The 72089-nt window shown below is 36.8% G+C and overlaps 1 long non-coding RNA gene across 1 annotated transcript; it reads left to right on the top strand.

Annotated features, from left to right (window-relative positions):
* The first annotated feature begins 34683 nt into the window (after nucleotides 1-34683).
* LOC116422186 lies at nucleotides 34684-60549 on the top strand. The gene is made up of 3 exons (XR_004232735.1): nucleotides 34684-34781; nucleotides 58325-58448; nucleotides 60364-60549. It is a non-coding gene; the product is annotated as an uncharacterized LOC116422186 (long non-coding RNA).
* Nucleotides 60550-72089: the final 11540 nt, after the last annotated feature.

Raw genomic sequence — 72089 nt, 5'->3', positions numbered from 1 at the left:
AGTCTCTCTATATCTCCTTGAATCCCTCATATTCATCATTTCTTACTATGCAATAATAATCCCTTCAATTTAGACACATAAACTATTATTCAGGTATCACCCAATCAATGGGTTCCCATTTTACTTCCAGGTTTTTGCTACTACAAATCATGCTATAAATATTTATTAAATTAAATATTTATTAAATTCCTGCTCTCTGGCAGGCACTGTGCTAAGAATACAGGCCATAAAATGAAATGGTCCCTGACTTCAAAAGAAACTTGTTCGAGTTTACCTTTTTTCTTTGTCTTTTTCTGGAACTTTTCTTTGTCTTTAATCTCTTTGGGGGACACTTTTGTTCCTTTTCCATGTAATTTTAAATTGTCTTCTGCAATTGTTTCACAGATTCACAACTCTGTTCACAGTGTACAAGTGCCCTGTCTTCCCACAGTACTCTAACATTGACCATTTCTGTGCTTGGTCATCTCTGCCAATCAGATTTGTGTGGGGTAAATTGAACAACATTAAATTGTATGCTCTTCAAAGGCAGTTTAGTTTTACTGGATAATTCTTTATACTCTTTGGGTTTAATACAGTACCATGCAAATCAACATTTGTTGAAGACCTACTATGTGCTAAGGGCAGTTAGGTAGTTGTAGTGGATAGAGCACCTGACCCCAAATCAGGAAGACTCATGATCTAGAAATTATTGAGAAAAGGAAATGGCAAACCACTCCAGTATCTTTGCTGAGAAAACCCTAAATGAGGTCGTGATGAATCAGACATGACTTAAATAATTGAGTAAAAATAACACTGTGCTAGGTATTGGGTTAAGCATTGAATCAAAGGCAACAGCAAAAACAAAAACAAAAACAAAAAAATCTTTGCCCTCTAGTTTACACTCTGATCCAGAAAACAATGCATACAACTCTACACACAAGATATAGAGAGGATAAAATAGAAATAATCTTAGAGAAGAGGTCCTTGTGGTAACACGTTTTTCATTGTTGTTGATGGTGATATTGACAACATAATAAGGATTGAGGTTTCCAGCCTTATCCATAAATCTTGAGAATAAGCCATACATGGATGTGTACAAATATCCATCATCATTTCCTATTCTATTGTCCTTGAATTTTTGGCAATTTGCAATCACAAGATCTTGGAATTGGAGCTGAAATGGAGTAAGGAAGGAAATTTGCATTTAGACACCATCTGGCCCAACTTCTATAAAGGCTAAAAGAGAGATTGAAAGGTAAAGTTAAAGCCTTCAACTGTAAAATGGACATTTGGGTGTTTTTGTGAGAAAATGACTCTCAGATTTGTGACCATGGCCCTTGCAATGCCACTTGAGATACACTTTTTGATAAAGACTTAAGTTTATTAGTTGATTAAGGGAGACACAGAGGTGGGAACTAATGGGCTAGCATCTAAAAAGAGAGCCACCCATCTTTTATGCCTGGAACTCTGGGAGTAGTAACAGCCAAGCCTATGGGATCCAAGTGTTGTACACTGCATATGGGAGATATTATATACAGATCAATGGCCTGGAGAGTTTAAAGATTTGCCTAATGTGTGAGACAAAATATGGGCTCCAAGGGTAATGCTCTATATGTCATATCTCCTAGCTACCTGGGACATAATTCACCTCAAAAGCTAGCCTGGGAGACCTTCATCTTGTTTTTTATTATGTTAGGTATTGCCAGTTATTCCCCATCCATGTCTTTGTCAACACTCTGGAAATCTATCTAAAGGGCTTTTGTCCCTTTTTTCACTCAAACTTTTTACTTTACCATCTGATGACATGCATTGAGAGCAATAAAAACCAAACAAAAAACCCAAACAAATCAAAACAATAACAACAATAAACTAATGATAAGAAGGGCAGCTGGTGGTGTAGTCTATGGAGTGCCAGGTCTGGAATCAAGATTTATGCTCCTTAAGTTCAAATCTGGACCCAATCATACTAGCTATGGTATCCTGGACAAGTCACTTAACCTTGTTTGCCTCAGTTTTCCCAAGCTTAAATCAGTTGGAAAAAGAAATAGCAAACCACTTTAGTATCTTTGCCAAGAGAACCCCAAATGCAGTCATGAAGAGTCAGACACAAGCAAAAAAAAATCTGAACAATTATAAAATGATTAGAAACCAGTACTACAAGCAGACAGACTTTTGACCTGCTGTGATGGATTGTCCAATTCATTCCCTCCTACTTTATGACTGTGGTTTTTATGACTTGATAAATATAGCATTATTCCTATGTTGCTTATTATTATATTACATCAACTCTTTAAGAAGAAACAAACTCATTATTTACTTGGTCTGTCATAATGAGGGATCAGCTCACACAGACCAGGTGATTATGTAGCAAATACTTAAAAATAGGTATTAGCTATTTTTCTGCCCTCTCTCCCTCCCCTATGAATACATCTGAGGCACATAGTAGGTGCTGAATAAAATACTTATTGATGCATTGATGAGGTACAAATCATCATCCTCATCTCCACCTGACAGAATTTCAAACTCTCTTCTCGACTTACATTAAGTACTGTCTCCTCAATGAAGTTCATTCTTATGACAATATATTTTTACTCATTTCTTTAAAAAAGTGTTGTGTGTGAGGAGGAGACAAAGGAAAAAGGAAAGGAAAGGAAAAAAGAAATCTGGCAACTTAGCATTTGCTGTTCTGTATTTAACTTTTGTTAGCTATACAATAGCATGTGAAGTCCTTTAAGAGCAGGGACTGTTTCCCCAGTGACTAACAAAGTGCCTAACACATAGTAGGTAGTTATTGAACATTTGTTTAATCAACAAATAACTGGCTAAATTAAAAAAAAAACAAATTATGAAAGTCCATCGTAAATTCAAAACTTGTATTGCTAGGATTTCTTAGAATCACATCTCTAGTCTCATAAACTTTTTTTTCTTCTTCTAAAAGAAAAAAAACCAAACAAACAGTACCCTGTGGATAACATTGGGAATGAATTCAAAATGTTTTTAAGACTCCTCAATTTGGCTCCATGGTGTATGACACTGAAGTAATGAAAATTGGATTTTCTTGCCATTTAATTAAGCATTATCTTCTCCTTTCCCTTATGTAGTTCTAAATCCAGTGAAATGACATCTTTAAATAACAAAGGGGAGCATTGATGCTAGAAGCTTGGTGAACATTTCTTTGACTAACATAACAACCTGGTAAATTCTAGGTTTTTCATACTTAATTGGGACTAGAGAATGAAGAAAGTTATTTAAAAACAGATACTTAACCCTAAAAATATTTAAACATTTAGCTGAAAATTGACTAAAAGTCTAGAAAACATAATCATTCAACTCATCAACAGCCATGTATTAAGCACCTACTATGTGTCAGGTACTGCTATAGATCTGAGCCTCCATTCAGCCCCACACTAGCTATGTGCCCTTAGGCAAGTCACTTAAAACAGTTTGCCTCAGTTTCCTTACCTATAAAATGGCAACAATAATACTTACCTCCTAAGACTGTTGTAAGATCAAATGAGATAATTATAAATCACTTAACACAGTGCCTGGCACAGAGTAGGTACCATATAAATAGTAGTTATTATTATTATTATTTATCATTATATAAAACAGTCTCTAATTTTAAGGAACTTCTCTTCTGCTGGAGGCACAATTTTAAGAATATACAAATATGGTTTCTTGGGGAGAGGGGGAGAGGCAAGTTGATTTTCATAAAAGAAGTTATTATTCATCAAGTATTTCATATCTTATTTATGTATTTCCCTCTTCGCAGTGTCATCTACAAAAGTTCTGGCTTAGTTGATTCTCAAACAAGCTCTTGGTTGCCTATAAAAATACATTGACGCTCAAGGACAATATTAAGTTGTTGGACATAGTCCTACTTTAGAACTGGTTTTACAGTGTGTAATGGATTGGGGGATGCTGTTTCTGAATAGTTTAAATTAGATGAAGCCTGTAAAATGATTAATTCAAAATCAAACATTCAACAAATGATGAATTTGCTTTAGAAATGTGAAATGAGCAATGCCCTTTCCATATTAGAATGTTATGAACTTGGAGGGGGAAATGCAACATAATCGACTTTTTGGTTAAGTAAGTTTTCTTTTTCTTTTCTTTTCTTTTTTCCTTTTTTTTTTTCCTGCCCTGAAGATTAACTCTTATTTTAAAATGATCTCAGATACTTGATCAAATACATTTGGAATTTCTGAAATTGTGCTGTTGAAAGACAGCAACTCTTACAGGAAAAAAAAAACAAACAAAAACACACACACAAACACACATCCCATCATTAGAGTAAAACAGGCCTGAGGAGATCTGGCACCATTGTTAATGATATGTTGGATTAAAGAGAAAAAAAAAAGTCAAGAACAGTCATAGATCAAATCTAATTTAATTTAATTATCTATGTTTCATGGAAAATATGTGAAATTATATGGGTAATATGAAATTGATCCTGTCCCCTTCCCCTGAAATGTTTGTAGAGAAGCTGTTTGTAGTTAAAGTCATGTAAAGTACATTTAAATTTTGCTAAATACCTTGGAATTTTTCATGATCCTATCTTAAATGTGTTAGCAAATCACAGACACTTTCTTTGTCAAGACTTGGGGGGAAAGTCTGAGTTGGATCTGGCTTTCATTATGTGATCCATTAGGGCAGTTGGATCAACAACTGGCATTTCATATCATTGCTTTGATTGCTGGCTGGAGGCCCTTTCTGCACAAGCAAGGTAAGAAGGTGAACAGTCATTGAACTTGAATTTGATCACTATAGACAAGCCAACCATATGGTACAGAGGAGAAGAAGGGGATATGAGAGAGGATATTGAAAAGGGTGGGGGGGAGAGGATCCCTCCGATGCCATAAAATTAGAATTTTGTTTTCGTTGATTTATCTTCCATTATCCCAATGGTACTTCGATTTTCCAGATGTGAAAGTAAAAAGAAATTGTTTTGTTTTTCTCCCTCCATCCTATAAAAAAACTTTTAACAGTTTATCAGTGAGTGGGACTGTATCTCCCTTTAAAGCTTGTAGGAATGTGGAGGGGGAAGGGAGATAAATACTAAGGGTATAAATGCAATGTGAGCACTTTTGTAAAGGTGTGTTTCTAGAAGAAAGAAAGCTAAATGGTGACTTGGCAATATGGAATTCACACCTGGGGGCCCAGAGTAATGAAATCCAGATGTGCTCTGAGCTAGCCTACTGCTATGTCTGATTGGCAGGAACTGAGAAGACATGGGATTGAATTTCAGCTCTGCCATTTTACCAGTTTTGTGACTTCTGACAAATCAGTTTTACTTTTCTGGGCCTCAGTTTTCATTTTTGGAAAAATTGGAGAAGATATGTACACTTTCTCTGATATTGACTGTTAGGAAGACTCTCAGGTATGCTTATTAAAAAGCACAATCTCATAGAATATGGAGTTTAGTACAAAAAGGGACCTTAAAGATGAGTTATTCCAAATGTCTCATTTTATAAATGAAGAAACTCAGGCTCAGGGAGTTGGAGGACTTGTCCAAAGGTCACAAAAGCTTATTTCAGGGGTAAGGTTAATATGAACTTATTCTTTTCTTTTCTTTTTCTCCTCCCTCTCTCCTTTCCTCTTTTCCTCTCTCTCTCTCTCCCTTCTTCTCTTTTTTTCTTTCTTTCTTTGTTTCTTTCTCCCTTTTCTTCCTTTCTTCAATATTCCCTTTTTCCCTTTTTTCTTTTCCACTCTTTTCCTCTCCTCCCTTCTCCTCTTTCCTCCTCCCCTTTCCTTTCCTTTCCTCTTCTCTCATCTTCTTTTCTTTCATCTCTTCTGCATTTCCTTCCTTCCTTCCTTCCTTCCTTCCTTCCTTCCTTCCTTCCTTCCTTCCTTCCTTCCTTCCTTCCTTCCTTCTTTCCTTCCTCCCTTCCTTCCCTTTTTCCTTCCTTCCTTTCCTCTTTCCCTCTTTCTTATTTATTTATGTATTTAATTAATTTGTTTGTTTATCTATTTACTTATCTATTCTTGTCAATATTAGAACTAAACAATCAGCAAGGGCACAGAATCAGAGAATTTGAGGAACCACAGAAGTTTTTGCTTTAACTTGTACCTAAACAGGAATTCCCTTAAACATACACAAATTCTCCTCTGTGCTTCCGGTAGAGATCTTGTCTGAGAAGTGATGCCTCTGTATGTGGTGAATGTCACCTTTGGACACCTCTGAGATTGAAGAAATCCCTTCTTGCAATGAACCCAAACCCTCATCTCTCCAATTCCCACTCAGTGTTCCTAGGTGTGCCCTCCTGGGCTGGGGGGGCGAAGGGGAAACATGAAACCCTCTTCCAGACAATGCTGTCTCAGCTACCTGAAGATGGCTCTCATGCTCCTGTCTTACCTTCTAGGCCACATACCCTTAATTCCTTAATCAAATTCTCAGCTCCTTAGATGTCTGCGAGCTCCTCCAGTCCCTTCACTAAACAGATCATTTCTCTTGGATGAACTCAATGTCTTTCCTAAAATATGGCTGAAAACATGGCTTGTGACAGGAGGATGTTCCTCATCTTCTGAAATGATGGGACCTTTCTCTCTAAAATTATTTGCTATCGAATCTGGATGATAGAATCTTCCCGATCAGAATATAAATTATTGAGGGAAAGGCTTGTTTTTGCCTTTAAAAAAAATTCCTAACACTTTATTCAATTCTCCACATGTAGTAATAAATGCTTATTTAACAAACGCTAGTTTGTTAAATGATTACTGGTTGGAAGCCCAGATCTGAACATAACAGTCAAGCTAAGGTCTGATCGGGGAGTAGGAGCTCCATCACCTCCTATATCTGTAGAATTATAAGTAAGAAGTGGCCAGCACACTATTCAAATGTAGAAAGAAGGAAAAAGAGGCAGAAAAATAACAGTACTAAAAGTAAGATGAAACATTTACTTCCCCACCCATTCCTAAAGCCTCAACTGAATAAAACGGAGAGATTATGACCCCATCTACTGGCAAGAGGAAATATGTTATGACAACAATAATAATATTCGTTATATGACTAATTCTACTATCATTGTCATTACTATGTTTTTCATTGTCTGTTTTAAGAACAACAATCCCATTATTTCAGCCTTTTTTGTACTTGTCTTTTCTTCTTTAGGACAAAGCATTTATTGAAACTCCCAAACTATTAATATGGATCATTTTAATACAAAACAAAACCAAAAATACCCTTCACCCAATCCTTATAAGATCGCACTTTACAGATAATATAAATGACCCTTGATGGAGGCACTAGTTACTTAAACTTGTAAGCTTCTCTACTTCCCTCTCCCCGGGCCCATTAGGTGGGCACAAATAGTATAGGAGATAATGGGACAGCCCCATTCAGACAGAATTGATGTCAAATGTCAACTGGATTCCCTTACACCCAAGAAACAATGGTCACCACAGGTCAGCATTGACGTCAGCAGCACAGTACACGGAGTTTTCTCTGCCTTTGCTTTATTTGAACTATAAATAGAGGGTGCTGTGTTAGCCTTCTACTTTTGACTACTCCAAGTTAAATTGTCTGTCTCCAAAAAATAAAACTTATAGCCATCTCCTTGTTCTGCTTCTTATAAAGCCTTTTCCAAGCTCCTATCGCAGCATACTGTCACTGATGGTACACATCTAAAACTTCCATAAAAAATCAAATAGAACTTTCAGCAAGTATCACCTTTTCTTCCTTAAATTTGTTAGAAGTCTCTAAATGCAAGGTCTGCCTTTGGAAGCCATCAGTCTCACCCCTTGATCATAGCCCATTGTGAAGGAAATCTTGAAATGCACAGAATTTGACAATTTCTTTGTGAAAAAGGTCTTCTCGCTCTTCTTCCTCACCCCCACCTTGCTACTCCATTCAACTGACATTTTCCTGAAAGGCAGGCTTTCTGTCATTCACTCAGAAAAACAGCCTAGTTTTTCATCCCTCCAGTAGGGAAGCCCAGTAGGATTCCTGCTTGGCAGTTTTCACCTTACGTGGTCAAGATCAGGATTATTGCCAAAAGTGCAAATAACTAAATCCAAAGGTCCCGGGGGCCAGGAGGTTTTTCAGGAGGGTCTGGTCAGGGGAGTAACCAATAAAGGTAGAATCCTCAAATTATAGATGCTGCTTCTTCTCCTCAAAGAATAACTTTGTGTTTATTTTTGTCCTTTATGCACATATATGTGTGTATATGTATATATACACATATGTACATAAATACATATATATGCATACATACATATATGTATGTTTATATATATTTATATTTAAATATATTTATGAATATGTATAAATACATATATTTATTTTTATAGCATATAAAATATACATATAGCATATGTACATATATATGCTACAAAAGACTTTAAAATCCTTTGCATCTAACCCAGTACTGGGCATAAAGCAGGCACTCAATGAGGGCAACTGGGTGGCAGAGTGGCTATAGCACTGGCTCTACAGTCAGAAGGAAAAACCTAAGTTCAAATCTTTTCTTAGACACTTAATAGCTGTGTGATTCTGGGCAAGTCACTTAAACCTGTTTGCCTCAGTTTCCTCATCTGTAAAATGAGCCGGTGAAGGAAATGGCAAACCACTCCAGCATCTTTGCTAGGAAAACCCCAAATGGAGTCATGAAGAGTCAGACACAATAAAAAGGTGCTTAATAAATGCTGAGTGATTGATCGATAGAACATCATTCTCTCAATCATTGCTTAAATATTGGGCGCTTATAAATAACCCCTGTTGGAAGAGACAGACATTGAGGGCCAGTGTCTTTTTTATTTAAAAAGTTTTATTTCTTACTATGCTTGCGTGATTATAGGGTTAGCTCTTTGTGGCTTTTTCTCTGGAACAAATGTTGACATCAATCTGGTCTGTTCTGGCAGTATCTCCCCTGGTTCTGTTTTTAGAAGATCTGGGCTGAGTGTGTGGCTTGGCAGGTATATCAAGGTGTAATTTGTGATGGGGACCAAAATCTAGGCTTTGTCTTCTGCAGGGTTATCATCATTAAAGGCAACAGAATTTACCATTAGAAGAGGGTCACAAGGGGGAAAAAAAGCTAGTGGAAAGAGCTCAGCTGCTGTAGTTATTGACTCATTGACTTGATGGGAAGATAAAATAGACCACAGAAGTCAATGCAGTTCAGTCCCTTATTATTATTGTTGTTATCAGCATTGTTATAATCAGATTGCCAAAGGTCACATTGGTGGGATGTAGCAAAATGAGGATTTGAACCCAGGTCCTCTTTCTCCTAAGCTAATATTCATTTTCCCCATTGTTTCATCTGTTGTTGAATTGTCTTTCAGTTGTGTCCTACCTCATTTGGGATGTTTTTGGCAAAGACACTGGAGTGGTTGACCATTTTCTTCTCTGGCTCATGTTATAGAAGAGAAAACCAAGGCAAAAAGGATGAAGTGACTTGCCCAGAGTTATACAGCTAGTATCTGAAACCACATTTGAACTCAAGACCTCCTGATTGCAGGACTGACACTCTGCTTAACCATCCAGCTATCTTTGTTCAATAATTTTTATTAACTATGAGACTGTTGGCAAGTCACAACCTTTTTAGATATCAAGTTCCTTTCAGTAAAATAAAATGTGCTAAATAGAGGATAGTTTCCTTCCTTCCTCCCTCCTTTCCTTCCTTCCTTCCTTCCTTCCTTCCTTCCTTCCTTCCTTCCTTCCTTCCTTCCTTCCTTCCTTCCTTCCTTCCTTCCTTCCTTCCTTCCTTCCTTCCTTCCTTCCTTCCTCCCTTCTTTTTAAATAAAGTACTTGACTGGGAAGCCTGCATTTGGATTGTTAGTGTTTAGCATCAACGACATTATCAGAAATTGTCAGGTAACATTCTCCTTTGATGCCATCAGACCTTGCGGAGACATCTGCTTGATTGTTTGAAAACACCTGGAATACAGCAACCTGATTACAACCCTTAATTTGTCACTGGGTTGTCATTGGGGCTCTTTTGAGTTTCTGATTTGCATTTGACACCACAGTTTATTTCAGTAATGACTAGCCTCCTTTATATCAGACTCAGCAGCTGTGGAATTCCTTAGTGTCTTACTGATAGCTGCCATTGATCTTCTGGGAGAAATCTATACAGTTCAATTTGACAAGTACTGATTATACATATATACATATATATATATACACACATATATAAATTTAGATATAGATACATAACACACATACACACACACATACACACACACACACATAACTTCTTATAAAAGCCAAAAAGGGAGGTAGTCTCATATCATGCAAAGAGGGCTGATCTTATTCACAAGGAAATGTTAAGGATTCTGTGGAAGCCAATGTTTTGAAATACTTGAAGGGCAGGGAAGTAGTCAGTGGCCAGCAGCTATGACTTGGTCACTTCCTGGGCAAGGATTCTGGATGGAGGAAAGCCCTAAAAAAACCCTTCTTGGGGGCCTATGCTGGGATCCCAATTGATAATGATGAAGGAGTGATTGGCTAAAGGGAATTAGGCTGGATTTGGAGGCAGAGGGCCTTGATTCAAATCTTATCTCTGCCACATACAGTCATGCTAATCCCTCCACTGAGTATCAGTTCCCTCATTTATGGAGGTTGGATGAGATGATGTCTAAGGTCATGTCAAGCTCATGACGATTTTATAATCAAAGTCATGACAGCACATTGCTGGGTATTCAAAAATATAAGTAATCTCTCTTCTCTGTCCTCTGTCTGCATAGCTCTTCCCCAACATTGCTGATATTCTCTTTACTATTCAATTGCTCTATAGCTTGAATAAGAGACAGGGAATGTATGATATTTCTAGTCCCTGGAAATGGGCCTAGAAATGATCCTCTTATTCTTAAATTAAATTTAAAATTGTAGATCATACACCGATAGCAACTACCATGTCTTAAATTATTTTGTTTACGTATATTGTGTCTTCCCAGGTAAATAATAACTAACATTTGCAGAGTAATTTAAAATTTTAAAGCTCTGGCCATAAGTTACCTCATTTTATTCTTACAATGATCCTCGGAGGTTGATGCTATTATGACCCTCATTTCACAGATGATTAAACTGAAGCAAACAGAAGTCATGACTTATGTAGTGTCACTTAGTGAATTTAAATTCTGGTCTTCTTGATTCAAAGTTCATTGTTCTATCCACCATGTGACATAACTGCTTTTAAATGCAAATTCTTTGACGGGAAGGCTGACACCTGCTATTACAATATTTGCTCATACTACTCAAAGAAGCTTTCTTCCCATACACCACAGATGTAAAGTAAAAAGGTTTGCTAGCTTATCCAGGTCTTGATTGGAGAGGATTATAAAGACTTCTCTTAGTCATCTCCCCAAGATCTGGTCCAAGCAGCAGGATTTATCTCTTGGAAGAGGCCCTTTTATCAAAGTAAACTTCAGGGATTCTAGAAATGGTAGACAATTCTGTGATATGGAATCCACCTGTGGTGGAGGCAAGAAAAAGAAAGGAAACCTGATTTTTGTTCATGTTTTCCCACTCTCCCATGTAAGTACCTAGGAAGCTTTCTTTGGACAAGTTATGTTACTTAGATTTCATCTTACAGGCAACTTCTACCCAAAAGTTCCCTCTATTGATGCAACTTTGATGCACCTTATCTTAATATCTTAATATTATCTTAATATCTTAAAAAGATGTCTGAGGCACAGAGAGGATGAGGATTGTGTCCAATGAAAATGAATTGATGCCCATCAATTGGGGAAGGCTGAATAAGTAATTATTTTATATGAAAGTAATGAAGTGTTATTCTATAAAAAGTGATGAACACATTAATTTTAGAAAAGTTTGGAAAGATTTGCATGAATTGATGCTGAGTGAAGCAAGAACAAGGAAAACATTGTACATAGCAACAAGATTTTGTAATGATTAGCTATGATAGTCTTGGTTCTTCTCAGTAATTCAGGGATCCAAGGCAATCTCAATAAAATTTGGGCGAAAAATGCCATCTGCATCCAGAAAGAGACCTATGAACAATGAATGGGAATCAATCCATACCATTTTCACCATTTTTCCTTCTTTTTTGCTTTCTCATAGTTTTTCCCTTTTTTCTGATTTTTTTTTCCAATATGACATATGGGGGTGGAGGGAGGGAGGGGAAAAGTCGGAACAGAAGTGAGTGCAAGGGATAATGTTGTAAAAATTACCCAGGCATGGATTCTGTCGATAAAAAGTTATAATTATTAATAAATAAATAAATAAATGATAAAGGAAAAAAAGAGAAAACTTTCTATTTACTATTCCACCCTATGTCTCAATGTATAGAGTTATAGAGCTAAAATTCTAGGGGACATAAAAATTGAGCAGTCCAATCCTTTAATTTTAAAAGTGAAGAAACTGATAGTTGGGGCAGTTAAGTGACTGATCCACCTCAAGTCATTCAGACAGCAGGGAGCAGAGCTGCTATTTGAGCCCACAGTCTCTAATTCCAGAGCCTGATTACTCATGACCTTTATAAAATTTATATTTTTTAAAAAGTCTTTTTCTGTCCATGTCTTCTGGTCCCTGTTTCACAGACCTAGAAACTAGTCTTAGCATTTCTATTAATTAGTTGGGTAACTTGAGAGTGAATCATAATCTCTCTGAACCTTGGACTCCTTTTTCATAAAAGAGTGATCAGAACCAGCCTTTGTCTTCTTTCCAGGAATGTTGTAAGCATCAAATAAGATACCTTAGGATTAAACTACTCAAATGGATCCATGGTTTTATCCATTTGGAAAGTCTCTCAATGCCAATCACAATCTACACATACTAGTCTTGCAGGTGACTCAGGAATTGCTAAATATCAAATAAAAGAATGAATGAAAGTTTTTTTTTTTTTAAAACCACAATGCACTAAAGATGTTTATAAAAATAACCACAGCATAAAATGAATTTATAACTGAGGAATCATTGAATTCAACCTCTACTTTTTACAGATGCAGATGCACATTGAGATCCAGATGGAAATAAACTTTCTCAGAGTCTATTTGAGGAGCAAATAGTGAGCAAGACAGTGAGAATACATTCATTATTAATTATTACTTTTATTCTGGTGTCCTTGCAGCATTCAGTCATTGTTTTTAATGAAAAAGAAATCATTGTACAAAGCCTAAAATACATTCACATGTAGTATATATGTTAAAGATAACACACATATAACGCATATATGACATATAGAGATCAATTTAATACTGCACTAAGACTTTTGGAATAACCTACCTGTTGTTGTTTCTCCTTCATTTTTGAAGAATGCACTTCCTCCTATGAAATTAAGCTTGCAGTCCCAATGTTAAAACATTCCTGATGATAATTTAGTAAAGAAAATACTGACTTCACACATTTTAAAAATGAAACTTTGATATTTGCTCAATGACTAAAGAGAAGAAAGAGATAAAAAGAGGAAAATCTTATGTGACTTTACCAATACATGGGTTGATACTAGGGATCATACTGTTGTATTTTAAATCACTTGAAATCTTTCAATGTCAAGCCCAAATAGAATGATTTTGGAGGGAAAAAAAAACCCTGAGGTTTATATGAACAGATACAAAGTGAACACTTTTAGGAAAGCAATTTATACAATGGTAACCTTACATTAAAGGCAACTTTGAAAGTTTAGGAATACTGATCAACACAATGGAATGCAACACTGAGTTTCAGAAATATTCTGTCTCCAAACAGAGATGATGAACTCAGAGGATAAACTGAAATAAATTCATAATAATACATACCTACATACATGCATAATACATATATATATGTATAAATAATATACACATTATAATACATACATACATATATGAAATAAATACATAAACAAACAAATATGTGAACATGTCTACTTGAATAATTTGTTTTGCTTGATATTTTATTGGATTTTGTTTTTCTGGCTTTCTCAATGGAGGGGCAAATGGGAGAAAGGATTCAGAATTCTATTTAAAAAAAGAAATGAATTAAAAATAAATATCAAACACAAGTAGTTTCTGCTGACAGCGCATCGGAGGACTCTCAGAATGCCAGCTCCTTGAGGGAAGAGAGCAGTTTTGTTTTTACCTTTGTATCCCTAACATGGAGTACCATGCTCGGCGCAAAGTAGGAGCTTAATAAATATTTATTGAATTTAAATTAATTGAATTGAGTCACCCAACCAAGCCTTCCTAATGTGAACCATGGGTAGCAATAAAAACATGTCCTTGAAGCCTAACTGATTGTCATAAATGCTGCATCAATGCCAGATAAAAGACAGAGCTATAAGATATAGAACATCAGACAAGACTTGTTGCCTTTTGAAAGTGTGAAATAAAATCCTTTTTGTTTTGTTTTGTTTTATGAGGAAACAACAGCTGTTTTCTGAAGCACCACAATTCAGTCAGTGTCCTGGAAGTATTAAAAGCGATCAAACCAACAGAATGCCAGATTCAGAGCCGGCTTGATGTGATGTTCAATCACTTGTAATATTGTGCCAACAGATTGGATTTCTGATCAGTCAATCATGCATGGACTAATTCGACACAGATGATTTACCTGGAATGGTTTCAAGTTAAGTTCTTTCCTTCTCTTACCTGAAAGTATTTCTGAAAAGAAAGCTTTTGCCTTGAATGCTGAAGATGGGTGCTAATAGCTGATAGAGTGAATGAGAGCTGTAAAAAGACCAATCTCATTTTCTAAGACTTTAGTCAAGGCACCAAGCTCTAGGATGACATTGATCTTATAGGAACGTCAGTCAATTGTCAACAGACATCGTATGTACATCCTATGTACCAGGCACTGTGCTAACTACTGCTGATACAAAAAAAAAAAAAAAAAAAAAAAAAAAAAAAAAAAAAAAAAAAAAAAAAAAAAAAAAAAAAAAAAAAAAAAAAAAAAAAGGAAAAGAAAAGAAAAGAAAAGCAAACACTGGCTCCTTCTCTAAAGGAACTCACATTCTAAAAGTAGAGATAAAAGTGCAAAAAAAAAATAGACAGGGCAAAGAAAAGGTAATCACAGGGGGATGGAAAAGATAGTAAATTTCTAGGAGGACAGGGGACTGCTCAGATGGTCTTTTAATGTTAGAGGGAAGGAGCAAAAACGCAGCAAAGACAAAGAATGAAGTCTCCCCTCCCAGAGGACTTCTTTCTAGGTTTCTGGGTTGCTAACTACAATTATTTAGGTTAAAGATACTTCACCTGTGGTTCATGAACTTTTTTTAAAGCTCTATTTTGCTATAATTCATTTTCTTTTCAATTGAATGTTTTATTTTCTGCATTTAAATACATTATTTTGAGAAAGGACTTAAGCTTCACAAAGGATCCCATCACACACACACACACACACACACACACACACACACACACCCTCAGTCCAGTAGTGCATCACAAGCAGCAATTGCTGGTGGACTTGGGATTTCTGCCCTCCACAACTACCTGTAGATTGAGGGATTGTTTTGTAGTCCTTCTGTGCAAGGAGAATAATGCTTAGAGATGTCTGTTGCTCAGTCTCCTGCTCAGCGAAAGTTTAGAGGAAGGTTATCTCTGTTCAGGCAAGTTTTCTTCTTGAATGGACTTAAAGCAGGATCCTTTGCCAAGTAGCCAGGGAACTAGTCTGTCCATACTATGTTTTGACCTGCATAATATTTCAAGCATCTGCCCACTCTCAGTTAAACAGGTGTCCTGTTGTGACCATCACTGCTTAGAATCAACTCCCTTGGAAGGTAAATTTTAGCAAGTGGGGGAAAAGATCAAGGTGACTGTACTTTTCCATGAAGATTTAAGTTTTTGAAATGGTTTTACAACCTTAATTGATTCTTTTTTATCTCAGCTCATAAGTTGCTTGGGGATGGTGGGCTAGCACAATAGAGAGTAGAATTTCATATTCCTCACCTGTGAAATAGGAATAATGATGATGATGATATCTAGAATTTCCATATTACTTTATTAAGGTTTATAAAGCACTTTACAAATATTATCCCATTTGATTCCTCATAAAAATCCTACTTGGCAGGTGCTTGTATTATCCCCATTTTAGAGATGATGAAAAGGTCACACAGCCAATAGATGGATACAACATTTTGCCAGATAAATGATCCAGATCTACAATTTTATTTTTTCCCCTAAAAACGCAGAGCTCTTCTGCAACTTCTAGCTTCAGGGAGCTGCCTGAGGTACAATGAAATTTCTCTTTGTCTCTGTCTCTGTTTTTCTCTGTCTCTATCTCTCTGTCTCTGTCTCTGTCTCTATATGTCTTTCTCTGTGTCTGTCTGTCTCTCCACACACACACACACACACACACACACACACTATATATATATATATATATGACATGGGACTTTCCATTAGGTCTCTCTGACTCCAAAAACAGCTCTTTAACCACTTTGAATAGCCAGAGATGTAAATATGACATCACATGAGAGAGCAGGTCATCCTAAATCTATATTGTTGGAAGCAGAGACATTTTGAAGGATGGAGTAAATGCAAATTCTTTTATAGAGCACAACCCAGTCTAGGACAAAATATAAACTGAATTAAAAATAAAATCCATAATAGAGAGTAATAAGATCTCATTTTTCCTCTCTTGCTCTGATTGCCATGTTTTGCAGATGCTGTAATGTTGGGTGTCGCCCCATTCATTCCCTGATCTGTCCTGAACTGCTGTTTTTTCCTTTGGAACCCTTGACTCTTGATCAACCTTTTCATTTGCCATGGTGGGTCCTGGCAATAGTCATATTTCAATTCTCAGCATCAATTTGGCTTGTCCTAGTACTTCCTTCTTGTACTTAAACTGTTTCCTGGAGTAGAACACTGTCACCTTGAAATTCTAGGTGCCATCCGTGCCTTTTAAGTATGTGCACACATTCTAGTCCTCCCCTCAACCCCCACCAGAAACAAAGGTACAAGTTGATTGTACAGTCTAAAAAAAGCCATACCAAAGATGGGACACAGTTATAAGGATATTGAAAAACATTTGAGATAATACTGTGAGAATTCTATGGTTTGTAAAAGCATTTTAGCAAGAAAAGAGGGTTGTAAAAAGGCTTGATACAAGCAGAGACTTCCTTGCTAGTTTGTCAACTTGAGTTCAAGAGCTCAAGCAGAGAATTTTAACTTTTTTTATGTTATTAAATCCTTTGGCAGACCAAACAAGCCTATGAACCTCTTCTCAGAAGCCATATTGTTGTTGTTGTTTTAAACCACATGAAGGGAAAGCTCGATTTTAGTTCAAAGTCGGTGAAAACAAAGGCGTCCTTTTTTCTCCATCTAAATTAATGTCTCCCCTGAAATATATCCATGGAAACCTTAAGGGTTCATAACCCAAGGATAAGAAGTCTTCTTACTCTAAATATTTTTTTTCTTGACAGATGCAAAATAAAAGGAAATAAGCATTTCTTAAATGAAAGAAGTTCTATTTCCTAGAGGTTTCACAGACATATACCATGGCTCTATAGATCTTGGATTTGGTAAGCAGCCTCTTTTAATTCATACTTTCCTGCAGAGACTCCCAAAGACTCAACTAAGTCTGGCAATGCATGTGTCAATCTCATTGTCAACATGGGCATCCCTGCGAAAAATATTTCCAAGTTATCCACAGCATTCAAAATTTCTTCATTTGCTATAACTGATAATTCCATGTATGATTTGTGAGATGCTGGCTAGTGTTAATTGTTGGGCCAAAATGAGCACAAGTGGAAAGAATGATCCACGCTCTGTTACATCTCAGCCTCTGAGGCTGCATTGAGTGAAAATTCAATTTTGAATAAAATTCATCCCCCAAAACTCCCTTCACTTTTGAAGATAATCTACTTAATGTAAAAGATCACTGTCAATTTGGTAGCTGATCTTTTTTTTTTTTTTTTTTTTTTTTGTCATCATTGAAAGCATCTGACAATATCCCTGAAAAGTTCGGGTTAAAAAGCATGGGAAAAACCACACAACCCTGCTTTACTCATTGGTGATTGAGAAAATTCAAGAGGATAATTTATTATCCAGAACCCATGCAAGTAAGCCATTATGGAACTAACAAACTTTTTCAGGCAGTCAAATTTTGCCAAAAGCCAAAGGTCTTGGTCAGATTGTGTATTGACTTCTGTATGGGACAATGGCACGGGCACAGGATCAACCTGTATGTTGTATTCACATCAAGGAAGGCACTGTGCTCTACAATTGTAGTAGCTCAAAAGAAATGGAAGATGCACAAATTTAGAGACATTTGGACTCTTTCTGCCTGAACTGTGGTGAGGCTTTTTAGGTCCTTGTTGGCTTGATCAACTAAGGTTAGACACTATACCTGGCTCCAATACAGTGATGTTATTTTAGCAGAAATGCACATTTCTCACAAAACAGAAACAAACACACCCTTCCTTCCTAACCTTTCATTTCTTGCGATTTACAAAGGCACTATAGGGTTCATGCTTCTTTTGCCACCCTTCTGCCCTCACACTTCCTTGCCTGGACTCCCACAACAGTGAGAAGTTGCCCACTTTTCATCTCGCCTCAGTTTTTTCATCTGTAAAATGAGCTGGAAAAGGAAATGACACCATTTTAGTGTCTTTGCCAAGAAGATCTCAAATGGGCTCATGAAGAATCATACACACCGAAAAATAACTAAACAACAGAGAGGACCTTATTTAACTCACTCCAATCTTCCTCCCTTCACACCAAATTCACTCCTTTGGAAATAGTAGATACTTAATGAATGTTGGTTATATTTTTCTGCCTGATTGTCATATTTCTGCTGACCCCCGATTTGCCCTTGCATTCTCCATTCCACCTACACTCTCAGTCTATTCAAACCATGTTGCTGACTCTAATGAATGTTCAGATACCCTCTTATTTCTGATTCTTATCTCACTCTATTGTTGCTTGCTAGTGCCCTGACCTCTTTTGCTATTCAAAAAATTCACTCCTTTCCCCTGACCTCTCAAAATCAGACCGCCGATTTTAGAGCTCTCTGCCCTCTCTGGTACTGTGTCTAAGGTAGGCAGCTTTTGGGCATCCTCTCAGAAGAATTCTGGATACAACAGATTTCTGGTTTCAAGATTTTGACTGAAAAGGGCTAGAAAAGCAGGATGGCAGCACCCCAAAAGAGAAGTACCATTTTTTTTTGTTTTGTTTTTGGCTGAGGCAATTGGGGTTAAGTTTCTTGCCCAGGGTCACACATCTAGTGTCTGAGGCCAGATTTGAACTCAGGTCATCCTGACTTCAGGGCTGGTGCTCTGTCCTCTGTTCCACCTAGCTGTCCCAGTACACAGATTTCTTTTTAAAATGGCTGATTTCAGGCTGAGATTCACTAGAGAAAATATCAACTTCGAATATGTTTAGTGCTTAAAATTTTTCAATAAAATTTCCAGACTAAACCATTATTGTCAAATTATTACCAATATTATCTCATTAAAATCTCATAACCACCCTGTGAGATAGGAAGGAGAGTTTTGATCATTCTCCCCATTTTACAGAAGAGGAAATTGAAGTTTCAAGAACTTAAGAAACTCCATAAGTCAGAAACTAGTGAGTAACTGAGGCAAGATTAGAATCCAGATCTTCCTGTCTCCAAGTACAACACTTTGTCCATTCCCCTTTAGTGTTTCTCAAACCAGAGTCAATAAAATTTGTAATTAGCCTGCTATGTGACAGGCACTGTGCTAAGACATAGAGATATAAAGAGTCAAAAGTCTCTGCTCTCAAGAGGCCCACAAACCAAATCCAAAGAACGAACAAACAACAATCTAAGACTAACAATTCTGAAACTACAGGAAAGGGGGAAGGAATCATTAAATAAGAGCGACTGTGAGATCTACTCATTGACAGATAGTACTTTATGATGAAAAAAGAATTGGCTCCTAGTCAAGGAAGGTAAAGTCAAATCCCATTTCTGACACCTGTACCTGGCAGACTTTGCCACGTCTCTTTCTTTCCTTGAGCCTCAGTTTCCTTGCGTGTAGAAAGTGGGGTTAGACTATTTGGCTTTTGCATTCCCTTCCAACTCTAAATCAAAGACGCTCTGATTGCATTCATTAAGCTTCAAAAAACTTTGCTAAGTCTTTAAAAAGAGTTCTGCATATGGAGTTGGGGGAAAGGAAGGGAGTGGAAAGAAAAAGAGGGGATTGGAGACATTATAGCTGACGACTGGTTGGTGAATGCTCTTTTTGAGTCTCCAGTTGGGGATATTTTCTTAATTTGGTAAACCTCATTCCTCCTGCATTGTTTCTGTAAGCCATTATATATGGGCATGGGGGTGGGCAGAAGAAAGACTTCCGGCATCTTTCTCCATGAAATCATCCTTAGGTTATCAGTTTTAGATGATTTAATTTCAGCTGGGATTTGGATTGTATAGTCAGCAAGGATGCTGATCTACAAACCCATCAGGATCTCACCCATTTTAGGACAAAAATAGCAACATAGTGGGGTGGATGCCGTGGAAGTCCTTTGCCCAATGGCTGATTTGAGAGCTGGGGATAAGCCTTAACACTTATTTGTATCTCCCCTGCTTAAATAGTCTTTGTGGGCCAACAAGAGGCAAATTAGGCTAGATGAGCTTTTTGATAAGGTGGTTTAATTAACTTTTATTTGTGCTCTCCACCAAAACTGCTCAGGCAGACTGGGCTCTTTATCCTTTGGGTTCCACAGAAGGCATTCTTCTGAGAAGGTTTTAATCATTTCCATGCAAAGTGGCCAAAGACTAAAAATCATTTTCCTCTTTTATGCTAAAATAAAAAATGAAAAATCAGCCACAAACAAGCTTATGTTTAAAGCCATCTTTATATCTTCCTAGCATCTCTCATTGGTCACGAGACAAAACATGCATGAATGAGTTAGAAGGGGGATAAGAAATTCATCAATTAAAGAACCCACAAAAATGCTTGTAGCAGCCCTTTTGTTTAACATAAGGAACTGAGTGGATATCCACCAGTTGGGGAATGGCTGAACAAGTTATGGTATATAAATATTATAGAATATTATTGTTGTATACAAAATGATGAGCAGGCTGATTTCAGAAAAGCTTGGGAAGACTTATAGGAACTGATGAAGTGAAGTGAGTAGAATCAAAAGAACATCATACATGGCAACAACAAGATTATGTGATGGTCACTTTTGACAGACTTGGCTCTTTTCAACAATGAGATGATTCCAATAGACTTGTGATGGAGGGACCCATCTGCATCCAGAGAGAGGATTATGGGGACTGAATGTGGATGACAAGACAGTATTTTCACCCTTTTTTTGTTGTTTGCTCATTTGTTTTTTTCTCTACTTTTCCCCTTTTTGATCTGATTTTTCTTGTACAGCATGATAAATGTGGAAATATGTTTAGAGGAACTGCACATGTTTAACCTATATTACATTACTAGGTGGCCTGGGAGGGAGAAAAATTTGGAATATGGTTTTGCAAGGATAGATGTTGAAAACTATCTTTTCATTGCATGCATTTTGAAAAAAATAAAAAGCTATTACAAAAAAAGAAATTCTCCAATTACCTGTGAAAAGTTTCCAAAAGAACCTTAGAAAATGTACCAGAGTACATGCTGTTAGTACCTGCATATATGTCATACCTCTATGCGTATGTGTGTACAAGGTATGTCATGTGGTACATTGGAAAGAGAACTCTCCCTGGGGTCAGGGAGACCTGAATTCAGGTTTTCCCTTTTACCTACTGGCTTCGTGACCCAGGCAAATCACTTACTTTTTCAAAGCTCCCAAAAACTCTCTAAAATTTTAAGTTGTAGAGTAGTAAGAGTTAGATCTGAATCAGTGGAAGGAGTTGCTATACTGGGAGACCTGTATATTGAAGAAATTATAGCCTCCAGTCCTCCTTCCCATGAAAATCAAACCAAAAATTGGAACATGTCATGTGTGTAAAGATATTATCTAATGATTTCATATAATGTTTAAAAAGTCTACGATTGGTGTGGATACCAACCTGCCCCCATCAAAGCAAGTTAATTACCACCTTTCTATCCCTCTTGATTCTGTCAGACTAGTAGGGATGTTAGCCCCCAATTACCTTGCTTTACTTGGCTAATATTCTGATTATATTTTGTGTGTGGATGTTCTTTCCTGTGATCTAATGTACAATCTCTGAGGGATCATATTGTATCCTTTGTGTCTTTGTATTACCACAACCTAAAACAGTGTCAGGCACACATGGTGCCAGGAATAGAGACTGGACTTAGGATTTCATTGAGGATCCAGTGAGAAACTTTCCTTTTTAATGCCAGTTGGCACTATCTCTGCAACTGAGAATCTTAATTACCCTGAGTATTGAGAAATGACTTTTTCAGGAGGAGACAATCGTGTCTCAGAGGCAAAACTTGAAACCAGGTCTTTTGGGCTATAAAACTAGTTCTCTTTTTTACTATACCACAGTCCACTTCTTCTGTTACAGAGCAGGTACTTAGCCTATCCAAATATCCTTAAATATTCATATCCTTAAATAATCAAGTCATCTCCATACTCAGATCTGAAAGCAAAGTAAGATTTTAGTAGATGATCTCTAAACCTATGAGTTGCGATTATATCTATGGTTTCAATTGTTAAAAATGATAAGAGTATCTTATTTTCAGGGGGTTTATTCCTTGGAAATGTGATAAGAAGAACTTCAGTATTTTACTCTGAGAAAAGGCTTCCTTTGCTTTATCTGAGATCAGTTCTTATCAGTAACTCCAATTTCTAGTACTAGGGTCAGTTCAAGCCAATTATCAAATTTCTTCCCATTCTGCATAGATAAAAAAAGAGAGCTGAACCTCTATTCAGAGATTTGTACTCTCACAAGAGCATTAAGGGGGAAAAAAGTTATGAAGATCCTTACTTTTGGTCAATATTCTCTAAAGATGAAAGATAAATAAAAGATTATGCACATTGAAGGCTCCTGGAATTTTACCCTCCACAAAATACTTATCCAATTATTTGGTATTTGCTTTGTATACATAAAACACACCCTATGGGGCTTTTTCTTTAATCTGCATGTGTACTTGTAGTTTTGGGTCTTTAGAGAGTAAGTCCACTATTTACACCCTCAAAATTCTAAGGGCAATCCTGAAGGGGCTGCATTTTGAGTATTCTTGAGCCCTCATTGGTGTGTTTTATTTTGATAATTGGCTAGTGAGACAATTAAGTTTTAAGGAAAGTATAAAAAAAAACAGTAGTCACCATCCTCACCGCCCCCTCTCAAATTAGAGCATATTCTCCCCTTGGAAATACAAAGTTCCTGGAAGAGTGAGCTCAAAATTTATGAAAATTGCAATGAAGACACAAAACATGTGACAAAGGGATACTTACTTCATAGTTCCTGGTAATTGGCAATCCTTTTCTTCCTTTATTTATTTATTTTTTGAATATTCATTAAGTGTCTCTTAGCTTTGGATGTCTGCTAAACTCTGAGGGTCAGTTTTCTTTTAGTCATTTCACTTCAACATAAAGAACCATGCTCCCCAAATTTGCTTGGGGGGGGGGGGGCAACCAGAGAGAATGTCTAGAGTCAACAGGTGGACTGTCTTGTTCATGAAACAGTCAGGAAGCCATTATCAGTTAGATCAGCAGTATAAGTAAAGTATAAGAAGAGTGAAAAAGTGAGGGAGGTTAAGTTATAAATAATCTTGAATACCATTAGAGTATTTTGTATTTGCTCTTGAAGGCAAGAGGGAGCAATTAGAGTTTATTGAGTAGGGGAGTGACACGACTGGACCTGTGTTTTAGTCAAATCACCTTATTGGCCATGTGGAAAGTAAGTTGGAGCAGAGAGACTTGACTCAGGCCGACTTACCAGCAGGCCATACACATCATTTAGATATTGGGTGATGGGTTTATACTAGTGTCAGAGGAGAGAAGAGGGTATGTTTAATAAATGCTGCAAAGGAGAAACACGCAAGTCTTGGAAACAGCTTGGATATGGAGGTGGAGTTGGATGAGAGACTTCAGGATGACTATAAATTTGGGAGTCTGAGGGATTGGGATAATGGTGCTGCTCTCATAATAACAGAGAAGGCAGGAGAGCAGGGACTGGAGAATGATAATGAGTTCTGTTTTAGACATATCAAATTTAAGATGTTTACTGGACAACCAGCTTGAGACGTCCAATACGCAGTTGGAGATATAAGATTAGAGATCACAGATTTCTTGGGATGAAAAAGGTGGATTTGAGTATTATTCAGCATAGAGATAGTAATTAAATCCATAAGAACTGATGGGATCACCAAGTGAACTAGCATAGAAAAAAAAAAAAAAAAAAAAAGAGGGTCCTCTCAAGAATTCTGAATGCTTCTTACAGGACATTTTCTGGAGGAGGATACAGTTTTAAAATGCTACATTAATGAGAAGTTATTAGTATTGCTAACTTATTTGAGACAATGTCATAGTATCAGAAACAGACTAACATGGGTTTTTTATTGGTTATTATTAACTGTGTCTAGGGAGAGAAGGGGTTAAAGAGAAGATCCTTTGTCAATATAGCCTCGGTAGGCATGCAATTCTGTATTCAGACTCTTCCACCCCAATATCTTTACTCAGATCTTGCTGTCTGTAATTGTCTGGTAGGAATGACTTCTAGAGTGTGCACTCGGTGAACTTAAAATAGTTCTTTCATATGCATCAGTCCCAGCTTTACAAAAGTATAACTGCTGAAGAATGTAAAAGACTAATTTTAAAAACTGACTTGCCTGGTAAAACAAAATCAAAAGAACAAAATATGAAATCTATCACTGCAAAAACAGCTGAGCTAGAAAATCGATCCAAGAATTATTGGACTATGGGAAAGCAAGAATAAAAAAAAAAAAAGAGCCTAGACATCGTATTTCAAGTAACTATCAAAGAAGATTCTCCTGATATTCTAGAACTAGAGGGCAAGGTAGAAATTGAAAGAATCCACTGATCACCAACTGAAAAAGATCTTGAAATGAAAATTCCCAGAAATATCATAGCCAAATTTCAGAGCTCTCAGGTCAAGGAGAAGATGCTACAAGCAGCCAGAAAGAAACAATTCAAATATGGAGTCACAGTCAGAATTATAAAAGTTTTAGCAGCCTCTATATAAAAGAACCAGATAGAATATGATAATTTGGAAAATGAAGGAGCTTGTATTACAAACAAGAAGCACTTACTCAGCTAAACAGAGAATAATCCTTCAGGGGAAAAATACATATTTAATGAAATATAGGGGATTTTTAAGTATTCCTAATGAAATGACCAGAGCTGGATTAAAAAAAAAATCTTCAAATACAAGATTTAAGAAAAAACATACAAAGTTAAACAAAACAAAACAAAACAAAAAAAAAAAAAAAAGAAAGAGAAAACATAAGAAATCCAACAAGGTTAAACTACTTATAGTCTTACATGTCATGATGATATTTGTAACTCTTAAGAACTTCATCAGTATTAGGAAAATTAGAAGTCTGCATATACAGAAAATGCTTATATGAGATGACTATGATGGGATGATAAACACTCTCTCCCCCCCCCAAAAAAAAGAATGCATTGGGAGTAAAAGGAATAGGGAGATAGCATGAGGTAAATTATCTCATATAAAAGAAGTGTGAAAGATTTATGAAGATGGAAGAGCAAATGCAAGGATAAGCAATGCTTGAAACTTACTCTCATCAAAATTGACTAAAAGGAAATACACACTCAGTTGACTATAGAAACTTTTTTTTTTTTTACCTTATACAAGTATAAAAAGGAACAGAGTTAAGAGAAGGGATGAGGGGAACTGATAGAAAGAAGGGATGATTAGAGGAGGTGATGTTCAAGGATGAATCACATACATAGAATCTCAAGTGAGCATGGAACAATCTTAAGATATTCTAGGATAGTTCAAAAGATAAATAAAAGCCTTTGGGATAGTTAGAAGGAAGTAAATTTCTGAGTCTAATCCCTGACTAGCTGAAATGGATAGCGAAATAGATTTTCTACAAAAATGAGACCAAAACTAAAACAAAATGAATATTATAACGGAGGGAATGATTTGAGAAAACTATCCAGAACTTAGCAATTCAGAAGGTAAAGCAGCAATTGAAAGAATCTATGATTTATCTCCAGGGAAAAATGACAAAACAAGACAAAACAACAGCAAATAAAAAAGCCCATGCTTTAAGTCCCAAAATATATAGTGTTCAGTTTAACAATGACCAAAAATAAATCTGCACTACTATCAAACTGAAGCTCTAGACAGTTGTTGTACTGACTTCATTGTTGTATGCCTGTGAAACCTGGATAGTCTGCTAGCACAATGCCAGAAAATTGAATCACTTTCATTTGAATTGTCTTAGGAAGATTCTGAAAATCACTTGGCAAGATAAGGTACTGGATCCAGGTCCTGTCTTGAGCTGAACTATCAAACATTCAAACCTTACTTCAGAGGATACAACTCTAATGGGATAATTGTTTGAATTCCAAACTTGTGTTTGATTAGAAGACTATTTTAGGGAAAACTCATGTGAAAACAGGCAATCACATGGAGGTCAGAAGAAGTGATCTCTCTGAAGAATTTGAAATTAATTGTGATTCATCGGGGACATTGTAAAGGACTACTCAATATGGTGTGCTTGTATCAAAGAAGATGTTGAACTCTATAAGTAAAGCAAAATTGCTCAAAAGAAACATGAGATGTACAAATTCAGAAACTTCTCTTGACAGTTTTCTGATGAAAAAATTAAAGCCATTTCTAGTCATATGAAAAAATCACTATTGATTAGAGAAATGCAAATTAAGGCAATACCAAGGTACCACTACACACCTCTAAAAATGGCTAAGATGACAGAAAAGAAGATAATAATAAATGCTAGAGGGGTCTGGGAAGACTGGGACACTAATACATTGTTGGTGGAGTAGTGAACTGATCCTAGTATTCTGGAACTATGCCCATTTGGCTCTCAAACTATACATACCCTTTGATCTAGCAGTGTCTCTACTGGGCCTGTATCTCAAAGAGATCATAAAGAAAGGGAAAAAGGACCCACATGTGCAAAAAATGTTTGTAGCAGCCCGTTTTGTAGTAGCAAGGAACTGGAAACTGAATGGTTGCCCATCAGTAGGAGAATGGCTAAATAAGTTATGGTGAGGTTCCAGTTATATAGTCTCTTATCCAATGTGGTCCAGGATAGTACAGCCAAGATTCACAGCTCAGTCTTCTCAATTCTAAATTCAGTGCTCTTTTCATTATATCAATATACCATGTGTATAGGTATATGTATATGTTTTGAGATAAGCAATTTGTATTCATACACATAAATATACACACGTGTGTGTGCACATATGCAAACCTTTTCCAAGTTTTTCCATATGAAATAACATCTACTCGCTTCCCTCTAATCAAATGAGATATTTGCAAAGTACTTAGTAAAGTATCTGGCATATCACAGGTGCTTGATAAATGCTTGCCCCCTTCTCTTCCTCTTTGCTTTCTACTTCATTCTGGATTGAGCATATTATCCATCTATTTTATCTGTCCTTGATATGTGCCCCAATGTTAGAGGAACCCAATGGACCAACCATCTCAAAGTATGTATCCTTGAGACAATAAGCAATTTTCATCCATTTATTTTTCAATCCTATCTCTTTGGGCTTATTATGTAGGGCTTCTTTTGGAGATTTGATAGCACTGTGGGACATGATTCAGTTAGCAAATGTCATCTGCAAATAGGAGAATGCAGTGGACCTTACCATTTCTAGGGACTGCAACTTACATTTAAACCTAACCCAGGGCAGAGTGAACACATTTGATAGATCTACATTTCCATTTTAAGACTCAAAGGACATGTTAAAGATGTCAACTACTTTTGGGGGGATAATTAACAAAAATAAGTATAATGAGATTTTATATTCTCTGTAGTTTTCTGTCAACTTTGTGATTCTAATTATGTGATCTGTTGAGGGAAATCATTTGACAAAATCTGCTTGCTTTCTTCTAGTCTCATCATAGCATAGACTCTCTGCAGAAGTTCTTAACCTCTGGTCGAAGACCTTTTTTTTTTTTTTTTTTAAATAACTATATTTCAATATAATTGATTTCCTTTGGGATCCTATACATTTTTATTTTATTATTTAAAAAAAAACATTACCCCCAAAAGGATCTACATATTTTACTGGACTGTGAAAGAGACTTGTGGTTTAAAAATATTTGGAACTTTTTTCTATAAGCATGTACTTCCTTCTTTTTTTTTATATTAAAGGTTTTTATTTTCAAAACATATACATGGACGATTTTCAACACTGACTCTTGCAAAACCTTGTATTGCAATTTTTCCCCTCCTTTCCCCCTACTCCCTCCCCTAGATGGCAAGTAATCCAATATATGTTAAACATATGTAATTCTTCTATACATATTTCCACAAATATCATGTTACACATGAAAAATCAGATCAAAAAGGAATAAAATGAGAAAGAAAACAAAATGCAAGCAAACATGTTGTGTCCTGCTTTCTAGAGCCCCCAAGTTGGGGTGACAAAATTTACCATTGCTTTCTAGAGCCCCCACACTGGAGTGATTAAAATATCCCTTCCTAGTGGAGAAGTGATGAGGCAAGACTCCTGAGGATGGTGGAAAAATGGAATCCATTTATTTCAAGGACTTTTCCCTTTATATAATGTAGCAAAAACAACACTGTTTATGTAGGATCACAAACAACTTGCTATTGTACGCAGTTTACCACCTGGTATCACTCTTCCACCTGGTATCACTCTTCCACCTGGTATCACTCTTCCACCTGGTATCACTCTTCCACCTGGTATCACTCTTCCACCTGGTATCACTCTGCTTCAATCTCAGCACAGGTTGTCTCCGCCCCCTGACTTCTCAGGAAGGTCGGGAGCCCTTAGGGGAGATGGGGACATGAACCAAACATTGTTAGCAAGTTCTCTCTGGGCTGAAGGATTTTATAGCTTGACCTCATTGACTGTGACCCTCTACACAAACAACCACAAAAAAGATGAAAATACTATGTTATGATCCACATTCAGTTCCCACAGTCGTCTCTCTGGGTATAGATGGTTTTCTCCATCACAAGTCTATTGGAATTGGCCTGAATCACCTCGTTGTTGAGAAGAGCCGCGTCCACCGGAATTGATCATCATATAATCTTGTTGCCATGTACAGTGATCTCCTAGTTCTGCTCATTTCACTCAGCATCAGTTCATGCAAATCTCTCAAAGCCGCTCATTTCATATACCATAACTTATTTAGCCATTCTCCAACTGATGGGCATCCACTCAGTTTCCAGTTCTTGCCACATGTAGTTCCTTTTCATAAGTTTATGACTATAGACTTTTGGTAAGTATGTCATTGTCTACTTTAATATAGTATATTTCCACTTCTTTGTGTCATCCCTTCCCTGAAATTTACAGGAAAAATTATATCCAATGTTTAAAAAAAATTGTCATCTCTTGCAGGAATTTTCTATCAATGCTTTAGTTGATCTAGCCATTTGATCTGACTCTGTGTTCTTAAATGCCCCTTCTGCTTCTTGCCGTTTTCCATTTAAGATGTAGTAAATCTGTCAGTATCGATGTGGAAGACAGACTCTAGAACTTTTGAACAGTTTATTCCATTTTACATCTACTCGTTGCCATGCTGCCAGTCTCAACTTTGATCCTTCTTGGGATTATATGGCATAACAGACTTCCCCTTCAAGTGTCCTACAGACTTCCTTTTATCCTCACTTCTTTTTGCTTTGTCATGAGGTGATAACTACAGATAGTCATTTGCCATCTTCCTTGGTGTTTTTTTCCCCCCAAAATGATCTTATATTCCTTCCTGTTGGTGCCCTTAAATTCTTTGTCTCACTGCTTGTCAAAGAGATCAGTGTTTTTGAGTGAGATGGCTTGTGGACTTAAGTTCTCATTGTGCTGTCCACTTCACATGACTTAAAATTTACAGGAAACATTAATTATAATCAGAATTAATGTCTTCATCTATTTTTCTCTATCCCTTAGCATCAAAACCTTGACTAAATAGTCCATGTGGAAGGGTTACTGTATTTACTATCTTACCACCTAATTGCTAAGGGATTTAAAAATTAATATTGTTATTAATATTACCAATTGCTGTTATTGTGGATAATCACCCCAAAGAAAATATAACTGAATAGGAAAAAGCAATTTATTGTGACTCAGATAAAAGAGAAAAATAATAGATTCCTGCTCTTGAGATATTGCAAATAGGAATACATTAATTCTGAAATTTGAGGTTGAAAATGGAGTAAATAATCTTTGAACTCAGATTATGGAAAATGGTTCGTTGTAGTACCCATCAGGACCCAAACTAGTTTAGAATCCAATTCTCCTCTTCCTCATTTTTCCAAAGTTTGTAATCCCCAAATTCAAACTTCTCAAAATCAAGGTTCTTGACTTTTCATGTGCGGTACATATGACCTGCCTTAGCAAAGTAATGAAGCACTTGGACCCCTTCTTCTGAATCTTGTTTTTTAAAGGAATATAAGTCATAATATATCATAATATAATTCAAAATATAATACATAGGATTACAAAGTTATAGTTATTAAATACATATAGTTATTAAATTATCTATAAAAGTCCATGGACCTATGGAAGAACTGTTGTAAGTGGTTTTCTGATTCCTCCCACCTCTATTTTCCACAGCGCTCAGGGAACTCTGTGAAATTACTAGTTCATTGTTTGGATCTGTACTATTAGCTTTGATTCTAGAGAACATCTATGATAAGGACATCTTTAAAAAAAAGAAATTTGTATGAACAGGAGCACCATTGATACCTTTATATTGGAAAGTGGCATTATTGACTGATAGTGATTCTTGATTATATGTACATGTGCAATACACTTGCATGAGAGCCAGTTGGCTTGTCAATCAGTTAGCATTTATTACCCACCTACTATGTTCCAGGCACTATGCCAAGTAGCAAAGATACAAAAGAAGGCAAAAACCCCACCTAAAACAAAAATTCCCAAGGAGCTTATATCCTAATAGAAGAGAAACCATACAAAAAACTTTGAACAAACAAAATACACGAGAGTTAAATTGGGGATAATCTCTGAGGGAAGGCACTGAAAGTAATTAAGGAGGTTTGGGACTTTGAGACTGGAAGGAAATTCAGGAAGGCAGGAGGCTAGTGAGGGCAAAGAAAATGATATGCAATTCATAATTCTCTTTAGAGCCTGTCTGGATGATTGCTCTGGGATTTCTTCCGGCTGCCCTGGTTGGAACTGACTCAGTCTCAGTCTATTCTCAGGATCGGCTCCTTTCCAGACTGCCCCACCTCTACCTGCACAATGGACCATTTTCTCTGGCTGATGTCTGTTTGTTGTCTGTCCATCTGGTTAGCTGGCTTAGCTGGCTAGCTAGTCTTTCTATTTTCTGGGTTTTTTTTTTTTGACTGTAGCCTCTCTCTCTGTTCTGCATGTAGCCTCTCTCTTTGTTTCTATCTGTAGTACATCTGATATTTTTCTGTTTTTCTTTGCAGTCTGTCTACAGCTGCTTCATTTCTCCCAGCTGTGACAGACAGGTTTTGGCAGTTTGATGAGACCTGTGGATTCCTCAAAAAAATTTTTAAAACATAAATTAAGATATATAGGATTAAAAAGAAAGTTAATTATATTAAAATTCAGTCTCTGTGGATTGTGGGAACTGAGTGTGGTTCACAACATAGCATTCTCACTCTTTTTGTTGTTGTTTGCTTGCTTTTTGTTTTCTTCATCGTTTTCTTTTTTCTTTTTTTTTTTGGGTTTGATTTCATTTTTCTTATACAGCAAGATAATTGTTTAAATATGGACATATTGGATTTAACATATATTTCTACCATGTTTAACATATGTTGGACTACTTGCCATCTAGGGAAGGGGGTCGGGCAAGGAGAGGGTGAAACTTGAACACAAGGTTTTACAAGGGCTGATTTTGAAGAATTATTTATGCATGTGTTCTGAGAAATAAAAAGCTTTAATAAAAAAATTCAGTGTGTGTGTGTGTATATATATATATATATACACACCTACATATATAATGTATATAAAATGTATATGTATATATACATACAGATTTATACATAACGGTTCATGGATTCTAGATTAATAACCTTCCCCAAAGCATATATTTGTTCCTTTTATTATCCAAGGAGTTTGGATTTTCCAACATCCTTGGTCCCACTGTTGAACTCCCCAGAGTTAGTGCTCTGAGGATCCTCATGTGAACTCCTGGATCCACATGTAAACAACTTGGAATGCTGGGAATGAACATTTGGAATCTAACCCTACTGTGAGATATTTTTCTTTTCGATTCCAGGTCGGTCTTTTTTTTTTCCCCTCACTCTGAGCTGTGGGATGGGTTTGCTACGCTTGAGTTATTCTCAGAAAGAAAATGCTTCTCCACAAGTGATTGTGAAGGAACACCAGCCATGGCGAGTGACACCTCGGGAAGCCAATAACACTGAGTAATTCTAACAATCTGAGGGGGAGGTCTTGGCTTAAGTAGGCTAACAAAGCTTCTCTTCTCACCTATTTTTTTATATCTCAGTATAAACTAAGGCCCAGAGCTGATTGGATTTCTATTTTCAGTGTAGAATTCTGTGTCCTTGGATTACCATAACATTTTTAAAAATTGTTTAACTAAAATGGAAACTTGTTTTGAGAGATTGTGGTGCAATGGAAAGAATGCCACATGCGGAGCCAGAAGATCTGGGTTCAAATCCTACTTTGACTTTTAATATTTGTGTACCATAGATGAGCAATTTAGCTTACTGGACCTCAGTTTCCCCAGCTATAAAATGAGAGAGATTGGGCTATATGGTCTACAGGCTGCCTTCTAAGTCTCCTATCTGTGCCCTTCTTTTCAGCTTAATTCAGGTATTTAACTCTTCTCACTTGGACTATTGCAGAGTCTTCTAATGTGTTTCCCTTGACTTGTTTTTCTCTCCCCAACCCCTCATGCCCAAATCTGTCCTTAAAGTAGCTTTGAAAGTGATTTTCCTACAGTGTAGGACTGAGCATATTATCCTTACTCAGTAATTTTCAGTGGCTCCCCATTACTGCTAAAATAAAATATGTAAATATGAATATAAAATCCAAATATAAGCTATGTGAATAGTCTATGGATATAAATACAAATATAAAATCAAATGTAAAGTCCTTTTATGTTTAAATTAAATTAAAATTTAATTCCAAATTTGGAAGTAAAATTAGAATTCTAAAGTCTTCACAACCAGACTTGAAGGTATCTTATTTTCCCATGCTCCTCCCCTTCAGGTACCTCATAGTCCAACCACACAGGTCTATTAGTTGCTTCTTGAATGTGATGCTCCGCCTCCTGTCTCCATCAATTTGTACCAGTTTTCCCTCGTGTCTGGAATACCCTCTTACCTCACCATTGTCTTCTAGAAGAACTCCGTGCTTCCATCGAGACTTCGTTCAAATGGAACTCCTTTTGGAAGTCTTTCCCATTGCCCTTAATGATTAGTGCCATCACTTCTCAGATTACTTTGTATCTGCCTTATATTTATCCTTTATACATATATAGACATACACGTAGTTCCTCTATCAGAATATAAGCTCTTTGAGGAAGGAATTTTTTTGTATCACTAGTGATTAGTTAGCATTCAGTAAAGTTTATTAATTAATTGATTTGCTCAAGGTCACACATGTTAAGTGCAAGGGCTAGTACCCAAACCTATTTATCCTTAAAGCTAATACTCTTTCTATTGCATCATTCTGGATAAATCCTCAGAAAGACTGTATTAAATGGAGGTGTGATAGGTAAAGCCCTAGACCCAGTGGCAGGAGGATCTGAGTTCAAATCCAGCCTTAGACACTGACTAGTTGAGTGACAGTAGGCAAGTCATTCAATCTCTCTCAACCTGTTTTATCATCTGCAAAATGGACATAATGATAATATCTACCTCCCAATTGTTAGGATCAGTATTTATAGGTGCTTTGCAAATGTTAAAGCACACTGTTAATGCTAGATCATCCTTAGCATCCTTCTCCTCATCATCATCCATGAATGAAGCAGCTAAGTGATGCAGTAGATTCTGTGCTAGGCCTGGGGTCAGAGACACCTGAGTTCAAACCTGGTCTCAGATACTAGCTGTATGACTCTGGGTGAGTCACTTACTCCTGTTGCCTCAGTTTCCTCATCTGTTAAATGAGCTGGAGAAGAACAGGGCGAACCACTTCAGTATCTTTGCCAAGAAATTCTCAAATAAAATCATGAAAAATTGGGCGAACATTTCAAGGAGTAATCTTTCCTTGCTTAATATAAAGTTAAAGGAAAACAAAATCTTATCTATATTGACTTTAGAGCTTACCTAAAACATTTAGAGCTTAAGTGGTTTTCCCAGAGTCATCCTGTTAGTTGAATGTGTTAGCCAAGATTTAAATCTAGGTCATCCTGATGTCAAAAGTCTGTATCAAACACCATTAAAGACAAAGTTATTTATGAATAAGGGAAGAAAACCAATTATTTTCTGTATTCTTTTGAAAATTATCAGAAGTTCTTCCCACATCCCTGCTACAAAACAATTTTCTTATCCCAAGGAAATTCTACAGTGTAGTCTTGGGCTCCCAACCGGTGCCACAAGAGACAACAAGGTATTCATTTTCTAGTTCTCTATGGGTTTAAACTGTTTCCTTAAGTCGGGCTTTCCTTCCTCCATTTCTCTTCCTTTGTAATAATATCAATTACGAGGCTCTATCTCACTGTTTTTTTCACTTCATTGCATATTAAATCATCCCCAGACCATTCCTCTTAAAAACCAATCCCCAAGCCCCAAACTAGATGACCTCACAAAGGCTAACATTATGGTCTGCCTGTGACATCAATGGATGACTTTGTTTCTCCCTCCCCAAGTCTGCATCAGCTGGGGGTTTGGATGTTTTCCCAGCCACCAACATTGACAGGGATTTACCACCAGGACCCGGTCTGTGAACTTTACCACAAATTCTTCAAGTTCATGTCAGAGTAATAATGGGAGTCTATTGGCATGTGGGAGTGTACGGGTGGAGAACGTGGGGGAGTGGGAGAGCAGTAGCTCCTTTTTAATCCATAGAAAGTTTCATTTTGGAAGCCAAATTAAAGAGATTTTAGTTATAGGCAGCAATTAACTAGTCTGGAAACACCTGACTAATTTGATAAGAAGTCAATTTAATTAATGTTCACTCTAATAAGGAAGGAGGAGGGACTGTCCCTGTTGTATTCATGTCTCACAAATTGAAGTAGAATAGCAGGATGTTGCCCACCTGATTGTCGAAGAAGCTGTCCTTTCCCAAGAGTTCCCATTATTGGGATCTCATTTCATGCTCATGAGCTGTCATTTCATGAAATCATTGGGTGAGGAAGCCTTTTATAAATTCCTTTGAATAACTGAAAAGTATCAAGTTCTGTGCTAATCCTGGGGATACAAATACAAAAAAAAAAAAAATGAGACCATGTTTGCCCTCAAGGAACTTACATTCAAATATGAGAGCCAACACACATAGGTAATGGAGGCCAGGGAAGGGACTTGGGGGTGTCCAAATAGGGATCCAGATAGTACAGATTTAGAGAGACAGATAAATAGAAGTTCTAAAGATGGAATAGATGAGAAAACTGAGGAGTTAAGTGAGTTGATGAAGGTCAGTCACACAGCTTTTGTGAGAATCAGACCCCAGTTTTCTGATGCTCCATTCATGTTTTGCATTTGACCATAGTTGAGATAATTGGGGCATGTTAGTTATAGATTTGGGGGACAGAAAGAGCACCAGGTCTGAAGTCAAATTGTGTTCAAACATGACTTCAAACCCTTATTAGCTGTGTGATCTTGGGCAAATCACAACCCTGTTTGCCTTAATTCATCAATGGTAAAATGAGCTGGATCAAGAAATGGCAAAACACTCCAGTGTCTTTGCCAAGAAAACCCTAAAAAGGGATCATGAGGAGTCAGCGACTATCAATGACTAACAACAACGTCTACCATTCTGGAATAGGGGGCAATGACATAGCAAGGAAGTGAGGGGGACAGTGGAAGAAAGGTAGCAGTGGAGTACCATGGGAACATGTGCACTTGACTACAGAATTGTGGCACTGATTCCTTATTCTTTTCAGGATCCACTTCCAAGTTACCTCACTTGTGGAAGTAAGCATGTAAAGGCAGAGGCAGAAACATCCCCTTTCCCTTCCCACATACAACTGGGTTTCTAGGTTTTGAGCACTGACTTTAACTCCATTCCTTTCTATCTATCACAAGCAACTTGTTTCTACTTTCTGAGCTGTGGTTCTCACAAGTGTAAATAGAGGGGAATGAACTAGGTGATCTCTGCTATCCCTTTGAGCGCTAAATAAGAAGTCTTTTGATCTTCCAAGTTCCCTTTTACTCCAAGCCTAGGGTTCTTTGATTTCCAAAATGCTAAGGGTGATGTTTTTCCACCAGGTGTCATTCGAGCTGTCTTATTTACTGCTATCTCATCTACTTTCCATTCCAACGTGAAAAGCTAATTTGTCTTTCAGAAAAGGTTCTATTCAAGATTTTTCTTCTTTACATGAGCTAACTATACTCCAAACCCATTAGAAGTATGAGTTTAAATCGTAAATACTTTCTCTAGTCCCCTGTCACCGTATATAAATTTGCTGTAAATCACCCTAAAAAAAAAATACAATAAACTAACTACAGACAAAAACCCAACCAGATTCGGAGCTCTTTAGCCATTGACTTTTTGTTATGGAAAAAAAAGAATATTTATTATGCATATATTAGCCGCTTCTACCTGGCATTATGCTAAGTAATGGGGACCCAGAGAGAAAAATGAAATTGTGTCTACTCTCAAGGCTCTGCTATCTTTGACATTTTCTATACCTTTCACTCTGGGAGACCCATACGGGAGCCTTTTCTGGTTCACTTCTCTGGAGGAGACATTTCCACAGGGCACAAATTCAGTTCAAAAATTCAGTCAAATGTTAATTAATCGTATGAATAGCACTGTCTCTTAGGTCAGGTGTGGAGGCAAAATGAACAATGGCTGCACCTGTTCTCCAGGGGTTTACAATCAAGTCTTGTTATCCTCTAGTCATTGGGAAAGGAATGAAATGCAGGTGAGAAATGAAGAGATGGGGAAGGAGGAAATGAAAGTCTCCTGCAATCATAGATTTGGAGCTAGAAGTGATTCAGAGTAGAAATCTTTCCTTTGATAGATGATAGACTGAGGGCTAGAGCAGTTTTGCACTAGAGAAAGAGTTGCAGAATCTCAATTCGCTGAAGTTCACTCGAGTTGACGCTAGCAAAGGTGAGCAAAGCCAGTCAGTCCCTGACCCCAAACCCAACATGCTTTCCATAGTGTCGTGCTGTTCTTTATTTATACCAGGATATTCATCTCTGAACTCTGAATACTCTGGGGCTAGAAATGAGTTATTACAGATGAAAGAAAGTTATACAGATGTCAAGAGAATCAAAAAACGGGTAAGAGGAGGTACGGGGGGAGGGCAAAGGCCACTTCTCTCAGAGTTAGGAGACTACTATTCCAGAGAGATGGAAGGATAGATAGTTCGATAGAAATAAATGGGGAGATAGATGGTAAATGGATGGAGAGATAGAGGAATAGCTATATAGTTGACAGATGAGTGATATAGATAAATAGAATATATATATGTATATGTGTGTATTTATATGTGTTTGTGTATGTATATATGGATGGATAGATAGGTGATAGATGAATGGATGGATGGATGGATGGATAAGGGGGAAGGTAGGTGGCTCAGTAGTGGGCGGGGGAAGGTAGGTGGCTCAGTAGTGGGCCTGGAGTCAGAAAGACTCAGGAAACTGAGTTCAAATTCAGCCTCAGATGCTCAGATATTGTGTGGCCCTGGGCAAGCCATTTGTGTGCCTCAATTTCCTCATCTGTAAAATGAGCAGGAGAAGGAAATGGCAAACCACTCCAGTATCTTTGTTAAGAAAACTCCAAATGGGATTACAAAGAGTTGGAAGTAACTAAAATGACTGACTAGGAAAATAAATGGAGAGTTAGATGTATAGATGAGGAAGAGACAGAGAAGGACACACACTATATACACACACACACACACACACACATGGAAAAGAGACAGGGAAAAGAGAGAGAAAAGAAGAGAGAGGGAGGGAAAGGAAGGAGGGAAGAAGAAAATCATTTATTGAGTACTTACCATACACCAGACTCTTTTCTAAATTATGTGCATATAATATATATGCATATATGAAATATAACTACCCTCAAAGGGGTTACATTTTCATAGAGGAAGACAGCATATACAAAAGAGTTAAAATGGGTGTTTGTGGAGAGTAGGTGACAAGGTGAAAAGAGAATGAGTGTAGCTTTGGGATTCCTCCTCAAATGGCACCCAAGGGTTGGGTGGGAATCTCTGATCTAGGCAACAGGATTCAAGGCAGAGCTTTCTCCAGGTGGTTAAGTGGTCAGTGGCAGAAGTTTTTTCATAGTATAAACTGGATCAGTGACTTATAATCTAATACATTAATTTAAGAGACTTAGAGCTGGAAGGAACTTTAAAAGTCAAAATTTAACCCCTACATTTTGCAGATGAGGAAACTGAAACTCAGGTAGAATAAACTACTTTTCCAGGATCACACCGTTGGTATTTCTCTGAGATAATTTGAACTAGGAATTCTCCAAGACTCCAGGTCTTGTAATGTATCCTTACCAACATGTAGCCCCTTCAGGGATATCTTAGGCTTTTTTTTTTTTTTTTTTTTTTTTTTTTTTGTCCTGACAATTTTCAGTCTCTGAATATATTTGCTCATTTACTTGGCAGTTTCCTCTAGAGGGATGGGGAACATCTAGCCCACAGGCCATATAAGGCATGAGAAATCATTTGCTAAGGCAACTGCAGGCAATGGTGAGCTGGAAGCAAGGTACAGCAACCTCCTACTGCTTGAGTTCTAAGTTGATAATTTTATATGGTCTATTAATGATGTTAGAAATATCCAAATGGGACAGCTAGATAGTGCTGGATAGAGTACCAGCCCTGAAGTCAGGAGGACCTGAGTTCAAATCTGATCTCAGACACTTAACACTTACTTTCTAGGTGTGTGGCCTTGAGCAAATCACTTAATCCCAATTGCCTCACCAAAATAAATAAATAAACAAATAAATGTCCAAACGGTCTTTGGCAGAAAAAAGGTTCTCCATGCCTGCTAAGGAGGATAAGCTCTTCTAGGTCAGTAATTTTTTAGCCTGAGACCCATGGACCTGACGGGGTCAATGGATAAATATCCAGCGATGTATGAACTTAAGTGGAAAAAAATCACATTCTTATTTCAAATATAATTAGTTTCCTTTGTACTCCTGATTATTTCATGTATTTAAACACATGATTCAGAGAAATCTCCGGTTTCCACAGACTGGGAAAGACATTTAAAACACACAAAAAGATGAAGAACTGCTGAGATTATATGGTGCAGTTAGACTCTCTCATGTGGGGTCACCAAATTGATGGTGTATAGGAGTGATACCCCCAAAGTATATTGGAGTTAAGGGCTAGTATTGAGGGTTGTCTCAAAATAATTTGTAGGTTTAGAACTTCTCCGGAACAAGAGGCAAAGATTTATTGCACTAATAGTATACAAAATCCATAAGAGTTTCTAGCTAGGAAAAGGGATTTTAGCAGTTAACAAGGGAAAGACAAGTTCCCTAGAAGAGATGGCATTCAGGATGGCAAGTGGAGAATTTTGAGGCTGACTGATTACTGGCTAACCCTAAAAGGAGTTTAGGATCCTAATAGGTGTTAACTATTGTGATCCTTAGTAAGCAGACTAATCTCAAAAGGGAGCTGGCAGAGAGAGGGATTGCTCCACTGACTGGGGGGCTAACAAAAGGGATTTAGCACTCTAAAAAGAGTTAGGGAAGGAATTAAAATAGGGTCAGTTTTTTATAGGAAAATATAATCTTGGGGGTTTGATATCATAACTTGGTTTTCTGATTGGGTACTAGAATGTGGAATTATGCTAGTTAAATGCAAAAAATTCAGCTTAGAATTCTACCTGAGACCTTCACCTGGATGGGGCTATAATAAAAATCCACTGGAACAAAAGTCCTAATCAAACTCAAAAAGTCTGATTATAGTCCCATCAGTACTCTTTCCTGCTTGCCTCTAGGAGCTGCTAGGCTTCCAGATTGTTTATAGTAATTTAGGGTCTCTTGAGATGTCACTCCTTGCTACTAAAGACCTAGGGGTCTTTTTCAGCCCACTGGTCTGGTTGCACCTGTCTGTAGATGAGATGGTACCAAATATATTAAGTCCTAGAAAACTTCAGAGCTTCCTAGATGGATCCATTATGACTTTAACCAGTTAGATCCAGCTAACTACATGTGAAAAACCGATTGAATGAAACTTGTCCTGTCCAGATTAAAATATACAGTTAAATAGACAACCTGTGCATCTCAACCATCATTATATATGGGTATGTATGTATATGACAAACACTGGCCATCAGCACTAAGTTGGGACCAAAACAGAGTGGTACAAAGGTAGCTGGCTGGGTTGCCTCTGAGAATTTCCAGTGTGTTCTTATGTTGTGATTTATTTTTTCCATTCCTATTCTAAAAAAATTACAGGTTGGCAGGCTTGCCAGAGCTTGCCCTTTGTTGGTAGAGCATTTGGGAAGCAGATATCGTTTATAAATCATGTTGAGACATCAAGGGAGGACATCAGTGGAGTGCGAAATAATTTCTAGTCCAATATCCCAGAAGCATTGAGTACCTCTGCATTGTTATAAAAGTTACATGGGGCCTAGTTTCTGGTAAAGCTTGGGCAAACAAATGGTGTGTGATATGACAAACAATTCTCATCTACAGATGTCAGCTCTAGTTAATTCAAAAATATTTATTACAAGTGTGCACTTGGATGGGGCATGGGGCTTGGAACCATTTAGATCTTAATCTAAGAAATGACTGACTTTTTCCACTAGAGATTATGATGGAATGTGAAACTGTCAAAGACAAAGATAGGTATTTTCTCTAAGAGCATAAAAAACTAATCTTTTTTTCTAAAGTGTTACTTTATAATAGCTATTACTTATACAAGTACTGGAAGATTTGCAAAGCTTTTTATATATACGGTCTATATTTTACCATGGATGGTTGTGTGTGTGTGTGTGTGTGTGTGTGTGTGTATGAGAGAGAGAGACAGACAGACAGACAGAGAGAGACAGAGACAGAAAAGAGAGAGACAGGGATTTCATAAAACACCATCTTAATCTTCACTATCTTCTGGGCAGGATAGAGGAAAGGGTGGCAGAGAAGTCTTAGTCTGGATTCGCCATGCCTCCAATCAGGCCATCACTTGCCATGGACCCAATCACAGGCCTGGGCAATGAGGGCTTGCCCTAGAATTCACGAGTCCTGCCTTGGGCATTTTCAACCTATGTAGTATTTGGAAGTCATTTTATCTTCTTTGGCCTCAGTTTTCTCAAGTAGAAAATGCATTGGGTAGTTTCTTCTAACTCTAGGTTAATGATCCTTTGCCCAATGACCAATTCTACTGGAGGGCATGAGTCAATATAAATCCAGAATTATGTTTTTTTTTTTTTTGGTTTGGTTTTGAAACTGGATCTTCAAGCCTTTTTCTGGATGGAAGTACAGTGGCCACTTAAAGTCCAATTCCAGTGCTTTTTGGCATGAAAACTTTGATTTTTCTCTATTTCTGATCTGGGCCATTTTACCAAAATGGCTTTTGCCTCCTGAAGCTTAGAACTCCTAAGCTCAAGCGATTCATCTACCTCAACTTCCCCCTGTGGCCTTCTAGGGAGGTACTACCAAAGCTGGAGTTGCACTACATTGCATTTATTATAACCCTTTGTATCCTTTCAGGAAATAGACTCAATTTGTCTTCCTGACTCCACTTTCTCCTCTTTCCCATGCATTACATAGAGCTACCAAATGGAGATTCTTAAATTTCAGGCCTGCTCTATCACTCCTTTATTCAAGAAGCTCCAGGGGCTACCGCTTTTCTCTAGGATGAAATACAAATATCTTGAGCATTTAAACTCCTTCATATTCAGACCCTATCTTGTATGTCCAGACTGCATTCATAATAATCCCTTAATGTTCTTCCTGGTTCAGCCCACCAGATGTGCTTTGTGTCTTCCCCTACTTGACATTTGGAGTCCCACCTTTGGAGTAATCTGCTCCTCATGCATAAAATGCTTTTCCCCCCTCATCTCAGCCAGGTGAAACTCTCAATTCTTTTTAAAGTTCAGCTTAATGAAACAGGGCACCAAAAACTGAACTCTCTTCAGTATCCCAATGATAGCAATTCTCTAATATCTTCTCATCACTGAGCTGCATCTTGCTTCTCTCATTCTCACTTGGATGCTTTTCATTCTGGGATTACAAATGCTAGAAGGTATCTAAGGGTTTTGAATTTCCTGCATATAGCTTAAAAGAGACCCAAAGCATATCCATTGCAGTGATAGCATCTCCTCTCTGGGCCAGATGTTCCCTGATCTCACTCTTCCTATCTACCCAAGTATCAGTGATGTCTTTGAACAACCCCTTAAAACTGGGCCCCAGATTGACCAAGATATAAGCCAATCTATCACCTCCTCTAGTCTCGTGACAGACACATGGTATCAATTCATAAAAAGGCATTTAATTAGATGGAACATTGACCTTTTACTGTATTAAAACTATTTTTAAATTAATTAATAAGCATATACTAAGTGCTTGTCAGATGCCGGACACAGTGAGATAGTAGATGAATAGAAATAAAAATGAAGCAGCTGTCCCTCTCCTCAAGGAACTTGCATTGCAGCATATAAAATGGAACGTGAGAATCTCTGGAGGTTCCACTCCCCACAAAATGACCCATAGGCCCTTCCCAAGGCTGTGCTAGCTTCTGTGCTATGAAGAATCAAGGCAGAATGGAGGTACAGGGCAAACTCTCCCAGGATGCAAGGTGCAGATGCTGCAGGTGGGTAGGTTAATGAGTTGTTAATTGGGCAGTGATTGCATGTAAAATGAGATGCTCACTGGACCATGTGAGAGCCTGGGGGAAGGAGATTTCACCAGTCATATCAGTGGTAACAAACTAAAAACAAAAACAGACAACCCAGTCTTGTAAAAACAGGCCTATCACCAGGAAAATGAAGAGCTTTCAAGGTGAGTAAATTATTTTAAGTAGGCAAAGAAATTCATGTACTGCCAGGTAAAACTGGTATTTTTTCCCTCAAAGCCACAGAGCATGGTGTTGAAATATGAGGAATAGAGATTTTTTTTTTTCCTCACTAGTGATAGCAGAGTGCCTGGCACATAGTAGGTACTTAATAAATACTTTCAATGAAACAGAAAATCTTTCCTCCCTAGTTTATTTCTAAGAAATGTGTCAAAGAAGTTGTAGCTCTGAATGTCACCATGAAACTCTCCAAGAGGCAGTTTGGCAGTTTTAACTACCCAAACAGGTTTGCTGGCTGAAGCATTTTGGGAAGAGATCAAAAGGAAAGGTCTGAAGTTTAAAGAGTTTTATATTTAATTTTTTTTTCTGAAGCAAGGGCTCAGATTGACAAGAATCTATAGATCTGTGGCCCCAAAGAATCTGGACTTCAAAGTAAGACTCTTTTATTTCTAAAACTCAGCAAAGTTGATCCTTGTACCTGGCCTAGGGGGTTGGGGAAGGTAAGTAATGTGATCTGATGCTGGCTCCTGATAGACACTGGAACATGTAAGGAGGGCTTAGAAAAGTTGTTCAGTCATTTCAGTCATGTCCAACTCCGTGACCCCATTTGGGGTTTTCTTGGCAGAGACACTGGAGTGGATGGTCATTGGCTTCTCCAACTGTTAGATGTGTGTAAATCTCTGTCTGACCTTAAATTAAATCACGTCTTCTCCTCGACAAATAGCATTTTATATAGCACTTTCTGGACCTCTGGCACTTTAGTCTCATGAGATCCACTTCCATCTCCTAATTGTATAGTTGTGGTGAGACACAGAATGACTAGTCCAAGGTCCCATATGTGGTGATGGAGCCAGTATTTAAATCTTGGTCTGTTTATTCTAAATTCAGCATCTTTTCTACCACATTATACTGCCTTCTGATGTGGTCATTGTAAAAAACATTATTCCTATTTTTAAGATGAGAATCCTGAAACTCAGGGGAGTTAAGTATCATAGGGATCCCTTGCCTTTGACCGTACACATAAACCTAAAAATCTGAGAGGGGAGGTGGCTGAGAGGGATCTGATATAACTTACAGCTTTGAACTAAAGAGATAAAAGTCAAAATAAGAGAGTGAGGACCTAGGGCAGAATGGTAGCTGGATTTCCTTCATGGAAGATCTTTAGTTCTGTTTCCTTTTTTCTTCACATTTCCAAGTCTAGAATATCACCATGGCTTAATAGGCACCCACTGAATGGCTTTTGACATTATCATTCTGTCATAGACTATCCTCCCTTTGCTTCATAACCGGTGGGAGTAAGATATAGGCAAAAGTCACTGCCATTTATGGGACATGGGTAACCAAGACACAAAAAGGACCCAAGATTTGTATTCAATGTTCTTGACTCTTCAAGGAATAACATTATAAACTGAACATCAGCTAGAAACTATCATATTGTATCGTCTGGACTTCTCTGGTCACACTCAAGAGCAATAGCCATGGGGAGGAGAGAGGAAGCAAATGGAGTTGTCCTTTTTCATCGAGTTTGGATGGGATATTGTCCTAGAACTTCTGGATTCAGATCGGCCTTTGGACAGTCCAGGGCACGTTAGGGATGTGTAGCCACAAAATAAGTTTTAAAATTAAGTGTTTTGTTGTTTTTTTTTGTTTGTTTCTGTGTTGTAAATGCATGGCCATTATGCTAAGATAACATGACTCGGGTTCAACAAAATATAGCATGATCCAGAAAGAGAGGGGCAAGGAGATCGGGGTCAAGTGGTTAATGGGTCAGCCTGATTGGGCAAATTTATATACTCCAAATTGCTGTCCACTGTTTAGCACAGTGCCTGGCACATGACAGTCGCCTGAAAAGCGTTTAGTGATTGATTGAGATGAGGCAGGTGAGGGAGGTAGGGACCCTAAACATCAGAAAGAATGAGGGATGTCCCAGGTCTTCCTTATGGCTTGTTCAGTAGGATGAGGTTGAGAGCTAGCAGCACCACCTGGTGGTGAGATGGAGGGCTCGCCCATGGATGCATTCCCCTTCAAAGCATCTCATGCCATGATCTTTCTGGCTCTAGGAGAGCCTTTTACCCCTCGTGCTATTATGTCAAAATGCTAAGTGAATGAATGCCTGCTGCTGATAAAGCCCTGTTTGGAAACTAGTCTTGGCAACTTTTATATTTAAAACAAATGCTTTCCTTCCTTTTTACCTTGAAATAGGAAAGAATACTCAGTTAAACCCCATCTCCAGTTTCCCAGTCCTGGCTATGCGATATCAAGGAAGATCCTTTCCTTTAAAATGAGAAGATTGGGTTAGATGACCATAAGGTCCTTTTAATTTTAACTTTTGGTGGTTTTGTGGTTTTACATCACATTGGTGCCTTTCTTTCTCCTTGTCACATCTCTATGCTTTCATGTAGGTGTCCCTCGAGACTCCATCCTTTCTCTCCATTCCCTTCCCTGGTGATCTTATTTATTCCCATGGCTTTCATTTTCCCTGGTGTTCCACCCAGACTGGTTGTCTTACTGTTCCTGTTCATGCCAAGTTCTGTCTCTCATTTCTAAGTCTGTGGCTAGATTGTGCCTGGAAAGCTCTTCCTCTTTACATCTGTCCCTCAGAATCTCCAGTTCCAACTGGGGCTCAGTTCTGGGGCTGCTCTCAGATGAGGCTCCTTTTGGTGCCTCTTCTAAAAGTCTACTGGCAGAATTCTCAGCTTCTAGTTTCTCAAAAACCTTCATCGATTCTACACTGTTTGTAGAATAAATTCCAGAGTAGTTTAACCTTCGAGACTTGTGCTACTTTCTGGCCTCTGAAATTCACTTCTTGGACTTAGTCTACCCCTTTGTATCTTTCTCATCCTTCAAAAGCTAACGCCTTCCTTGATTCTACCACTGATTCTCAAAATTGAAAGTGGACCTGCCATTTGATTGCCTGCTTTCATATTTACCATATTCCCAGCACCTCTCACAGTTTATGACACATAGTAAAGTGCTTAATAAGTGATGTTGATGACTTTTAAATTGTATTCTATTTCTCTTGCAGAATTTGAGAGTCAGGAGGAACCTCAGAGATCTATAGACGCATCCAATCACTGTTATATTATGAGCTCCCAGAAGGCAGGAAATCCATCCCAGATTATGGCTTTGTAGGTCTCCTCTGAAGCCTAGTATATTGCCCATAGTGGACAAATATTAAGTTTTTATTGATTAAACAAATGATTAGCTAGTGAGGTCCCATTTGCTTTTGGGCGACAGTGTGCTGATTGAAGCATTACTAAACATCGTTGAAACTCCTATTTTTTTTAAAAATTTTATTTATTTATTGTTTTTGCTGAGGCAAGTGAGGTTAAGTGAGTTGCCCAGGGTCACACAGCTAGGAAGTGTTAAGTGTTTGAGGTCAGATTTGAACCCAGGTCCTTCTGACTTTAGGGCTGGTGCTCTATCTACTGCGCCACCTAGCTGCCCCAACTCCTATGGTTTTTGCCATTTATTTTGCCATTTATTACTCATTGGACAAGTCATTTTCTCTTTGCTTTCTGACCAGATTTCCTCTTGTTCTAAGTTATTAATTCTATAAATAAGATTTATAATCATTTAAAAGAATTGTCTGTAACCATCCAAGTAGAAAGTGCCAAACAGATAAAGAATTCTTATTGTTGAGATTTCGACTATTGTTGCCTGAACAAGCTATTGAGAAGAATCCAGAGATTGGAGTGATGACTTTGGACAATGAAAAGTGCCTTTGATTACCTAAGCTTCTCTCCAAAGCAAAGGCCCAAGATTTTCATAGCAAAATCATTCTAATAATGTATGGCTTCGAAGAGGAAATACTATAGTCTTAAAAGAATTGAAATTGAGGATCACCCAAAAGGTAACGGAGAGGTTCATAGCAGGTATGGGCAAGCTATAACATATTACCATCATGGACTTGCACAAAAGGATCCAAATAAAGGCTGTGATGATCACAAAAGAACAGGACTGGTCATGTGGAAAGAGTAAGAGTGCAATTGATGTGACTTCCTTAAGATTAAGTCAGAGGATTGGGAAGAAGGCCCTGAGAACTTTGGGTAATCCTCCCTTCCAGAGGCCAACCATCAGATGGCATGCTTCTCACATAGGAAAGGCAGGTTGAGAACTGCATCCTTGAAAAGAATGGTGACACAGATGAGATCACAGATTCATCAGAATATTGGTGAGAATAAAGAAATGCAATGTGGGTTGAGCCAGAGGACCTGGGTTCAAATCCCACCTTTTTTTGGCTACTAACTAGACTTTACTTACCTCATCTGTAAAATGAGGAACTGGATTAGAAGGCTTTTGAGGCTCCTCCGAGTTCCAAGTTTGATAGTGTGATGGATAATACAGGTTGTCCATTGGGCACAGATTTCAGGGAAAGAGATCTAGCATATTCTTATGGACACATGATAATTACAACTCTGTCACAGTTTTTTTAAAATGCTTACAAAACAGTGCTCCTTTAAACAGACTAAATTAATTCTAAATTGTAAATAAACCAACTCACTGTTAACACATTTGAAAAAGTAATACATTTTAAAATCATCAACAAAATGAATGCCAGTTTTAGTAAAGCATATGCCAGCCCTTCACACAAGAGCATCAGCCAACACCGATGCGTCTTGCTATATTATATAAGTCCTCCCTTTGCCCTCCTTTTTCTTCTCTTCCCTCCAGTCTTCAGCTCAGGATAGAGAGATGGTGTTACCTATTTTCCCTTCTACCCTAATTCATGTTATTTCTCTATGAGTTGCTTCTACCAAGACAGAGAGAGAATGGACTTGGAGGGCTATCATCAAGATTATAGATGAGAAGGATGGTTTCTGCTGTAGGGTATATATTTTGCATCTTCTCATCCTTGAGATGTTGCTTCCATCCCGACCCCCTTTTATTCAATTTATCATGATTGTTGATGTTGAATAATTTCTGATTCTTTGTGGCACCTTTTGGGGTTTTCCTGTAAAAGATACTGGAGTAGTTTGCCATTTACTTCTTCTTGGTTTCCAAATGTAAACTGAGGCAAATAAGATTAAGTGACGTCTTGAGGTCATACAGCTAGTATGAGTCTGAAACCAGACTGGAAATCAGGAAGATGAGTCTTCCTGATTCCAAGCTCAGGGCTGTGTTCAGAGATCCACCTAGCTGGCCTTCACCAATGAATATCTATCCAAGGACCTATTGTTTTGGGGAGATTGTGTTAGAGGTTGTGAAAAATCCATAGTTTAGATTAAATAGGATCTCTTTATAGCCTAATTGTGGGGAGAGGAAATAGCACTAGAAGAGGGGCAGTGTGGGAAAGGAGATAGACCACTGGACTTGAACTTAGGAAGATTGGACTTTAAATCCTGCCACAGACCTTTGCTAGTTGTCCCTGGACAAGTCATTTTTACTTCTCTCATTCTAGTTTCTTCTTCTATAAAATGGGGATGATAATATCTATAACATAAGTTTGCCAAGGACTTTCCTAACCTTAAATTGATTTATAAATGTTCATCATTATTACAGTATGCACAACATGATGAGATCAGAATATAAGAAAAATATAGAACAGAGTCCTAGGCTCCTGATTTCTGTACATCCAACTGTCTCATCCTAGTATCCCCCTCACTCATTGCCTTTCATAATCTTTGTCATCCCTTTTATTTGGGTAAAAATTACCCCAACCTTCCCTGTAGCCTTCTAGATCCTGAATGTCTCTCTTTAAGGTTTACTCCCTTTTCCCATTGGTAAATATCTCCTGCAGCTGTCAAGGTAGGTCCTCATTCTCCTGCTGATCCCGTTCCCAGCTTCTGGACTTGACTGTCACTTCCCCAGTGTCTGCCTCCTGTCAGCTTTATGAATCCTTACTCTAAATGTGTGTTGTATTATCCCCTCACAACAAAACCTTCTCAAGAGCTCTGACAGTCTTTCTTTTTGCTTGTTTTTATATCTCTAGTCTTTAGTACAGTGCCTAGCACATAGTAGGAACATAACAAACTATGGTTTCCTTCTTATTTAGTAGAATAAAAACTCCTTGAGGGTAGGAACCATCATGCTATTGTAGTTGTGTTCTGAATGTCTAGCAATAATCTAGCTCACAATCAATAGGATCTTAAGAAATACTTGTTGATCGATGTATGTCTGAGGTCTGAGAGAGACACTGGAGTATAGGGAACTTGAAACCCAGAGGATGTGGGTCCAGTCTTATCTCCATCACTTAATAACCATGTGACTATGGTCAAGACATATTTAGTCTCCCTGAGCTCTGGGGAGCATTCTTTTGGGAGAGATGGCTTCTATATCAAGGAAATGAGAGTTCTTTGAAATATGTGAAGTCTGAAAGGGAAGATCATCAGCAGGAGGAGATTTTTCCTTTTGTCTCTCCTCATCTCCTCTATAATGAGGGAAAAGGCCCAAGAAATGAAGACATCAAATATCAGGTTTTATTGCTTGTGTGTCACATGTTCTATGTTGCAATCCCTTAATCTCAGCTCAGGATTACCAGGAGCCAGTGGACTAGATGCACATTTTATTTCTTACAAGGCCTATAAGAAACCCTCTTAATGTTTTCCCAGGGCATAAATAGACTCTTGCCAAGATTTCCACTTGATCATTTGGCATATTCTCCCCTTTAATTTCTAATCTCATTTAAAGAAGTTTCAGATAGGTTGTGCTAACTGAAGTACTTCCATGATACCTTCAATTATGAAAGTGATAATGCTAGACCAAGGGGGAAATAATGAACTTTAGACAAAGAGCTAAGAGAGTAAGAAATGGTCAGACTAGAGAAGTTCTCACTAAGCTCCTAATGCTTTAGAAAATTTGCAGGAATGAATATTTCAGTTTGTTTGATTCAAAGAATCATTTCTTCTCCTGGGAAGAGATATCAGCAAGTAAAAGGTGGAAATCTCTAGATGACATCCCATAGGACTGTTTGTGATAAGTTAGGAGGCCTTAGAAGTTACAGCTGTACACATTTCAGCATGGCCTTTTTCCAAAACTCTGTTTGAGAACATCCTCCTGGAAAACAACTTGAAATGAGCAGATTTATGACCAGATAAAAGGTAATAAAGTAATTAAAACCCCCATTACTTACATTGTCATTTGAAAAAGAAATGATTCCCAGATGAAAAAGCTAAGAGAGAATAGAGGGCCTACCAGCTTTGTTTAGCAATTCCAATTGAGTAATGAGATAATAAAAAACATGAGCCCCCAAAGATCTTACAACTGATCAGATGTGCCGATGTATTATGGATGTATTCTTTTTAAAGCCCTCTCCAATGCGCTCTCTCTAATATAGAGCAGAGGCAATGTAATGTTGGGGAAAGATCATGGGATAGTCACCAGGAGACTTGGCTTTTCTAAACGAGGGCACTGAGGAATTAGGACTGTGTAAAAGTCCCTGTCCTTTTCCACAGAACTAGAATTAGTGATTTTGGTATCCTCAAGGCATGCTCAGAATGGGTAGGGTTCCTAGATCTAGAGAAAAGATTTCAGTGTCTTCATTCTGGAGGGAAAAAAACAAAAAAACAAACCCAAAATAAGTACTAGGACACACTTGTAAGGGATGCCTTAAGGTATGATGGGTAGAAACTCAGATAATGGCAGAGACACTTGGAAACTGGGGGTACTATCCTCTGGGAGAGAACAGGGTAAGGCCTGGCATTACTGCTGGCAATTGGGGTTGGAGGTGTCGGAGAAACCAGGGATAAAACAAACAATAATAGAGTAATTTTCTATTTTAGTGAATTATTCTTGATATTTAGACTTGAAATTCAGTTGTTTCTATGTGCTAAAAGAATACCTTTTGTCAATACCCTCTAAATTCTAATGCTTTGGGACAGCCTTAGGGCTCAGCCTGAATTAAGACTCTATTGAGGATGGAAAGAGGTTGGTTCACTTTCCTAATTTGAAAATGAGAGGATATCTATTCTAAAATTTGAAAAATCTAAGAGCTGACTTATTCAAAGAGAAAGTTAAGATTTAGTATTACCCCTGGGGCTAGCTTTGAAAACCTATAAATGGAGTTTCATTTCAGAGGTTCTCCAGAGCTTCCCCTCAGATCTATTCCTTACTTTCAACTGCAGATACTTGATAATTGGTTTATAGAAGACAAAATCTGTTATTCCCTCTTTTGAGATAAGCCTAAAAACACAAATACAACTGAGAATTAGGGTAGGAGTGATTTAAATTCAGGCCAAGATAAGCCCACATATGTAGATGTATCTATATGTGCATACTGTGAATGTATTTGATCTCAGTTCATTTCCTGAACAAGCTTTGATAAAGAGAGCAATGGGAGTTTGACTTGAGTCCACACTGGGGCTCTCTCTAGAGTGGGGAAAGGACAAATCAAGAGGATTCTGGGAAAACAAAGACAAGTTTCTTTTTTTTTTTTTTTTTTTTTTTTTTAATTATTGTTATTATAGCTTTTTGTTAACAAGACATATGCATATGCATGGGTAATTTTTCAACATTGATCCTTGCATAACCTTCTGTTCCAACTTTTCCCTCCTTCTCCCCCAGATGCCCAGGTAGTCTTATACATGTTAAATAAGTAAAAGTATATGGTATATATATAGTATTTATATATATTATTATTATATTATATATATTATATTATATATATTAGTATTTATATATAGTATATATAGTATATATAGTATATATATATATATATACATACATATTTATACAGTTATCTTGTCGCACAAGAAAAATTGGATTTAGAAAGAAGGCAAAAATAACCTAAAAAAAAATGCAAGCTAACAATAACAGAAAGAGTGGAAATGCTATGTTGTGGTCCATACTCATTTCCCAGTGTTCTTTCACTGGTTCTTTTCATTGCTGATCAATTGGAATTGATTTGGATTCTGTCATTGTTGAAGATAGCCTCGTCCATCATAATTGATCCTCATATAGTCTTCTTGTTACCATGTACAATGATCTCCTAGTTCTGCTCATTTCACTTAGCATCAGTTCATGTAAGAACAGAGACAAATTTCACCAGGTGCTAATTTATTGATGGGGTACAAGAAATCCATCACATCCCTGAATATTACTTGGGATAAAAGCATAGATCTTTTTTCTCAGATTTTTCTTAGGTGGTTCCTGGGATTTGGGAATTTCACTGATAGAGGGAAAGCCTGAAAAAAGAATTCTCTTTATCAGTGCAATATTTTCTCTTCAACTTATAGTCCTAAAGTTGTCTAGACCAATGAGAATTTGGAATCAGAAAGACACATTCATTAATTCAAATTTGGCCTCCCTTACTTGCTATGTGATCCTGGCCTAGTCACTTGATTGTATTTATCTCGGTTTCCTCATCTATAAAATGAACCAATGAAGGAAAGTGCAAAAAACTCCAGTATCTTTGTTAAGAAAACCCGAAATAGGGTCACAGAGAGTTGGAAACCATGTCAGAATCTGGTATGACTGAAATGATACATCAAGAAGAGCACCACATTTTCTCTTGGCTCCAGTGACATTGTTCTGGATACATTTTTATACTGACTAAATTACATCTTAAATATATAAGATAAATTAAAATCCTTATACTTAACCTACCAAAGAACATTTAACATTTTTATAAATCCTATCACAAAATGTTCCCTAAAGAAATAAAGACAAATTAAAATTCTCTACTAAAGAGAGGTCCATTGCTCATGGTTGGAATGTGTTAATAGAATTAAAATGGCAACAAATGAATTTATAGTTTTAGTCATATGTCTATCAAATTGATGAGAGGATACTTTATGGAACAAAAGACAAAAGAATAACAATATTTCATTTGAAGAAACAAAAAGTCTATGACCTTAAGAAAGATAGTGAGAGAAAACACAAACAAAAGACACATAGCATTTTGGAGCCTCAAATTACATTATAGAAGAGTAGTTATCAAAACCATATTCCTGGTTAGAAACAAACAAATAAAAAACCCAAAAGAATGAATCATTGGAGCAGACTTAGGCAAGAGCCAAAAACAATTGGAAACAGTAATCCCATATATTTTTTTTTTTCACAAAAATTACTGGGATAGCTAGAAACTAGTTTGGGAAAAAAATTGGATTTAGATCAATATTTTATGCCACAGATGACAATAAGCCCTCAGTGCATATACTACTACCTGATTGTGAAACATTGCATTATAAAAATGTTGAAAAGAGAACAGGAGGCATTTTCTTTCTTAACTATGATTAGCAAAGGTTTTTTTTTTTTTTTTTTACCTGAATAAAAGAGAGCAAAGCTTATGTAAAAACAAAATGGGCAAATTTAATTATAGAAATAAAAAATAAAATCTTTTTGTTTTACAAACAAAATCAATCAAACTAGAGTAAAAAAAGAAATTATTGAATGGGAAAACAAGAAAAAAGACAATGAATAATACCATTATTAAATGTATGTGGACCAGATGGCATTAGCATTTAAGTAAATGAAAAGCTAGGGAAATTGCAACAATGTGTTTATAGTAGTGCACTAATATTAATATTCCTCTCTAAGCAAAAACCAAACAAAATGGAACAAAACTTAAATTTTAGGCAAACATTCTTTCCACATTTCAGAAGGGGAGAATATTAGGAGTCATCAAATACAGACAACCATATTGATAGAAACTTGGACCAGTGATTTCACCAGAGACATAGGGGATTATGGGATGAAAAAATTCTTCTGTTGATAATTTTGAATCTTTTGGAGTTGTCTGAGGCACTGCAAAGTCTGAGGCAGAGTTGGAACATGGGTCTCCTTGGCTCTGAGGCTGGCTTTCTATTCCTTTTAATGCTGCTTGAACCGACAGAAACCTCTCATGGATCAAAAGAAAAAAAAAACCATGCTCTCCTCTTCTTGATTATTGATATGAAATGAAAATAGATATTATATTAAAGGTGTTAAAGAGATCTTGAGTAAAGATAATTTCTATTAGCAATTTTATTAGTTGCTAATAAAAATAATCTAACATAATAAAATATATCATTAGAGATATTAGATCTGGAAAGGATCTAGGATGAAAAGATCTTTAAAAGCCCAAACAGAAAGTATACATAGACTAATAGAATGTTAGCTTTGGAAGAGCCCCTAGAGCAGTGGTCCTCAAAGTGTAATCCAAAGAATTGTTGGAGTCTCTGAAACCCTTTCAGAGGGTCTACAAATTCAAAATTATTTTTTTATTTCTAATATAGCAAATAGCTATAAATATAACCCATGTGAACAAAAACTCTTTGAACAGATCCTCAATAGTTGTTTTTAACAACATGAAGATACTGAGAACAGAAGTTTGAGAACCACTGCCCTAGAAACTATTGGATCTAATGCTATCATTTTAGAGATGAACAAATGGTCGCCCAGGAAAGATATGGGACTTGCTTAAAGCCTCACAGTTTGTGAATGACCAAGTTGGGTCCAAAATTCAGGTCCCCTTGTCACAGCCACACCTCTCCACTTCAGCTCCCCCAAAGCACTTTGGAGTGAAAAAAAAAAAAATGATGCATCTTATTTTCCTAATCTTGATTCTTGGGAATGACATGAATCAGTTTCTTATATGGTAAGAGTTAAACATAATTATTTTTTAGAATAATTCAGTTCAGTGACATTAAACTCAAATAGAAACTGGGGCCATTAAACCAAATGTAAGGATCCCTGCAGGTGGCATATTACCTTAGAAATGCATCAATTGACATTATCTATGCTTTATTGTACTTTTATGTATTATATTAAGTATTTCTCATTAATATTTTAATCTGATTTAGACCTATTAGAATATTGAAGGCTACATATGTTTGATTTAGTTGATCTGATTATATTTGATAAGATTATTTGCTGATGGTTCAGACTTTTCTTTTTTTCCCCTAATTTAGATCACAGAGAGTTCAACACATATAAAAATCTATGGGACTGCTTCACAAGGCAGTGTATTCATTTTTTATGGAGTTTTTAAATTTTTTTTTTTTTTTATTTAATAGCCTTTTATTTACAGGATATATACATGGGTAACTTTACAGCATTAACAATTGCCAAACCTCTTGTTCCAATTTTTCACCTCTACCTCTCACCCTCCCTAGATGGCAGGATGACCAGTAGATGTTAAATATATTAAAATATAACTTAGATACACAATAAGTATACATGACCAAAACATTATTTTGCTGTACAAAAAGAATCAGGCTCTGAATTATTGTACAATTAGCTTGTGAAGGAAATAAAAAAATGCAGGTGTGCATAAATATAGGGATTGGGAATTTAATGTAATGGTTTTTAGTCATCTCCCAGAGTTCTTTTTCTGGGCATAGCTAGTTCAGTTCATTACTGCTCCATTAGAAATGATTTGGTTGATCTCGTTGCTGAGGATGGCCTGATCCATCAGAACTGGTCATCATCTAGTATTGTTGTTGAAGTATATAATGATCTCCTGGTCCTGCTCATTTCACTCAGCATCAGTTCGTGTAAGTCTCTCCAGGCCTTTCTGAAATCATCCTGTTGGTCATTTCTTACAGAACAGTAATATTCCATAATTTTCATATACCACAATTTATTCAGCCATTCTCCAACTGATGGACATCCATTCAGTTTCCAGTTTCTAGCCACTACAAAAAGGGCTGCCACAAACATTCGTGCACATACAGGTCCCTTTCCCTTCTTTATAATCTCTTTGGGATATAATCCCAGTAGTAACACTGCTGGATCAAAGGGTATGCACAGTTTGATAACTTTTTGAGCATAGTTCCAAACTACTCTCCAAAATGGTTGGATTCGTTCACAACTCCACCAACAATGCATCAGTGTCCCAGTTTTCCCGCATCCCCTCCAACAATCATTATTTTTTCCTGTCATCTTAGCCAATCTGACAGGTGTGTAGTGGTATCTTAGACTTGTCTTAATTTGCATTTCTCTGATTAATAATGACTTGGAGCATCTTTTCATATGACTAGAAATAGTAAAAATTTTTTTTAAAGTAAGAACTTGAAATTGCCCATGATAGAAAGATCACTCAGATGACAGAAGCAAAGGCCTGAACCATTAGGAGGCCAGTCTGAAGCAAGACTGATACTAATTCACTGTGTGACCTTAGATAAGCCATTGAACTTATCTGGGTCTCAATTTTCTCACGTGGAGATAAAGGAAGTTTAACTGAATGATCTCCATGGTCGTTTACATTTCTCAAATTTGTCAACTCTCTAAGAGTTTAGAGTGTGTGCTCCGAGGTATTTTAAAGATTTAATGGTTAATGAAAATAACCTTGAAGAAAATGAAAAAGAAAAAAGTTACCACCTCCCTTCATTCTTCTCCACTCATTCTCTATGATGTGCACAGACTAAGACTGGGAACATTATACTGGAAAAAGATTTGCAAGGAATTTTTCTATTTCTAAGTCAAAGACAATTTTTGACTGAGAAACCCACTTGATACAACAGAAATAACAAGGTTCAAAAGATAGGCACATGACCGATGGCTTTTCTAACTTACCCAGTGGGCACAGTTGGCTGAGGTCAGACTCTCAAAAGAGCTGAAATAACCTGAGCCTGTGAGCTTTTCAGTCTCGAAGTCATACCAACTGTAGCCACAAATTTCTGAAAAAGAAACTATGTCCCAGCTGAGTATCAGCAAATGGAAGCAGAAAATAGAAAGTGAGTTCTATAAATGTCTCTTTTACCATCCCCAAAATGTCTTGGCTTCCAGAAATTCATGATTTTTTTTTTTCCTTTTGTCTTGACCCTTCCCCATAAGCCACCAGAGATGAATTTTAGGGCTTTCTAGTCTGACTTTTTTGTAACCTCTTCTGTGTCCCTCATTCCCACCCCATCTACCTACTATCATCTCCAAGAACCCAGCAAACAATGTGAGTTCTCAATGACATATATACACATGGCTTATGGCTTAGCTACAGGGGATAGACTGAGGCAGGGGCAGAGTCAAAGTGCTAAGAGCAGGAACTGGACTCTAGCAGAGTAGGGGGAGGCACTGGAGATGGGGAGAGGCATCTTGATAAGATGGTATCTGATATTCTGATAAATTGGGATGGGGAGGGGCACCCAACATTCTGATGATGTCTAAGACAGAAGGTTTCTGATGCTGAGTGAAACGAGCAGGACCAGGAGATCATTATATACTTCAACAACAATACTATATGATGATCAATTCTGATGGACCTGGCCATCCTCAGCAATGAGATGAACCAAATCATTTCCAATGGAGCAGTAATGAACTGAACCAGCTATGCCCAGAGAAAGAACTCTGGGTGATGACTAAAAACCATTACATTGAATTCCCAATCCCTATATTTATGCACACCTGCATTTTTGATTTCCTTCACAAGCTAATTGTACAATATTTCAGAGTCTGATTCTTTTTGTACAGCAAAATAACGTTTTGGTCATGTATACTTATTGTGTATCTAATTTATATTTTAATATATTTAACATCTACTGGTCATCCTGCCATCTGGGGGAGGGGGTGAGGGCTAAGAGATGAAAAATTGGAATAAGAGGTTTGGCATTTGTTAATGCTGTAATGTTACCCATACATATAACCTGTAAATAAAAGGCTATTAAATAAATAAAAAAAATCAAATCAAATAAAAAATGAATTAAAAAAAAATAAGATAGAAGGTTTCTCTCCTTATCTGGATCATCATGGTTAGGAGGGAGGTGTGGTGTTGCAGAACAATTAGGAACTGAAGCCCAACAATTCAGAGAAACCAAAAATGAGGACAATTAGGGAAACTGAGTCAGGACAATTTAGGGAAACTGAGTCAGGATGATAAAAGAGAACTGTGGCACAACAATGACACCCAAATTTCTTTGTATACAGTTTGTACATGGCTATATATGAATCTGTAAAAAATGTAAGCTCTTGGATGATAGCTTGTTTTTGTGTTTTTATCTTCATTTCCAAGCACTTAGCATATAGTGAGGGATTAATCATTTTTTTAAAAACAGTATTTTATTTTTCTAATTACCTGTAAAAGCAATTTTTGACATTCACCTTAAAAAGTGAATTCCTAATTTTTCTCCCTTTCTCCTTTCATTCCTTCATTCATTTCTCCCCTCGCTAAGATGGTAAGCAATTTGATATAAGGGTCTATATCACAGTTATGTGAAACATATTTCCATCTTAGTCATTCTGTGAAAGAAGAAATAAACCAATAGCAATAAAAATTAAAATAGAGAAGGTGGAAATAATGTGCTAGCAGATTGATTCTCTCACTTTTTACTCTAAATCAGCAGCTAAGTTTCTTACTTTTTGAGGTTTGTGTGTGGCCTGGAGTTATACCTTCTATTCTGCTCACAGACAGAGCAGCTAATTAACTGAACTCCTTTACCTTGCTCTTGTTGAACTTCCCAACTAATTTTTAATTTTCAGAACATTTGAAATCCCAATTCCATGTTGGGACATTGGCAGAGTGAGCATAAGAGATATTCCTTGAGACTAAACTACAGTTCCTATCTTTACCTGGATCCCTCTCCAAGTTTCCTCCTCTTCTCAGGTAAATGACTTATTCTTAAGTTCTTTTGTTTATAATACAATTGTTACAGTTGTTTACAGTGGAAACATTAAGAGAATATCCTCCCTCCCCTTTTCTACCAATAAGAGAAGCTACCATCTGGACAAAAAATACTTGCCTAGAACACAAGAGATAGATTTTGCCCTTTTTTAGAGGAATAAGGAAAAGTAACTAAATAGGTGCTTAATTGAATGAATGAATGAAATGAGGCTGCATTAGACTATGAAAATCTTTAAAATCCACATGATAAGCTTATAACTTGGCCCCAAAAGATCATGGGAAACTGTTGGGAAGCTGAGAGTAGAAATACAAAACATGGGAAAAGAGAATTTAGTAGCAGTTTAATGGAGAATGTGGATGAATGAGACTCTGTAAATAAAGCCAGGCAGAAGAAATCAGAATTAATATCGAATAAAGAATGAATAGGGCATGGGACATTATTAAAAGGCTAAAAAGGCTGAAAAGCTTTGATTCTGTTAGAGACGTTTGACCTAAGATTACTCCAACAAAAATATTCAATATAAATAGACCAAGATGGCCTTGCTAATTATCCAGTTGTAGGAGACCAAAAACCATGTCTGAACTTTGAAAAAGGAGCCAACACCATTTTGAATGATTTAAATGTATATTATTTAGAGGTCTGTGTTTCATATTTCCCTTATAGGATGCACTTATGGTTAAAAATGGAAAGAAAAGCTTTTGACACAAAAAGTATTTGGGTTTTGTGGAATTCAGACTGTTTGAAAAATTGTCTGGAGGGGTTGATGGCATTTGGCCACACATTCTTACCAATAAACACATCTTGTCAGCTTTTGCTAAGTCCTTTTTGACCCCAGCTGCCCTTTTGGTTCCTTCTCTTTTAGGGAGTCATTTAATCTTCATTTTAAGAAAAGATCCAAGGTTTAACTGGTGCCACTAGTACACAATACAAGTAGTCGTGAATTGGTTTCCTCATTCTGGAGAGTGTTTGGGAATTGTACTAAGAAGGGGACTAAAATGTCATTATTCTTGAGGCTCGAGATCCTGCTGGGAAATGTATATCATGTTGAGGTCAAAGACAGAAAGACAGGGCCAGAATACTCGATAATATTTACAGCAGCACTTTTTATAGTAGGAAAGAACTGGGAATACAATAAATGTTCAATGATGGGGGAATGGCTAAATTGTTTGTGGTCTATGGGCATAATAGCATATTAGTGCTCCATAAAAAAACAACACACACACACACAATAAGAAAAATACAGAGAATTATATGAACTGAGGTCTAATAAAATACATAGAACTAGGAAAATTTTATATGTAATGACTATAGCAATATGAACGGGATGAATAGCAACAAATACAAAATTGAAATTAGACTGTGTAATTATAATGACTAACCTTGACCCTGAAAAAGAGAATATATACTTTCTCCTTTGCAGAGGTGAGGAACTATGGATATAAAACACTGTATATAATGTCAGATTTGATTGATGTGTTGAATAGTTTTATTGAACTGCTTTTATCCTTTCTCTTTCCTTTTTATCCCTGTTATGAGAGATGGCTTTCAAGGTTAAGAAGACAGAGGGACATATTAGAAAAATGGAGGTGATGTAAAAGGAAATTAGATCAGTTATTTTAAAAGATTTAATTGGTGACCCCAGTATAGAACTAGTTTCCTTGCCTCCTTGTCACATACTCCCCATCCCCACCAATAGAATTTAAATTCTAAGGGCACAGATACTTTTTTCCTCTTTGTGCCCACAGTAATTATTATAGTACCTTAAATACAGTTGGCACTAATAATATACTTATTAAGTTAATAATGAGTCTAATTAGAAATGATATTGCGATTGGTCAGTCATACCATTGGGTCTCCATTTAATCAGCTTTTTTTTTTTTTTTTTTCCCCTGTCAGGGACCCTGCCAAATGTTAATCAACTTGTTTGAAACCCAGCTATGATACAAATCGGCAAGTTCCTCAAAGATCCAGTGAAATTAATATCCTTGTGACTGAATTTCAATTCACATTATTTTTAGCACATACATCAACAAACTCATCTCATTTACTGACATGAAGGGCAATGAAAGAAAGAATGGCAAATTGTTCCTTGTGGTTTTGTTTTCAATGTGTTGTTCCTCATTTCAAAGGCTTGAAACTAGTTTTTAATTTAGAACACAATCTTTGACTGCAGCTGGTTCCCTATTCTGAGTTGCTAAACTAAATCATAATCAAAGACCACTTCAATTCTCTAATATTGGCAATGCTAGTTGTAATTTTATCTTGGTCACAATAAGAGCAGCTGAACAAAGATTGACTCAGTAGTCCTTTTGTTTTTAATATTAAATTTGACAATAATGGCAAATTCTGGGTATGTCTATCCCCCCACTCCCATCTCTCATCCTCTAAACTTTATGAAAACAATTTTTCTCGTGCCTTAGAAGATAATGAAGAAACAAAAGAGTTAGGAGGCAGACAGAGTTTCGGTAATCTACCGAGTTTTCCACTGGTAGATTTCATAAAGAATAATTTTATATAGCATGATAAAGGGTTTGCCTGTTAAATATTTCCCGCACCTGGTTAAATATGCTTCACATATGATAATGAGATTCTTTTATCAAGGAGTCCTCTGCCTGTGAGGTAAAGGGTGTAGAAAGGGTGGCACTCCTTTATGTGGCTCTCAAGCTGAATCTCCTGCCTGTGTCTCCATTTTCCCAGGAAGAAGAAAAACATCATTTTATTACTCCATTCGACTGATTTCTAAATTCTTCTCTTTCAGAGAAGAGGAGAAAAATCATTCCATTAAATTTCCAGTTAGTCATCACTTATAGCTCATTCTCCATTTCCATTCCCCTCAACTTACTCCACTCATATTGTCTACAAATCTACTCACCTTTTTGACCGTGCCCTCTGAAATGCCTCTTCCATAGGCAACAAGGTTACTTTCATCTTAGATCTTTTCCTCTCTCACTCCTTTCATCTTCCCCTTCTCACAGATACCTGGCTACCTCCTGATGATAGTCTCTTAGTCCTTCACAGCACCGGCTGCACTTTCACTCACCCCCCTGAATCAATGGTCAAAGGAGTTGGAATACTCCTTGCTCCTCAGTGCCATATTCAGGTTCTCCTTCTGCTATCATCTCCCAGTAACTTTTCCTTTGAAGTTCAATTAGTCCATGTTCATCAATTAGTCATGATACTGATAGTGTTCCATCCTCTAGGACATCCATCTTCTTTCCTCAACAAGTTTAGCATCTTTTTCACCCTTTCCTCCCCAATTTCTGCCCTCATGCTACAAGGCTCAAGCATATAGTTTACATAGTTTATTCCTTATGGGCCAGAACTCTGAACTTGAAACAAGGATTCTTACAAGGTGCTAACTCAGTGGAATCAATGAGACAATGGTTATCTAGTTTAACGTGGTGCTTAATAGTTCTCTTAGTTCAGTATGATTAATTTAATCTTACAACAAATAATGGTTTCCTAGTTATATAATGATTAGTGTAAACTCAGTGTAGAGCATATAAGCTAGGACAAACTCAGCCAGGATTCAGAGCCAGATTCATTCCCTCTCCCACTTTTGTGGTGGCTGGAGGCTGAAGCACAAGCCAGCAGGGACTGAGAGACAGAGACATTCCATCTTTATCAGCCTGGTGGTGTCTGGCCTGTGCTCCTGCTCCCCCCACTGAGATGAAGGCAGGTCTGAAAGGCTCTCAAGAAAGCTAGCTGGGCCCCAGGCAAGGAAACCAGATTGTGAAGGAGATAATAAAGAATTTGGACTTTTAACACCTGGCTATTCTCATGGTGATTAATCTGCTGAAAGAAAGGCTGCTCAAAAACTGTCAGAAAAGTAACAAAAAACATTACAGTTCCTCACCACATTTATTTTATGTGGTCTACTCCTCTACTCCACCACAATCAGACACAAAAATGGTCACAGTCTTAAGCTTGCCATCACCTACAAATACCTGATCTTCATGTTAATTAACTCTGGAATTTCTTTATCTGTTCACAATCTGTTGTCATTCCAATTCTCCTTCTGCTTTTCAGCCCCAAACCTGATTATTCTTCCATACTATGACCCTGTTCCCTCAGATTTTTCCAGTGTCATCACCCTTACACTAAGTACATTCTCCTTCCTGTTCGACCGTGAACCTTTGGTAAACCAGTTCCACTCTAACCTGCCTTCTGCTTTTGAATCCCTTGTCTCCATATGATATCACCAGTTTTGCCAACCATGTCTCAGCCTTGGTTTGCTCTCACCGTCCATTGAGTTCACTTCTACCCCATGTTGTTGAGAAAAGCAGAAGTAAAAAGTGTTGACTGGGCCCCCTCTGAATTTGTTATATAATCATTGAAGAAAATATTTAGAAGGTTTTCCTTGTCCATAGGGATCTGGTTTCCTCAGGATGGAGATCTCTCAGAGTCTTAGGTGGTTCGGGCAGAGGAACTTAAAAGTACTTAGAAGAATAGAGAATTTCCCTTTCTTCCAAACAGGAGGGCAGAGTGAAGACTTAATGGAATGATCTTTCTCCTCTTCTCTGAAAGCTTTCAATGTTTCAGTGCAATACTTTTTAGGATGCCCTGATTATAACTCACTGTCTCACTTGCCAATTGCCAACATCCACTGGAGTGTGGAGAAGGTAAGGAACTCCAGAAAGATATCTACTTCTGCTTCATTGACTACACTGACACCTTTGACTGTGTGGATCACAGTAAACTGTGATGAGTCCTCGAAGAGATAGAAGTATCAGATCATCTTATTTTTGTCTGAGGAGCTTGTGAAGGCAAGAAGCAACAGCTAGAACTGAATGTGGAAAAATGAATGGTTTAAGATTAGAAAAAAAGGAACAAGGCTGTACATTGTCACCTTATTTATTTAATTTATATGCAGTATACATCATAAAAAATGCCAGGAGGGATAAATTAAAAGCTGGAACAAAGGTTGTCCAGGATAAATATCAACAATCTTAAATATGGAGTTGATTTCATTCTGCTGGCAGAAAGTGAAGAATAATTTAGAAGCCTGTTAATGATGGTGAAAGAGGAAAGTGTAAAAACTGGCTTGAAGCTTAACAAAAAAAAAATAAGATCTTGGCAACTAGTCCTATCGCTTCTTGTTAACTAGAGGGAGAAGAAATAGAAGCAGTGTCAGATTTTATATTCTTGGTCTCAAAGAGACTGCAGACCGAGACTGCGGTCATGAAATTAAAAAATGCTTGCTCCTTGAAAGGAAAGCTATGGTAAATCTGGACAGCATCCTTAAAACAGAGACATCACCTTGCCAAAGGTTTTTTTTTTTTTTTTCAACTAGTGATGTATGGCTATGAGAGTGGAATTCTAAGCAAAGATGAGTCCTGCAGAATCAACACTTTCAAATTATGGTGCAAGAGAAGATTTTGGATAGTTCCTTGGACTGCAAGGGGATCACATCAGTCAATACTTTTAGAAATTAATTCAGACTATTCACTGAAAGGTCAAACACTGAAGCTGAGATTTATACATTCTGGCCTAATTATGAGATGACAAGACTGATTGGAAAAGACCCTGATGCTGGAGATTAAAGGCAAAAGGAAAGGGGGATGCAGAAGATGAGATGGATATTGTCATGGAAACAACATCATGAATTTGGACAGATCTCAAGAGTTAGTTAGAGATAGAAGAGTCTGGTGTGCTGTGATCCATGAGGTCACAAAGAATGAGTCACAATTGAATAGAAAACAAAAATCTCACTTTATCCAAAATTAAACTTGGTCTCTTTATCTCTTCCCCAAATCATCTTCTTCACTTCTATAGTGGTATGGTCCCTCCAACTCCAAGTTACTGAGGTTCAAAGTCTTTCTATATTCTGTAACTCTTCAGTCTAATTTCTCTCATATCCAATATGTCGCCAAGGTCTGTAAATTTTGCCTTTGTGATACCTCTCATGTAGATCCCCTTCTCTCCTTTCATACTACTATCATTCTGATGCAGTCCCTTCTTTCCCCAATCCTGGACTATTACCATAACCTACCTTGTAGTCTGTCTGCATAAGTCTCTCTCCACTCTAGTCCATCCTCCACTTAGATGTCAAAGTGATCTTTCAAAAACATAATCTGATTATGTCACCCCCATATTCAATAAATTCCGGTGGATTCTTATTACCTCCATGATCAAAGAGAAAATCCTCTGTAAATCAAATCCTTTTATTATGTTTCCCTTCCCTTCTTCCTAACCCACTTTCTATTCTTCTTTCAGCTTACACTCATCTGCATACTCTGCCTCTCATTGAAAAGTCCTTTTTGCTATTCCTTGAACAAGCCATTCTCTCTTTATGTGGGCTATTTTCACAGTTGTTCCTCATGTCTGGAATTCTCTTTTTCCTCATGTTTGCTGTCTGATTTCTTTCAAATCCCAGCTAAAATTGCACCTGCTATAAAGAACCTTTCCCAATTCCTCAAGTCTAATGACTTGCTCTATTTATTATTTCCAATTTATCATGGATATAACTTGTTTGTATGTTTTCATATTTATTTTGTCTATACCATTAGCCTGTGAGTTTGAAGAGATCAATGATTTTTTTTTCATCTTCCTTTGAATCTCCAGAATTTGGCATGATACCTGGCACATAATAGGCATTTAATAAATGTTTAACTAATATGTCCTTGGCTTGAAAAGTTTTCTAAGGCTTAGGAGTTATCTCTGTAGCAATAAAGGTATAGGCAATAGTCACTTGATAAGCAGCTTGAATTCTGCCTTCAGAAAGGCTAGGGAGAGAATCTGTGATTTCTTTGTTATAGGGGGCTCTTGAGTGAGGAAATTCCCTCAACCAAAGCAGATTGGTCTATTCTTTGCAATATAACATTAAGTTGTCTCTAGTTGTCTCTAGAACAGTGTGTGGTTAAATGGTTTGCCCAGGGTCTCATATATAAAAAGCATTCAAGTTGAGACTCAAAGCTAGATTTTCCTAATTTCTGGATGAGTTCTCTATTTACTAGGCCCTGTTGCATTTCATATTTCCAAATGTATAGTATCATTCATGCTGTGAAAATGCTACAAAAAAGTAATTTTTGACAAAGTATAATTCACGCTGAGAAAATGATGCAAGAAATAATCTTGACAAATCCAGAATAAATTAGTTGCTGTATAGTGTCTATAAATTGAACAATAGAAGAATTAACACTGAATAAAATAATTTTCTCCAGGAGTCTAACCAATGTAAATTAATTGCCACAATGAAGTGACCAGAGGATGCTACAAAGCACCTTGGACGATAAATCTTATATGCTTGCCAAATGAGGAGAGACCATTGACCAAATGGCACTGGGTTAGAATATTTGTCAAATTTTACAAAGTGATGAACAATGAAGAGCAATATGATTTCATAAAAGGGAAAGAGAAAGTGGAGAGTAAAACCAGTTTAAAGAAAGCTTCAGGAAATATTTGATCAGGCTATGAGATTTCAAGTACATATAAGGTTAAAAATGGAGAGGAGATTACATTATAGAGAAGTAAAAAAGCAAAGCCAAAAGAGAACAAAGATGGAAAAAAAATCTAAATTGAAGAACTCCCTGTGGAGGTGAAGTCTTCCAGAGGCTTCTGTTCCCAGATTACATTGTATTGATTGTTGCATGGTACTTATTTACAGGATTAAATCTGTCTATCCACATAAGAAAGAACAAGTTGAAGAATGTCAACTACCCAGATTTCGACATGCATTTGGATGAACATTCTATAGAGCTTGTCCATTAGAATTTGAACCAATCTTTCTTGAGATCTGTGCTTGAAGTGACATGATTATAAAGGTGTGGAAGAATTGACATAGCAGTTAGCTGAAGGAGGAGAAGATATCAAAGGCATGTCATGGGGAAGATGTCAGACTCTAGCAATAGCAAAAAAAAAAAAAAAAAAAAAAAAAAAACCCAAAAACAACAACAAAAACAAATAAACAAACAAACAAAAAAGGTGACCAAGAGACTGTGAGCAACTACTGACTTATGTCTCTACTCTTTCATATATATATATATATATATATATATATATATATCCTTGTGAGTCACTTCTACATGAATGAGGAATATCCATGATGAGCATATAAGTAGGGACCAAGTAGGATTTTGCAAATGATGTCTGTCATGGACTGCATCTTTATCATTTCATAATTGACTGAAAGATACAGAAAATATAAGATATAATTTTCCTTGTCATTTATTGGTAATGGAAATGTATTGGATTTGGAAGAGTATAATGCTATCGGACATGGTCTTTCAAACAATTTGGCTCTCATCCATATGCTAAAATCATTTAAGATTCCTTGAAAGACCTTTTGATCATCCACTCATCATAAAGATCAGGCAAGGAGTAAAATCAGTTGATATATGCCTATGAAAAGATTTTGCTACCATGACAGATGATCCACCACAATATCCAAATAGAAGTATCTGGAGGGCTTCACTTCCACAGAGAATTCTTCAGTTTCCAGATGACATTGTATTGATCATAGTGTAATTACTTACAAGATTAAGTCTGTCTATCCACATAAGAAAGAACAAGTTGAAGAATGTCTATTACCCAGATTTCAACAGCCATTTGGATGAATATTTTATAGAGCTTGTCCATTAGAATTTATAAGAGGGAAGACAATGAAGAGAGACAAAGTGGTCTCAGAGTATGAGAAAAATGTTTTGGATTGCCTTTGGAAAACTGTAAAAACTGAAGTTACACTTCAGTTTCTTTTATAATTCTTTCCTGGAAGACACATCTCCATAATTCAAATTATGGTATTCAAATCAAACTTTCCATGAAATCCAAGATAGCATCCAAAACTATAATTCTTCTGACGTTGTTATGTAGCAGTTAGCCAAGGAATAGAACTTGTAAAATTTAAAAATGAATCATGGAAAAATTTGGAGAGATATATGAGCATGCTGTATAATATTTAGCCAAAGGAGTACGTCAAAGAATTTTATGATAGGCAGAGAATATGGGCTATTCATGGGGAAAGAATGAAGGATGACAGGATGATCAGAATATTTGACTAATACTCTCACAATGTCAAGAGAGAGTGAAGAAGGTCTGTAGCATGCTGGATAGACTTCCTGTGACATATCTATGGAAAAGAGTTGTATAGAAAGGATGGGGCATGGATGGGCTATGATCTGTATCTTTGGAAAGAATGAATGAATTGATAAAGTTTCAGGTATATTTAGGTTTTCTCACATTCAAGTTGTTTTTTTTTTTTTTTTCTTAAATGATGAAGGAATGCTTGTGTTACATTATCTTCCCACAAAATTTTAGCACTCTGGAACAAAGTTTCAGTTACCTTACCCTAGTTGTGCCTCTATATGGAAAAACAAACAAACAAACAAAAAACAAAAAGCTCTTCTTCTTACTTACAATGAGACATTGAACAAATCCCATCATCTTTTCATTTGGAAAAAAAACAAGCTCATTCCTATTCTTCACTCAAAGATACATTGCCAATTTAACTTGGAAATACTGCACCAAGGGGTTTATTCCCTTTGATTGCTACAGGTAAGTGACATATGTGAAATCTCTTTTACTTTTGTGACAAAACGACAGCGTGACACTCTAATTCTGTGGGGGAATGATGAAAGATGATAATCTTAAGATGCCATCATCTATTTCCATCAGTGTGTATAATCCATACTTATCTCTGGTATACTTCAAAATTAAAAGTGGCATTCCTTCAAAGCAGGGACTCTCTTGCTTTTTATTTATAGCATCCTGTTTTAGCCCAATCCTGGGCCCATATTAGTTGATTGATTGGGCTGAAAAAGAATCAAAATAGCTCTGTTTGGGCACACTGCAGATAGCCTTATCCAGAAATGTATTAGCTCAATAAGAATGTATTAATTGTCTTCCAAGATCAAAGAAACATTCTCGAAAATAGATGGAATACAAAGTTGTAGAAGACTGCAATTTTGACCTCCAGGAATAGAAAAGATAAGTCAAGGTTGTACCCTGGATATTGATCATTCCTCTTCTGTAGGTTATCATAATCTTTTATGGAATACATGCGTACTTAATTTTACTTAATTTTCATGTTAATCAAAAGCAATTGATTATCATTACCATTTCCCTCATAATGAGTTATTTAACCAATGAGACTTAGGTGCAAAGATAAGGAATCTGCCTCTTTTATACATCCTTGTTCCTCTGCCATTAGAATCCATCCATTTCTCCTTCTATTGTTCTATTTTTTTAATCAATCAGTTGTTAGAGAGAATTGTTTAATTATTTGTGCTGTCTGCAATAGGATGGGAGGCATTTATATAGTAACTGGCTTTGCTACCTATATAGGATTTTGAATATGGGATTCCTGTCCCGATGAATAAATGGAAAGAACAAAAAATAATTTATCATGTGATTACTACATGCCAAGCCAAAGAGAAAAGAGACCTCACTCATCTCAAGAAATTAATTCTTTGATTGAAGGACACATTACATATATTCAGCTTCATGACACGTAAAAAACCTCCAGAGTCCTAAACTGTGCAGCAGCAGCAGCAACAAAGTCATTAGGAAAGAAGGAAGGAAGGAAGGAAAGGAGAGAGGGAGGGAGGGAGGAAAGGAATGAAAGAAACAAAGAAGGAAGGAAGGAAAGAAGGGAGGGAAGAAGGAAGTGAGTGAGGAAGAAATCTAGGCAAAAAAGGAAGAAAGGAAGAAAGAAGGAAGGAAAGAAAGAAGAAAGGGAAGGAGAAGAGGGAGAAGGCAAGAAAGAAAGGAAAGAAAGAAGGAAAGAAGAAAAGAAGTAAGGAAAAAAGTAAGGAAAAAGTAAGGAAAAGAAAGTAAGGAAAAAGGGAGTGAGTGATGAAGGAAGGAAAAAGGAAGAAAGGAAGGAAATATGAAAGAAAAGGAAGGAAGGAAGGAAAGAAGAAAAGAAAGAAGGAAGGAAAGAAAGAAGGGAAGGAGGGAGGGAGGGAGGAAGGAAGAAAAAACATTAAGTGCTTATATGCTAGGCACTGTATCAAGTGTTTTACAAATATTATTTTATTTTATCCTCATAATGACCTTCAGAAGTAGATGCTAAAATTATTCCCATTTTACAACCAAGGAAACTGAGATAGATAGTGGTTAACTGATTTAGCCAGGATGGCAAAGATGACAAATGTCTGAAATAGGATTTGAACTCATTCTTCCTGCCTCTAGGCAGACCTCTGGGTCTGTGCTACTTTAGGTTCAGTGGAAGATCGCATGGCAGTGCCTGAAAGATCTAGAAGACATAACAAAAAGACAGATGACAAGGTCTGGAGGCTCTGAAGCTGCAGTGGCAAGTAAAAAGTAAAACCTGGCGGTCTTTCATCTTACCAGATAAATGATTTTACCAGAAATGATTTTAGCTGGCAAGGACCAACTTGTCAAAACCTTATGAATAGTCAGTTCTGCTTTACTTGGTGGGATCCCTCTCAATACTATTGAGAAAGAATGAAAAAGTTGGAGAAGCCCAATGGATTGTGGATTTTAGATTCCTTCCCAAAAGGATAAGGATAGGGGATCAGGTTACGTAAAGTTGGGGAAGGAAGACTCCATCCTAGGAAGCTTATGCTCTACTGGAGGAAAGATCAAAAAAATTGATAGTAAACTAAATTTGAGGGAAAAAAATAAAGAGTAGCATTGCATTGAGCATAGCTCAAATGACTTTATACATTTTGTTAAAAGGTTGTTCTGATTCTTTTTCTTTCCCTCTTGCCTCCAGCAGAGTGTACGATTCTTAGAATAAGACCTGATTTTTTTTGTTTGTTTGTTCGTTTGTTTTTTTTATTCCAATAGGAACATAGCACTTTGCATATGTTAGGTACTTAATAAATACTTGTTAAATTGAAGATACTGTTGCTTAAAGTCTCTAAGCCTCAGTTTTCCCATCTGTATTAAAAATGAAGAAGCTAGATTAGATGATCTCAGATAAAAAGAAAAATGAAATCATGACTATATACATATACAGCATTGCGCATACACACACACACACACATATATATATATACACAACACACGCACACATACACACATGTACATGTTTGTGAGCACTAATGCAAACATATTTGTATTTGTTTTGCTTGACTATGGATGTTCATTATTTGTCAACTAACTTATCCTTTAAGAGAAGAAGAGGATGTTTCAAAAATGGAATTTTGACATGAATTTAGAAAATAAGAACCCAATATTGCTTTTCTTCCCCTTTATATAGCAGTTTTCTCTAATTTTATGTAAAACCAGCTCCCTCTAGTGATAACTGCCATACTTTTCACCTTTCATTAAGATGGGAATTTAATCAAGAGTTTCTTTGCTGATATAAATAACCTTCCATTTTCATTGTGAGAAAAGTACACCTAAAATCAACAGTGCATGGTAGGGGAAATGACATCATATTGGCTTTTTTGGTTCTTTTTTAATGATTTTCTTTTGTTAGGTTAAAATATTTTGAATGTGTACTATTTAACACAATGTATATCTCTTTTTTTAAAAAAAGGCATTCTTAAAAAAACAAAAAATAATAATAAAAAAGGCATTCATTTGAAAATAATTTTTTCAATGTAAAAATGGGAAATTAAAAAAAAATCAAATAAATAATTACCAATAAAAGAGATCTAGGATTTTTCCTCCATTGATTTGGCAACATCCTTTGGGACTCCTGACTCTATCAAAGTCATAGTTACTGCTTTTGAAAAGTAATGTCACATTTAACAAAGGAAGCAGCATGGTGAAGTGGAAGCAAGAGAGGAAGAAGGGAGCGAGTATTTATTAAGTGCTTTACTGTGCATTAAGCATTTTGGAAATATTATCTTAGCTGATCCTCACAACATTAGGACAAATGCTATTATTATTTTCATTTTAGAATTGAAGAAACTGAGTCATACAAAAGTTAAATGACTTGGTAGTTCCAGCTAGTGAGTGTCAGAGGATGGATTTTCAGCTGTCTTCCTGACTTCAGATCTAGTAAGCTATCATTTGCTCACTTAGCTAAGATTATATCTAAACACACACACACACACACACACACTCACAAGAATATATATATACACTCGCACATAGATGTATATGTGTATAGATATAGATAGATTGATGTAAAATAACAGAATTGCCTAAAGGGAAAACAAACAATAATAATCTTCAGTGTTGATCAGTTCATCTCACTTATAAAACTGAAGCAATGTAATAGAAAACGGATTAGTGGCACACAGAAAATATACATAAAAATAGATTCAAAGTATAAAAGTCAGGAGCTAGATTAAAATTAATATATTTATATTAATATAAATTAATATAATAACATAAAATATTAATATATATGAATGTATAAAATTTAAGAATGTAATCAGGATCTTAGATAAATCAATAGGGAAATAAATGATAGCATATCCAGAGAGAAAACAAGTGAATGTTGAATGCATACTGAAACTTTTTTTCACTTACTTTATATTTCTTATGTTTTTTCTTTCTTCTTTTTGTGTAATACAGCTAATCAAAGAATACATTTTACTTGATTCACATATATAAGTGATATAACATTTCTTACTTTCTCAATGGGTAAGGGAATGACTGCAAGAAGGGAGAAAATTTGGGAATCAATTTTTTAAAAATTGATAAATAATGTATATCTTAAAAGTTTAAAAAAAAACATAAAGCAAGAGTAAGCAAACAAA

The sequence above is a fragment of the Sarcophilus harrisii genome, chromosome 3 (assembly GCF_902635505.1).
Source record: "Sarcophilus harrisii chromosome 3, mSarHar1.11, whole genome shotgun sequence".
NCBI classification, from domain to species: Eukaryota; Metazoa; Chordata; class Mammalia; order Dasyuromorphia; family Dasyuridae; genus Sarcophilus; species Sarcophilus harrisii.
Note: the sequence above shows the minus strand (reverse complement) of the source record. Positions and strands in the feature narration are given on the sequence as shown.